Below are 72,089 nucleotides of genomic sequence, written 5' to 3'. Positions count from 1 at the left end.
GCCACAATCGTCATAATGATTTTAAAAGAATTCTTTGTGGATACAGAAGAGAATGTCTCTATGTAATCAATTCCTTCCTTTTGGTTCAACCCTTTGGTAACAAGTCTAGCCTTATACCTCTCCACTTGATCATTGAAGTCTCTTTTAGTTTTAAAAACCTATTTGCACCCAATAAATTTGCTACCCTCCTATAACTCAACCAAGTCCTATACATCATTCGATGCCATGGATTCCATTTCATCTTCTATTGCATCCAACTAAAAATTTAATTGCGAATTGCTTATAGCCTCATCATAAGTGACCAGATCTGATTCATCACTTATGTCAAACTCATGCTCTTGCAGGTAAACTTCATAGTCATCAGGAATGGCTAATCTCTTAGACTTCTATGACCCTATCAAAAGCACATTAGCATTTGCAATAGCTAGATCATCCTGCTTTTCAATAACAGGTTCATCTTGATCAACTATTGGTTCATTAATGATTGGATAAACAATATCTCTATTAGGAATAACAACACTAGGAATGAAAACACTTTCTTCTCTAAATTGAAGTTCTTTTGGATCCTTACTATTATCAAAACCAAAATCATCTTCAAAATAAATAGTCTTGTCTAACTCCACGATCCTGGTAGTGTGATATGGACAAAAGAATCTGAAACTCTTGAATCTTATACAATAGCCAACAAAATAACCACTGATGGTTTTAGGATCCAACTTCTTAATTTGGGGATTATAAACTTGAACATTAGCTTTGCAACCTTATACACGAAAATGGTGTAGATTAGGTTTTCTTTCTTACCACAATTCGAAAGGGATTTTAAGAATATATTTACTTGACACTTGATTTAGAATATAAGCCGCTATCCTTAAAGCTTTTCCTTATAAGTAATCTGAAAAACTAGAATTTGTCAACACACATCACACCATATCCAACACGGTACGATTTCTCCTTTCGGCTATACCATTTTGCTGAGGAGTACCAAGTATTGTATAATGTACATCACTGCTATAGTCACACATATAAGGTACGAATGCCCTTATGTTCTGTCCAGTCTCATCATATTTACTATAAAATTTGCCACCTTTATCAAACCTCACATAGCCTTTAACTTATTATTTTTTTGAAGTTTCATATTTACCTTGAATTCCTTAAAGGCAACTAAAGAATCTAACTTTTCACAGATAAACTCAACATGTTCCATAACAAGAGAAGTCATCAAAGAAGGTAATAAAATACCTATAACCACCCATAATAACTGGTATAAAAGGTCCACATATATCAATGTGGATTAACTTCAAAACATCTCCACACCTAACTATCTTATCTTTTCTAACTTTGGAAGTTAGCTTTCCTTTCACACATTCTACATAAGTTGGCAGGTTAAAGAAGTCGAGATTAGGAAGTATTCCATTGTTCATTAATCTTTCCATTCTATACATAGAAATATGTCCTAAACGCTTATACCATGACATGAAAGAATTATCATTAACTATTGGGCATTTGGAAGCAACAACATGAGCAACAATAAAATTAATAGAAAAATTGAGACCATTACTAAATAAATCAAGTTGATATAAATTGCCACATAAAGATCCAAAGCCAACAACTTTATCATTCTTATACAATTAAACTCTATTATTACCAAACAAAAAACTATAACCCTGATTATCTAATAGGAAAAAAGATAACAAATTCCTTTTTATTAAAGGTACATAGGAAATTTCTTGTAACCTAAAACGTATCTTGTGGTAAGCTTCAACTTGATTGTTCCCCTGATATTCACCTTCACTTTTGAGCTATCTCCCATGTAAATATGCTGTTTAAGACTGGGTGGCCTCCTTTGACTTATAATCTCCTGCAATGAATTAGTAACATGAATTGTTGCTCTAGTATCCAACCACCAAGTATTCATAGGCACATCAATAATATTGGTCTCAATCATCAAGATATTACCTTTCTTCTCTTACTTTCCTTTCAGTTTCCAATAGTCTACCTTCTTGTATCCAACCTTGTTGCAGTAGCTGCACTTTCCACTGATGTACTCTTTCTTCTCTCCTGAGGGATAAGTACCATCTTTAAACCTTTTAGACTTCACACCAAAGAACTTTTTCTTGTTGGGCTTAAACTCCTATCCTTTCTTCTGAAAAAACATTTCAAATTTGTCCACTTGATGCGATACCATAGCACGGACCTCGACCTATTTAGCTTGATATTGTTCTCTTGCTTGACAAGAATGGCAATTAACTCCTCCAAGCTACATCCTTCCTTCTTGATATTCAAACTTGACCTTATACTATCAAATTGAGATGGAAGGCTCCTCATCATAGAATAATTTAAGCTCCTCTCCAATGTTCATCTTAAGATCTTTGAGCTTATTGTAATAAGAAGAAAGTTAATATACTCCCCCACTCCTTTAACTCTGTCATACTTAGTATTATTCAAAAGGTCCTAATAATGATACTTCTTATTCATATCAAACTTAATAAATTTGTTTCCTATCCTCAAGAAGTTTCTTTGCAGTACCCACCTTTGGAATACTTGTATATATGGATTCATCCATATAGTTATCCATCATTATCATACAGCATTTGTTAGAGTGCTTTGAATCCTGACGACATTTGTTAGAGTGCTTTGAATCCTCATAGAGTTTCTTGACTGTAGCATTACTCTCGTCGGTTAGTATCTCTGGTGAATCTATCTCTAAAGTCAAATCTAATTTCATAAAAGTTAGGTTCATAACCAGGGTTTTCTTTCACTTTTGGTAATTTGTCCCATTCAACTTCATCATGGCAATCATTAGCAGAATATTCAAGGTGCTACTAGCTGTGAAAATAGCAAACACAACAAAGCATTTGAAACATAAAATAATGCAATTACTATTTTTCAACCCCTCAATATAAATATCGCTAGGGTCTTTGTAGTACTAAAGATACCCTTATATGGGTCAAGGATAATCAACCATATAACTACAATCTAATATATTGAACTGAATCACTGATCGGGTAACTTAGAACCTGCGATTCATGGCATTCGATCAACTTCCATTGTCATTTTAAGTGCCATACAAAGTAACTAAAACCATTGATAGGGTAGTCTAATTACCCATATAGACCTTGGTTAACTAGTGGGAGATAATTAACATAATGAAATTTTACGAAATAGGTAAATATAAGAACATTCTATCCACTATGTCAATATTATATTGACACCCAAAAACTGCATAAAAATTAGGTCTTACGACAGGTAAGAATCTAAAATTCCATTTACCATGTCAACATATATTACATTGACATGCATAATATAGGTAAAATAAGTCCCACGACAGGTAAGTATCTAAAATCCTACACTACTATACCAACTAGACACAAAGCCTCATTAGGAAAAGCTAACACCGTTCAATTCTAACGAAAGGTATTTTATTTCATTTATTTCAAAAATGGAATAAAATTTTGTTTATTATTATTTTAAAAAATTTATTAAAAAAAAAAGTAAAATAAATAAATAAAAAAAATTGATTAATAAAGAAAATTTTTTTTAATAAAAGGGTCGCTGATGTCAGTAGATGACGTCTGCATGATGACATCACCACAGTTTTAAACAAAAAGTTTTGCTTACATCAGCCTAGCTCACCCGTGATGTGTTGTCTAACATCATGGTGACGTCAGTGGGACACATCATGCTGACATCATCATTCTGACATCAACACCACTGACACATGGTCTGACGTCATGCTGATGTCAGCATGATGAGTTCGGCACTGCAAAACAACATGTAGTTTGGGTCTCCTTTCAAAGCCAGCTGGGTTCGTGGGTCAACTCGATTCCAATATTACGGGTCTCGCGACTTGATTTTTTATCCTACTAAAAACAGCCTTTTTAACTGCTATTTCCTATCGTTCCAGTGGCGGACCATTCGTCCGGTGACTAGCAAGTGTAATCCAGGTCCGATTTTGAACAATTTCAATCAAAATAATAAATAATCAACTCAAATATACACGGGCATTAATGGATTTTAGTGGGTTTTCTTTGCTCTAGATCAAAAAAGAGGTTTAAATTCATTCCATTCCATGTGAAAATAATATTTAATAATACCTTAGGTCATAGTTTTAACAAAATAAAATTTAATAGAAAAATCAACAAACAATTTTATTTCACAAATTTATTTCCAAGAACAAAACATATGTACAAGATTCACATCAATATCCAATATATATATAAGTTCACAAAACAGATCAGGCATAATTACCATTAATTCAGAGAAGGAGAAAAATAAATAAATAAACAATCTACAGATCAATGGTTGATGCATATATACATAGTCAATACAATAATAGATCGAAATTTATTATATATGCGGCTCTGATACCAATTGTGGGGAGTTAAATAAACTATAGATTGTAAACATACATAATTAAATTCCATTTGATATTAACAGTTAATTTGTAAAAGTACTAACCTCTAAACGCAATCATTGATAAAATTAAATTTGTAATCTTACAAAATAGAAATAGTAATTGTAGTGCCTATAATGAATACACTACTCTTAAACCCCTCTATGATCTAAAAGATCTCTCAAAAAACCCTAACACAAATATGATATGTGTTTTCTCACTTGCACCAACAATAAAATATTAGCCCCTTTAAAGACTAATGTCACGTGTAAGCCATATAACTTGCCCATTAATTTTAATGCATACCAAAAAAATAATAATTTAATAATAAATATAATAATAATAAAAATATGGATAAGTCAAATGGGCTTCTGAAGAAAACTGGAGGACCAGTTCAATGGACCAATTGAAGTATTACAGAGATTATGTGTCCAAGGACCCTACTATATGATTTAATAAATAAGTCAATCTCATTAATGACAGAAATGAACTTTGTAAGTGATTTATTGATTATGTTAAGTTCACACAATATTTATATATATTTAACGTGTCGAACTTTGTCTTTTGAGATTAATATGATTGACGAAACACCCTTCTCAGGCAAGAGGCACTTTTATACTTATGGAGGTGGTTTTTTATGAACAAATTGTTACATTCATAGTTTGATCTAATGTATCATTTATTTTATTTTTGGAGCAAAATTTTTGAAATTAAAGTGTCTGATGGACAAAAAGATATTAAATTATTAGAAGCTCAACGCAATCTCCAAAAGTAAACAAAATTGCTCAGTTAGATTAATTCGCTAGATACACCAATGGTTTTACAGAAAACCCAAAAATTAAAAGCAAATAAGGAAGCAAAAAATCCCAACATTAGAAATCACAATCAAACTCTTCAACTCTTCAACCTCGAGGTCTTCCTCTGTAATGGTCTCCAAAGAAGGTGAATTGAAAGTTCTAATGTGGGATATAAGAGGAACTGGTGCAACCTCGATCTAAGCATCCAATGATCTGATCCCCTTTGCCTTTTTAGTAGAATAATTCAAATATGCTTTGCTTGCCCAGAAAACAATGGTGAAAATGACAGATTAGAGCAAAAATGAAGACTACATGGTGTTCGATTCCTGTGCTTATAAGAAAAAGAATATGGATTCTGGATTGTATTGGTGGCTTGCTTTAGAATTTTAGGTATAATAGAAGATTTTGAGTGCATTGAGGGGAGGCTTGGCAGAGATGGAAATTTATAAAGAGAAAAGATTTTTTAGATTAGTGTTTTCAGAAAATTGTTTGAGAGTAGTGTGTCTATAGGCACTACTATTACGTTGCTTTTTATTTTGCAGAATTAAAGATTTAATTTACCAATGACTACGTTTGGAGGTTAGTATTTTATGCTTTAATGGAATTTTTATTATGCATATTTAGATCCGCATAATTAAAATAAATCTAACATGATATTCTTGTATCATTTGGATAAAATAGTTTTTTAGAGGGAGAGTGAAGTGTGTATTACTAAAAAAATTTTGTATGCACCTTTTATATAAGAGAAGATATTACTACTAAATGTTATCGAGCCATTTCACTGTAAACAACAATTTATAATTATGCACGATATCAATAGTAAAACATATGAATTTTACAAAATAATTATTATATGTTCAATTATAAATAATCTATGACATCGTGTCATCTATGTATCTATCATCCATGTATGAAGGTGGATTCAGAAACTTTAGTCACATATAATTGGAAGAATGATAACTTCTCAGAAATAAGGATTTGTAATTTCTATGAACAAAAAATGGTGGAATAGGATATTTATAATTATTCTTTAGTTTGGTAGGAATAATGAAAATAAAGGTGCAAAAGTTGGTGGAAAAGAATATAAAAAGATATTGGAAATGTGGAAAAAAGAATTTTAAAAGTGTAACATAATGTGTTTTTGTATTCCTTTATTTATAGAATACAGATGATAAGTTCTTTTAAAAAAATAGTAATTTCTTATATTAAGAATTAGGATCTCATAGGATTAAATAAGCCCAATCTTAAAAATCTAATCAAATTAAAGACTATCAAAATTTTAGATATATGTATTTGATTCTATCATTTAATTCATAAATCAAATATATACCTTTGACAAGGGGATCAATTTAGAGAGTATAATTTCTTTAGTTTTGTTAGCTTCTACAGACTCGTATGGACTAATATGGAACATATTAGCTTAGATTTGAAGAAAAATGTTACTATAAAAGCAAATCATACTTCGTACATCATTTTTTCAATTTTATTTTATTGTTATATTAGAAATGGGGGATTCAAACTCAATGTTATAGTTCGAGAAAAGGCTTCGCCACTAATTGTCCTCACAATGGCCTCCATGTCAAATTTAAATCTTAAATTATATACTTATTACGCATCATAAGTTAGCAGTATTCATATAACAATTTTTTTGAATAAAATCATACTTCGTACATCATTTTTTATTTTATTTTATTATTATATCAGAAATGGGGGATTCAAACTCAATATTATTGTTTGAGAAAAGGCTTTGCCACTAATTGTCCTCACAATGGCCTCCATGTCAAATTTAAATCTTAAATTATATACTTATTACACATTATAACTTAGCAGTATTCATATAAACAACTTTTTTGAATAAAATATAAGTAAAAGTAACATGTTACAAAATTAATTAGTAGAATAAAAAAATATATCAAATAAAAAAACAACTTAAACTTTTGTTAAGATAAAAGTATAATGTTAATTGCAAACTCAAAAGTGGAACAATAAAATTATAATGTTAATTACAAACTTAAAAGTCAAACAAACATATGTAGAATAGATTATCAAAAGTTTAATATATAATTATATATTTAAAATAATATTAAATAGGCAGTATAAAAATACAAGATTAATATTTATCATCTATTCCATTATAAAATATCAAGTATCATACTTTACATTATTTTCATTACAAATGATTACTTAGAAACCTAAATATTAAATATAGAAGGTCAAGATGCTATATTTGAAAGTTTGCTTATGTTTTTTAGGGGGCCTTGGCCTCTACCAATCTTATTTAGATCCACCCTTGTCCATGTAGCCATTATATTAAAAAAAAAAAAAAAAAAAACAAAAACAAAAAAATTATTCTCGTTTGGATGAAATATCACAATAAATCATTTGTAATAGTGTTTTGAAAGTCAAAGTACAGGACAAAACATTTCATCCATTATGAAGTGAAGTGTAAACCCCAAAGCGTTAGGGTGTATGCCTTTCGTATATATGAATTTAATATATATTATATAAATACATTAAAAGTAAGGTTTGTGAGCCTTGAATGATGCAATGTAAGAAGCAATAAAACTAGTGAACAATCTCGCATTGCTAGAAAAGAGTTGGTGACGTAGTATATATGCATCGATACTTCTCCCACTGGTATGAAACCTTTTGGACAAGCTAGTAAGGTTTGAACTAAAACCAAAAAATGCAGGTTGTTTCCAAAATAGATAATATCATATTAGTGGAGCTGAGCCTTAGAACCAAGTATGATAGGATTGGAAGTGTACATAATGTAAATATGGGCACTTCAATCGCTCGTATGAGCCCTACACATATACACCACGCTCTGATCAATAGTAAATGTAGGATTTTAACCTTGGTTGTACCCCTTGGAATAACTTCTAAACCTAAGGCTCTACAAGAATTTTTAATCAAATTTTGATTCAATCATCCTTTTTTAAGTTTTTCCCTTGTACTAATAGGTTTGGCCCAATGGTTGTACTATTGATAGTATACCTTTAGGTTCAAAATTCAATTCTTGACTTGGGTAAAAAATCATCCTCCTCCACATTATAATTGAAAAAAAAAAAAAAAGAAAAAAGATAAGCACCCCTAGTTCTAATAGTTAAGGGGATCAATTGATATTTTGATTTCAAACGAGTGTGAAAAAAATTAAAGTTTTCTATTTTTTTTTCCTTAAATTGTCTTTTAAGGAATATACATTCTAGGGTAGACGTGTAAAAGCATACTTTTATGTTTGACACGTGCTGGTTGTTCAATATATGTATATATATATATATATATATATATATATATATATATATTTATATATATGTATATTTTGCCCTAGTGCACCCGAACTATACATGCTTTGGCACTCTATACTTTAAACTTTTTTTTTTTTTTTTCTGCACACTAAACTTCACTTTTCTTTTGCATCATTGTACCCTACTTATTTTTTCAATTAATTTTTTAACAAATTTGTCACATGGCTGACATATGGGGCAAAAAAAAAGGAAAAAGGTATAAAGTGCAATTTTATATAATTTAGAGTGCAAAATGTAAAAATTTCCAAATAAGAAAATTAATTAAATGACCAAAAAATAATTAAATAATATCATTATATTTTAAAGAAGTTTGTAAAAAAACTTTAAAAAAAATGAAAATGTAATTTTTGGAAAATAAAAATAAAATCTTTACATATAATAATTATCCTAAAAAGAAAACAAATAAAGACCAGTAAAAAAATTGAACATGCATTAAAAAAAAAATTTTTTTTTTTGGGGGAAAAGTAAAAGTTTTTTTAAAAAAAAAAAGAAATAGATAATAGAAAATCTTATAAGTTATCTTTTTCTAAATAATAAATAGAAATATAAAAAAATACATGTAAAAAATAATACAATAAATTTTATAATAATTTTCAATTTTTTTAGATTTTATAAATACCTTATCGCTTTTTTATGGATTCTTCTTCTTCTTCTTTTTTAGATTTTTTTAGATTTTACTATTATTATTATTATTATGTACAAATTAGTATTTAAATTTTATAAAATAAAATAGATATTCAATAAAATATTAAAGACCAATAAAAAATTTGAACAAGAATTAAAAAGTCAATTTTTAGTTTTGGAAAAGTAAAGTTTTAAATATAAAAAATACATATTAGAAAATCTTAAAAGTATTTTTTTTTTAAATAATAGTAAATATATATATATATATAGGATCCGGTTAACATCTAGACCGTCCGTATGCGGACCAAGAGAAAAGACTACGGTTTTTACAGAAACCATCATCTTTTCTTTAACACAGACAAAAAAAAGACGATGAGTTTTGCAAAAACCCTCATCTTTTCTCTTAGTCTGCATGCGAACCATCCAGATTGTAGAATCATCATATATATATATATATATATTTATATATATATTATATGTAATAAATAAACATTAATATTTTACAAAATTAATCTTCCAAAGTTTTCTTTTAGATTTCACAATACTTGATTACTTTTTTTTATAAGTCTATAATTTTTTCAAACCTCTACTGTGTTTACATATTTTTATTTTTTTTATTTTTTTCAGACATTACATTTGCATTCCTTTAAAACTTTACGAATAATAATTCTCTTTAATGAAAAAAGTTTATTAATTTTTCATTATTTTTTATTCAAAATTCTTGCATTTTACGCTCTAAGCTATATAAAATTGTACTTTACACCTTTATTGTTTTTCCTCATGTGCTTGTCATATAATAAATCTGTTAAAAAGTTAATAGAAAAAAGGAAGAGAGTGCAATGGTTCAAAGAAAAAGTAAAATTTATGGTGCAGGATGCCAAAAATAAAAATTAGGGTGCATTAGAATATTCAATATATATATATATATATATATAGAGAGAGAGAGAGAGAGAGAAATGATATAGTAAAAAATTTATGGAGAGGGATTTTGAGAGAGTGCATCCATAGATGTCAAATCTACATGATTTTCGTGATTGACAACCGTGGGTGGTTGTGTTAGATATATTCTATGGATTATCCATAATCAATAACTCACTTACAGGTTTAATTATGCAAGTAATAGGACTGATTTATTTACTGACTTGTACAGTAGAGTCTTAAGCACATGCACATACTATGTAATACTCCAATCGACCCATTGAACTTGAGGACTAATTTTTTTTTAAGTCCATTTTGGCTTATCCATATTTTGTTATCATTGTTATTATTATTATTTTGGTATGTGTTAAAAGTAACGAGTAAGCTATATGACTAGCATATCATTTCAGTCTTTAAAAGGCTGAGACTTTGTTGAAAGGTAAGTTTGTAAGAATACATAAGGGGCATTTTCTTTTAGGTTTAAGAGTTCACTTTTGATCACCAAGGGAGGGTTAGAGAGTAGTATGTTCATTTAGGCATTGTTATCATGTTGTTTCTATTTTGTAGAATTACAGATTATATCAAGAATTCAATAATTGCTTTTGGAGATTGGTGATTCTATCAATGATTTACTTATTTTGTTTTATTGTTGTGAAATTATGTGTGCAGCTCTAATATCAATTTTAAAACATTCAATAATAATCAAACGCATTATTCTAACTACAGCTCTGATATCAATTTTAAAACATTCAATAATAATCAAACGCATTATTCTAACTAGCCATACATCGTACACACATAAATTTCACAATCTATTTTATAGTATATATCTATATATTTTTTTATTTTATTAGAGTCATGTTATATATATTTATATATAGATATATATAGATATTTTGATTTATAATCTATGATCTGTGAGAAGATATGTGCTTGTTTTAATAAAATTAAATTTATGTTTTGGTGTTTTATCATTATTTTGCCAAGTCCATATGACAAACCGATTGCATTTTTGATGAGTTGATTATTTACAATTCTCTTGTGGAATTTATTTTGATGATTATGATATCTAGATTGGCCTCAAAATGATTTTTGTATGGTTTGGAATTGTTTTTTATCATTGTTATGAAACCCGATTTGAGCTTATGACAAAAAATTGTTTTTTTGCATAAACCTATGACCTGAGATGATTTTAAAACTCTTTTATGAATAGAATGAAATGTCTTTTACCCTTTAATTTAATGTCTTTTACCCTTTAATTTGTTCTGAAACACCTTGAGTACCTAGTGAACCAATAAAACTTGTGGAAAATTATTTCTAATGTGTAAAATCAACTCATAAGTGTACGCATCATTTTCAAGTAATAAAGTGGAAAAATAAAGTTGTCGTAACCAAATGATTAAAAGTTAAATACTAAAGATAAGTAGGTTTTGATAAAATTTGAACTAGCAATTAAATGACGATTGAAAATTAATTAACTTAAAACTACACCAAAACAATCCATTAAAACTAAATCTATTTCAGATAAAAGAGTGAATTTAATAATTATAAATATTAAAGTATTTGATTTCACCACTAAATATTCCAATTTAATTACTTAAATATGTAAATTTAATTAACTAGTTATTTTGTTAATCACACTTAATCATAAAATTAATTAAAAGTAGTTTTCACTCACAATTGATAATATTCACATAATCTAATTTATTCCTTTCAGCGTATGAATTAAGTCATGCAAATTCATTAAGCATAAATTAAGCAAATAATATAGCATGGGACATAACTATTTTCAAATTAATTATGCATTCATGTAAATTATTGTAGATCCATAAACTCAAATATTATCAAAATTATTTATTCCTTCTGACCTATGAAAGCAGTAAGCATACCAATGATTTGTTAACAAGATATATTATTGATTAAATAAAACTCAAAATATATTAAAATAATTAAACTTTCATTGTTAGGGCTGCATTATAGCCCTAACTATGAAAATTAGTTAATCCAAAAATAAATTCAACAGCCATAATTATTAAAAACAAGGTTCACAATTAAAGAGATAAGAGAAGAAAATAAAAACTAGTGAAGAAATCCTCCAAAAGCACTCCAAGTTGCAGTCTTCTTTTCAAAGCAAACCCACGTCTCTACCTTCTCAAAGCTCTCCAATTAATCTCCCAAAACTCTAAAATCCTAAAACTTTAGAACCCTTAAAAGAACTTAAAAAGACTCCTAAAATTTGGTCTGTTTCTATTCAAACCTTATAAAAGCTTCCAAATAACTTGCTAAACTTATATATATTCCTTCAATGATATGAGGGCTATACATATAGGATATTGGAGACTTTTTTCTCTCCTTATTTTTAATGTGGAACTCTTACAAGATATTATTTTTAAGCCATTAAAAGGGTTGGATGAATTTCACATGTAAAAAAGAAACTTGATATTACTTCCCCACAATGTTCTTTTTCTCTAATTCCTTATAGAAAAATTGTTAATTAGTTTAATTTACCCTTAATGAAGCATGGACATGACATGTGCCTCATTAATAATAGATTAACCAATTATCACCACTTGTTCTAATATTGGCCTTTGAATTGTTTTGATTCCATCTTTTTGCTCACACTTTGAAGTCCGAATATAATGTGATATTTGAAATCGTAAGATCGTGAGGATTCATATGACATGCACTTCCACTATGGAAATCCTAATGAAATTTTTATGGAATCTTTAAGGAATCTTTCTGAATCTTCTTAATGCTTGGTCTGTTTATGCTCAAATCTTAGTTCCCATCATAATTCAATCTAAGGAATCCATTTTTATGGCTGTTTTTTTTTAAATTCTTCCTCTTTTATCTAGATTGAAAAAATGCAGAATTAAGTATTTTTTTCATAACAATTTAACAAAAACTAACAATATTAAGCTATAAATATAGCACAAAATCAACAATATTTTAGGCCTAACAAATATCCCCAAATTTAAAATTTGTTAGCCCCTAGCAAAGAAAGAAGAATAAGAAAAATCAAACATTTTTAATGAATATAAGATACTTTAATAGGGTACTTCAAACATTGTATAATATATAAATTTTCAAATAGTTTCAGAGTAATTATGTAACTCAATATCTTATGTTCCATTCAACATATATTATACTTCCAATGTGTGCGTGTGAAAATCTATTTATACACTTAATATCATGCATTTGAATAAATTTACAAGAATTAGAGATTATAATAATTTATGAACTACCATATGCTTAATTTAATTATCACTCTCCACTAATGTAGGCTAATGCCCCATCTAAAATCATTAGAACTTCATGGCTTCTATTGTTAAAGCTAATGGGTATAGCTAAAAGGAAAAAAAAAAAAAGAAAAAAAAAGAAAAGAAAAAGAAAAAGATAGGATATAATAAATCAAAAAAAGAAATCCAAAATTAAATATTAATGAATAAATTACTTATAAAATTTGTTTCCTTATTAGAACTTCTTTCTTCTTTCAACTTTATAAAACTCTCAATATAAGCTTACAAATCTCCTATTTCTCCTTTTTATTCTTTTTTTTTTTTACCACAATTGTTTTGATTCTTCTTTTCTCTTTTTTTTTTTTAACAAATCTATTTTTATATTTTTCGTTTCTTTTTCTTCTTCATATTTTTTTTTTGTATGACACATTAAAAACCTTCAATTTACACATAGATACATGCTAAAGCCAAATTCACCAAATACTTAACTTCCAAACTTCTGTTTTTTTTCGACACTTGAATAAACTCAAAAGCATATATTCATATTAATTCAATTAAAGCTCTCTTTATAGTATTTCAAGGTAGGAAAAAGAAATTTAAGGCTCGTAAGGGTAAGGAAATGTGGTTTAATGAACAAAGGCTCTAATGCATCTTTATGCATCCTAAAGGCTCAAATAAGTTACTAGTAACCCATTTACCTAGGATTTCGCCTCAAGCAATAATCAAGCAAATTCTGGAGTTTCAATTAATAATGAAGTACTCTAATTCATACAAACCTTCTCCAAAACACAATCTAAATCATGCATTATTGATTATGTGCTTAAAATTTATTGAAAGTAACAACATGTAAATATAAGTTTAGGCATTTAAGCATACACAAAAACAAATCCACTATCTAAAAGCCAATTTATTTTCAATTAGTCTTATCATTGGCTCATTAAATACTTAAGAAAACAACACAACAAAAAAAATTTTCATTTTTTGTTTTTTTGATAGAATAATCAGCCAAAAAATCAAACATACATTAAAAATGAAAACATTTTTGGACTTTCCAAAAAATTTATGAAGGAACATAAAAACTATATAACTAACATGCATAAAAACTAATAAAAACACTTAAAAGCCAAGATTCAAAAGATGAGAAGCGTGGTTTTCACCCCCAATCTTAAAATGAACAATGTCCTTATTGTGAAAAACATAAAATAATGCAAAAGAAGCAAAAGGTAAAGAATACTCCCTTTTTAAGACATGGAATGGGCCTTGCATTATGAAAAAACCTACATGGTGCATTTTCCATATACATCATGTGGCCATAGAGAAAGGCATGTGCTTTGCAAGTTGATGCACTCTACTGCAAATTAAAGGTGGTTGTACTCCAAAAATCTAGCTTGAGCCTCAAAATTCTTAAAATCCATCTTTTGCTCTTTTATACCTAAACATCTTAAACCCTTGCAAAAACTCAAATAAAACACATCAAAACATCATTAAAAAAAAAAACAACTAAAAGCTGTTGGACAATCATGGCAAATTGTTAGCCATAAACAAGCCAAATCCGAGACCAAGCCTAATACCTTGGCCGAGAAGCAACTTCCTTAGTTTGCTTTGCATTTCATTTAGGTAGTTGATTAAATCATTATGTGTTATATTCGAGGCTTGTTAAGTTGGTGCACAAAGACACCTAAATGTGTTATTTGATACGTATTAGCCAAATTAGAGGTCAGGAAAATAAAGCACCTTGATGACATGGAAAGCACCTTGGTGACTAAGATGGTGACATGGAGCCAAACCATTCAGCCTCTCTCTCATCTAATGCATGGAAGGACATGTATCATCATGCATCAGGACTACTTCAACATGAAGCACCTAATGAGGCAGCAACACTTGTCAACAAACCATGAAGCATGTGGCAAAGTTACTTTACACATGTGTTTTGCTTCTCCATGAAGGACTTGTTTTGTATTGGTGTTTAGAATAAGCAATGGTGTGCTTTCACACCTATTTTGTATGCTATAAGTATGTATTACATCTAAATGAATTTATTGTATTGAATTTTGAAGAAAATACCTTTGTTTCCACTTTGAAATCAACAGAAACACAAATCGGCCAAAACTGGAAAATTTTCCAACAGCTTAACCAAAGCAAGCCAAGAACATCTAAACTACAAATCAATTTCTGAACCTTTTAAAATATTGTTCTTTTTAGATTAACCTTGCCCTAATCCTTCAAAAACAACTAGAATAAAAAGATAATAAAAGGCAAAGAAAGAAACGTGGGTTGCCTCCCAAGAGCACTTATTTAAAGTCCTTAGCTTGACTCCTTCCTTTTTAGATTCAACCTGGATTAAATATGTAAATAATGTTATCCTCATAATATTTTCCAAGCTTAGGATATGGTAGTTGTGCATAATGATAATCTTGTAGCCTTTAAAAGCTTAATCTTGTAGCCTTTAAAAGCTTTTAACTCCTTGTCCTATATAAGTCTCAATTTGATTTAACTAGTTGGCACTGCATAATCCTAATAAATTTGTTGACCATAAGCTTCATATTCCATGACTTTCTTAGAAAGAAAAAGCTCAAAACAAAGGTTAAAATTAATTGAAATTTTATTAAGCAAACAATTAAAATTAAACCTTAATATACAAACTAAAATTGAAAATAACAAATATAAACAAAGGTTGAAAATACAAAAAAAGCAATGATCGAAGTACTATTAAACTCAATCTGATTTAATATTAATGCTCTAATCCTTGGTATCGGTGTCAAAAACTTGATGTGTAAAATCAATTCACTGGCGCACAAAATCATTTTCAAGTGATAAAGTGGAAAAATAGAGTTATTGTACCCATAGGATTAAGAGTCAAGTACTAAAGATAATTAGGTTTTGGTAATATTTGAATAGCAGTTTAAATGACAATTGAAAATTAATTAACTTAAAACTAAACAAAAGCAATCAATCAAAACTAAATCTATTTCAAGTAAGAGAGTGAATTTAATAATCATGAAAATAGGACATTTGATTTCTCCACTAAATATTCTAATTTAATTACTTAAATATGTGAATTTAATTAACTAGTAATTTTGTTAACCACACTTAATCATAAAATTAATTAGAAATAGTTTTCACTCATAATTGATAATATTCACATAACCTAATATATTCCTTTCGGCCTATAAATTAAATCATACAAATTTATTAAGTACAAATTAAGCAAATAATATGATATGAGACATAACTATTTTTCAATCAATTATTCATTCATGTAAATCATTATGGATCCATAATATTATCCTTTTTCAAGCTCAAATATTATTAAAATCATTCATTCCTTTTGGCCTATAAAAACATAAAGCATATCAATGATTTATTTACAAAATATATTAATAATTAAATAAAACTCAACATAAATTAAAATAATTGAACCTTCATAGGTCGGGCTACATCATAGCCCTAACTATGATAATTAGTTCATCGTAAAAATAAATTCAACATCCATAATTATTAAAAATAAGGTTCACAACTAAAGATATAAGAGAAGAGAATAAAAACTAGTGAAGAAATCCTCCAAAAGCTCTCTAAGTCGTGGCCTTGTTCTCGAAGCAAGCCCACATCTCTGCCTTCTCCAAGCTCTCTAATTAATCTCCCAAAACTCTAAAATCTAAAACCTTAAAACCCTTAAGAGAATTTTAAAAACTCTCAAAATTTGTTATGTTTTCATTCAAGCCTTGAAAAAGCTTCTAAATAACTCTCTAAACTTATAGATATTCTTTCAATGAGATTGAGGCTATAATGTAGGACTTTGAAGACCTTTTTTCTTTCATCGCTTTCAATGTGGGACTCTTACAAGATACTTTTTTTAAGCCATTAAAAGGGGTCGGATGAATTTCATGTATAAAAAGGAAACTTGATATCATTTGCTCCCGACAACTTTCCTTTTCTCTGTTCCTTCTAGAAAAATTGTTAATTAGTCTAATTTACCATTAATGAAGCATGTAGCAAGACATGTGCCTCATTAATGATAAATTAACCAATTCTCGTCACTTATCTTAATCTTGGCCTTTGAATTGTCTTGATTTCCTCTCTTAATCAATGGTGGACATTTAACTAGAATATTCTTTTTATAAATTTCAAATTTCAAATGATGATATCTTTTTGCTTGCACCTCAGAATCCAAACATAATGTGATATTTGAAATCGTTAGATTGTGAGGATTCATATGACATCCACTTCGAGTATAAAATTCTGTTAGGAATTTTTATGAAATCTGTAAGGCATCTTCAAGAATCTTCTTAATGCTTTGTCTGTTTGAGTTTAAATCTTGGTTCTCACCATAATTTAACCCAAAGAATCTATTTTTATGATTGTTTTCTTGAAATTATTCCTCCTTCACCTAGATTTAAAAAAAAAAAGAGCATAATTAAGTATCTTTTCATAACAATTTAACACAAACTAACAAATATTAAGCTATAAATATGGCATAAAGTCATCAATATTTTAGACCTAACAATTCCCCATAGGTTGAAACTGAGTCACGTGACCCGTGTTACTACAAATGGATCAACCCATGAACCCGGTTGGAGCTGGAAGATGCTCCATACAACATGTCATTGAGTCAGTTGCTGCTGATGTCAACAACCCATTTAAAAAAAGGATTATTATTTTTATTAATTTATTTTTCTATTTTTGTCTTCCTTACTTATTTATATATTAGAAAAAATTATTTCCTAATTTTATTTTTACTTTAAATGCTCATGGTCAAAAGTAAATATGTTTGGCTTTCCTTTAAGAGACTTTGTGCTTAGTTTGTATAATAGTATAGAATTTTAAGTACTCATCTATCATGGGACTTAATTTGTGTACAATATAGATAGCAATGGAATATATTAACATAGTAAATAGGATTTAATTTTATATGAGTTTATAGGTGTCAATATAATATTGGCATATTGGATAAGATATTTTAGTATTTACCTATTTTATGAAATTGGCAATTTGCTTATTCTCTCTCACATATGAACTAGGGTCTATACAGGTGATTAGGCTGCTCTATCAGTGGTTCAACTACTTAGTAAGATGCTTGGCATGGTAGTAGAAATTGATCAAATACCATAAATCGCAGGTTTTAAGTTACCTTGTTAGTAACTTAGTTCAATACATTTAATTATGGTGACTTAGTTGATTTTTCCTAATCTGTATATGGATATCTTTTGTATTACAAAGACTTTAATGATATTTATGTTTTGTGTTTTATGTTAAGGGCTGAAAAATAGTAATAGCATTGTTTAATATTTTAAATGCTTTCTTGTGTCTGCTATTTTCATAGTACTAATATTCTACCAATGATTATGATGATGAAATTGGATAGGCCCAATTACTAGAAATGGAAGAAAAATATGGTAATGAATCTAACATTCATGATTTCGGATATGGTGTTGGAGATGGATCAACTGAAGATGCGAACTAACGAGAGTAATGCTGTGGCGAAGGAACTTTATAAAGATTGGAATCCTTCCAACAAGTGCTGCATGATACTGATGGAGAGCTATATGGATGAATCCATATATGCTAATATTCCAAAGTTGGACATGCTAAAAAGCTTATTAAGAAGATCAAAAAGAAGTTTACTAAGTTTAACATGAATAAGAAGTATTATTACTTGGTTATTCTAAGCAATAACAAGTATGGAAGGGTCAAAGGAGTGAGAGAGCATGCTATGTTACTTTCCTCCTCTTACAACAAGCTTAATAACCTTAAAATGGATATTGGTGAAGAGTTCTTGACTTACTTTATAATGAGGAACCTCCCATCTCAATTTGAAATTATCAGATCAAGCTTAAATACAAAGAAAGAAGGATGCAACTTAGAGGAATTGATTACCATTCTTATAAAGGAAAATGATGATATTAAGCAAATAGTCGAGGTCCATCGCTATGGTATTACACTAAGGCAACTAATCCAAGAAATTTTCTCTAAAGAAGGGACAATGGATTCAAGCCCAACAAGAAAAATTTTTCTAGTGTGAAGTCTAAAGGACAGAAGGATGATATTCTTCATCAAGAAAGGAAAAAGTGTACTTTAGTGAGAAGTACAAGTACTGTAACAAAATCAAACACAAGAAAGCTAGCTGTTGGATATTGAAGGGAAAGCAAGAGAAGTGAGGTAATATTTGGATTATTAAGGGTAATATTATTAATGTGCCTATGAATATTTGGTGGTTGGACAATGGAGAAATAATTCATGTCACTAATTCAATGCAAGAGATAATAAGTTAAAGGGGACCAACCAATCTTGAATGGCATATTCACATGAGAGATAGATCAAGAGTAACGGTGGATTTCTTAGGAACAACCAAGTTGAAGCTTATCACAAGATATGCTTTAAAATTATAAGAAGATTCTTATGTACCCTCAATAAAAAAGAACTTGTCATCTATTTTTTTTTTTTTAATAGTCAAGGTTACAGTTTTTTTGGTAACAAGAAAGTTGAACTTGATAAGGGCGGTAAACTTGTTGGTTTTTAAACTTTATGTGGCAATTTATATTAACTTGATTTATTTAAGAATGGTCTCAACTTGTTGCTTTTAAACATCCATGAATTAATGGTATTTTTTCTATATTATAGCATATGCATTTAGGGCATATTTCTTGGCACATGAATGGAAAGGTTGGTGAAGGATGAAATACTTCTTCATTTGGACTTCTCTGATTGTTAACTTATGTTGAATGTGTGAATGCAAGCTGACTTCCAAAGTTAGGAATGATAAGATTACTAGGTGCATAGGTGTTTTAGAACTAATCCACAATAATATATGTAGACTTTTCATATCAACTACTTAGGGAGGTTATAGGTATTTTATTACCTTTATTGATTACTTCTCTCATTATGAATATGTTGAGCTAATCCTTGAGAAGTTAGACTTCTTATGTCAAGATCCATCCAAAATCTTTTACCGGAACCTTAAATAAGCCCTGATCCCAGGAAAACCCTATCAGACCTTCTAAAAAAAAATCCGACAACATCTCCCCTAAGGGTTGGACATACCACAAAATTCTCTGCACAGAAAACACACTTATAAAAGCACCACCTTATTCCTCCCACCTTATTACCAATAATTCAACAAATTTCAACACTTCAATATAATACAACACAGGGAGCAGGCATAATATCAAATAATTAATAGTCCAATACAGTATACAAAGTATCATAGGGTTTACAATTAAGTATAAAATTTAATACGACACAAAGATAGAAAGAAATAATACAAGATAGGAAGAAAAGGAAAGAAAAAAGCTTCTTGGAGTGCAACAACAAACAGCGACGTCAAACTTGCCCCTGGACGATCAACTTCTACTAACCTGGGTCTAGGGAAACAGATTTAAAAATATGATATGCTAATAATCCCAGTGAGTAATCCCAAGCTACTATATAAATAATATAATAATATATATAATAAGGTGATTAATAATAATAACTTAAAGCAATAAATAATAAGTAGATAAAAATAATGAATAGGTGAAAATAAAGATTTTCTCTCAAAACCCTCACCATTTCACTTAGTTAGAAAGGTTTTCCTTTTAAAACAATTTTCACAAAACCTATTATTTTTATACCCCAAAAGTATAGGAAATAAATAAGTAAATGAAATACAAATAAAATTCAAATAATTAAAAATTACAAATTAACAATGAAAATAATTTAGTAATAAATTATTAAATTCTGAATAAAATATCCTAAGATAAAATAAAATTCATATTAGAAAATTTTAGTATAAAAGCAAAATTAACCTCAATATTTAATTGATAAAATTTCAATTAATTAAATCAATAAAATAATAAAAGAAATATTTTAATTAATTTAAAACCTCAATTTGAAATAGATAACAAAATACAATAAAATTCATGTTAAAACCTTATATTGAAATAAATAATAAAAAAAAATGATAAAATGCATTTCAAAACATTAATTTAAAATAAATAATAAAAATATGATCGAATGCAATGTAAAACATCAATTTCAAATAAATGATAAAAATATGATAAAACACATTTTAAAACATCAATTTAAAATAAATAATATAAATAATAAAAATGTGGTAAAATACATATAAACCATTAATTTGAAATAAATGATCAGAACATGATTAAATACATTTTAAAATATTTTTTTTGGAAATCATATCGAGAAAACCACTTGACATACCACACTATACACTAGTGGTGTCAAGTGGTATCCAGCATCTTAAGTATCACTCTAATGGGGAGGTTAAAGAGAAAAACTTACAAACGGTCAACTTGGCATCTCAACAGTGCCGATACTTATAATAATCATCCTGGCAATGGAAGAGGGTGGTTGATGCTCACTGTGTAATACTTGCCAATCCTTAGGTTCATTGTATCTCACAGGACGACTATACAAACTTATAGGCTAACAAACAGATATAGTACAGAACATTAGTACTGTATGGTGCATCTAAAACTACTGAATCACAATTTTATAAAATACACCAAGTTTAGCACATTTTTTTTGAACCCATAAAATCTCACGTTTCTTTTCAAAACCATCGTCATAATTCTATCATTTTAAATGCATTAACTTTTACCACAATAAATCCAAATCCATAAATAATTAAATGCATAAATATATTTTTCTTGGATCCTTAAAAACAACATAAAATTCATATATAATTAAATTCATTTAAATACAACTTGAGCTCAATAATTTAATATAATATTTTTTTTGGATCCTTAAAATTTATTTATACAAAATATTATTAAAATCACATAAAAATCTATATGTATTTGAATTCACATAAATACATTTTTATTTTGCACAATAGATTCAACAATAAAATTTAACATTTATATAACAAAAATTTAAAATCATAATTCCTTTAAAACCAAAATATAAATTTGCAGCAACACATATTTTAAAATCAACATAAATAGGCATTATAAATTTAAATAACAATTTTTCTTAAATATCAAACATATTACATTTTTCAAAATCTAAATAACATAATATTTATATTTAACAATCCCAAAATAGTTTTGAAAGAGGATCACTCAACCTAAATGTGTGGATCACTTGAGATTCTCTACGGGATCAATCCCCATGATTCACATGTGTGCTTAAAATATCAACAACATACAGTACCGATTAAAATAATACTTTAATCGTGTATGACATACATGAATTATTTAGTGGAGCTAACATAAACATTGTCTAAAATATACAAATTATATACCAAAACAAAGCTTGTAACACGAAGATCACGGATTGGGCCTTACCTCTTAGAGATTAGACTGGTAATGGCTGGAATCCAACAGAGAATTGTTGGAACTACATGTCCTCAAATCTCCCAATGCATTGCCATTTGGAGGAAATGAACCTCAAATTTGGGTTTAGGAAGGTCAAAGTAGGGGGAATAGGTAGGTGGTGTCATTGGAAACTCACAAGAACTAACAATTTTGGTGAGCCCCCGTGATCACTGGAAAACATCACTGACGGCCACGCGTTTGGCGGCCATGCGTCTGGCAGTTGCTGGCTGTGAAATTTGATGGGGAGGTAGTTCGAAGGGTGGTAACATTGTAGTAAGGGCAATGTCAAAAATGGATGGTCAGAATGAGAAAAATCGATCATGGAGGTCGACGACACCATCGTCGAAAATCCCTTCGATCCCGACATGTCAACCATGAAACTTGGTCAGTTGATCAATTTTGAGACGGCCAACATGGTGGTTCAGCACGTGCATATCGACAATGGCCGGAGCATAGTCGACTGCGTGAGGCCAGCTCTCTCTCCTCTCTCACACCCCTCCACCAATCAAAACCACCTGTGGATGCCACTGTACACTCATGGGATTGGTTGGATTTTTGACACATGGCACAGTATCATTGGGCACTATGCACACGTTTTCACACACACACAAATTGGTACGTTATAGCGTAGTTTTGGAAAAACTTTACAAGTTCATAACTTTTAAATTAAATGTCCAAATTAAGCATGTCACTAGTCTATGAACTCATATTGATGAGTAATTTACAATCATACAAAAATTGAAATCAAATTTTACAAGAACAAAAAGTCAAACATGACACCACTTGGACAGTTAGGACTGCAACTTGTTCACACACAACTTCCAAACCGTAGCTCCATTTTTGAAGGTGCTACTAGTCCACAAACTCGATTCGATGCATAATTTGTAATGGTACCTTGATCAATGCAAAAATTCATCAAAAACAAAAAGTCACAATGGACCCCACTTTGTTAACATTGGCTAAACTTGGTCAATGTGATAAAAATTCTGGTATACTTCAGGATGAGATGTTTCATCTTGTTTATTTTGAAAGAGTTCAAGGTAAAGATGGAGTTTCAAAAGAATATTAACAGAGGTAGTAAAGTTTATGTTAGATATGATGAAATTAGAGACTAGACGAAACCCGGGGTCATTTATAATTAATTTGCATGAATACGATATTGATGCGTAATATACAATGCTTAGCACTCCTCAGTAGAATGGCACAGCTAAGAGAGAAATCGTACTTTGTTGGATATGGTATGATGTATGTTGGTAAATTCTAACTTGCTAGATTTCTTGTGCGAAGAAGGTTTAACGATAATGGCTTACATTTTGAATCAAATGCTGAATAAATCTGCTTTTAACATTCCTTTTCAATTGTGGTTAGGGAAAAAACCCAGTTTGCACCATTTCCAAGTATAGGGTTGCAAACTTGAGGTATGGATTTATATCTACAAATCAAGAAGTTGGATTCTAAAAACATTAATGGTTATTTTGTTGCCTATTGTATAGGATTCAAGGGTTTTAAAATTTTTTTGTCCATCTGCACAACTAGAATCTTTGAGTTAGATGGGGCTATTTATTTTGAAAATGATTTGAGCTTTGATAATAATAAGGGTCCAAAGGAGCTCCAATTCAGAGAAGAAGGTACTTTTTTTCCCAATGTTGATGTTCTTGATAGAGATATTATTGTTCTGGTTGTTAATGAACTAATAGTTTATCAAAGTGAACTCATTATGGAAGAGCAGGATGTTCCAACTTCATTAGATGCTAATGTGCTTTTGGTGAGGTCATAGACAGCTCGGAGATCCGCTATACCTGATGATTATGAGGTTTATATGCTTGAGATGAGTGATGAGTCTGATCTTATCATTGATGAGGAGACTATAAAAAATTTGTATTCAAATTTTTGGTTAGATGAAATATAAGATAAAATAAAACCCATGGCATTAAAAGACTTATGGGACTTGGTTATGTAACGGAATAACAACAAACGTATTTGGTGCAAATGTGTCATTATGCAAGAAGGGTTTAGTTAAAAGGAAGGAATTGACTATAAAAAAGACGTTCTCTCCTATATCTACAAAGGATTCTTTAGAATCATTATGATGATTATGGCTTATAATGACCTAAAGTTGCATCCAATGGATTTCAAAACTACTTTTCTAAATAGTGATTTGTATGAGGATGTGTATATAGTTCAACTAGTTGGCTTTTAGCAAATGAGGAATGATAACTTAGTTTGTAAGATTTAAAGTCCTTTTATGGTCTTAAGCAGTCTTTGAGACAATGTTATTTCAAGTTTAACAAAGTTGTCACCAATAATAGCTTTAAAGAGAATGTTGTTGATAGGTGAAGCTTCATATTTGTAGTATCGTATATTGATGACATACTTTTGGCTACCAATGACACTGACCTATTAACTGAAACAAAACAAAAATTGTGCAACCATTTTGATATAAAAAATGTTGATGAAGCTTCTTTTGTTCTAGGTATCAATATTGTTTGAGATAAGACTAATTATATGTTGCAATTGTCTTAAAGAATCTACATTAGTAGAATACTTAAAAGGTTTGATATACACACTTATTCTCTTGGAGGTGTACCAATCACAAAAAGTGAAAAGCTTTCTAAGAATCAGTGTCTAAGAACAATTAGGAAAGGATGGTGATGAGAGACGTCCATTATTCTTCTACAGTTGGTAGTTTTATATATGCTCAAGTTTATAAATGGCATGGTATTGCTTTTGCAGTAGGTGTACTTGATAAATTTATGAGCAATTCTAGTCTTATTCATTCCCAAGCAGTTAAGATCTTTAGTATCTTCAAAGTATTAAAGATCATATATTGATATATCGATGCACCAACTCTCTTGATTAGCTGGTTATAGTGATATAGATTATAAAAACTATGCAGATGATAAGCAATCTACTATTGGATAAATATTTATCATGGCAAGAGGAGCTGCATCTTGCCTGAGTGCCACGTAATCTGTGACAGTATCCTCGACTATGGAGACAAAGATGTGGTCTATTATGAGGTAACTCATCATACAACTTTGCTTCGAAATTTTATTCGTGACTTAAGAGTGGTTGACTCCATTAAAAGGCCTATCACAATATGCGTTATAATACGGTAGCAGTGTCTTTCACTAACAATTTAAAAAGTATACAAGGTGTGAGTTATGTCAATATTAACCATTTTATAATGAAGAAGAAAGTTGAAAAGGGTCATATACTGTTGTTCACACGCCGACTTACAATATAGTGGCAGATACATTGACCAAGACTTTACCAATAGGTATATTTTAGGAGCATGAATTCCACATGGAATTGTTGAGTAATTGAGATTATTGTGAGCTAGTGAAAGATTATTATGTAATTTGGAGTAATGTCCATGTTAAGTATTGTTTATCTATTTGAGTATTATATTGTTGAGCAATACATTAATGTATGTGGAACATTGTTTATTTATGAGATATTTATTACACATATTGTTGCTTCTTATGTTTATAGGCTTGTTTTGAGACTTTTATTATATATATGTGTGTGTTGATCCATAAGTGCCATAGTAAGTCCCTACTACTTAGTTTGAGGATATTGTTATATCCTGTCAGTACATAGTGTGTTTGAATGAAATAATATTGTATATTGGGGGATTGCATATGGTAAAATAAATCTTTACTACCTAGATTGAGCTTATGGTATGCAAAGAGTTTAGTCGATATCATATCTAGTTTTAGGAGATTTATTGAGGGAATCGCTACTACCTAGTTTAGTAAATTATTGTACCATGTTTACATGTTATATATACTTAAATGAAATGGTGTTTTGGTTTGGGAGATTTTATAGTAAGTGAGTCTCTTGTTACGTATAATCATTATGTCGTACATGTGATAGCATGCCAAATATATTATATAGACTAGCCATAATTAATGACTCACTTATAAAGCTTATTTATGTCAGTAATGTGATTGACTTATTTACTGACTTATTCAATATTACTCTTGGATACACACTCTTTATAATATTTTAGTTGGTTCATTGGACTGAAAAACCTACTATTTTATTTAGTTGGTTCATTGGACTGAAAAACCTACTCTTTTTAGAAGTTTGTTTTGGCTTACCCATATTTTATTATCACCATTATATTGTTATAGTTGAGAATGAAAAACATGTTGTTATAGTTTAGATGGCAAAATAATTTCAACCCAAAAAAATTATTATTTATCCTTTTTTATTTTTTTGATATTCTGTTTTGTCTTTTTAAATATATATATATATATATATATATTTCTTTGTAAAGATAAGTTAAAAAGGTCAAAATTGTAATTTTGGGTATGATACTCAAGCCGGCTTAAATTTTAGGAAAGGACTAAAATAAAACATGAATAAGCTATAGAGAAAATTTTCCAAAATAAAGATCCATTAAAAAAAAATAAAAAATTCCAAAGCATAGGATTTAAATAGAAATTTACCTTTTTATTTGATTTTTACAGTGGGCATGTCTTATATCAGATGGGATTATTCTCCCTGCCGAGTCCGTGAAACACCTTTGTTATTTCTTTCTATGATTCTATCTTTGCTAGGACGTTTGGGCTTCTAGTTCTTCTTTTTGTAGATGTAGGTGGTTTTTCCAGACCTACCTTCTTTATATAATATAAATTACCTTCTCAGTTAAAACGAAAAGCAAAAATGCTATTTTTATCCTCGGCAGATGTTTTTCATGACCAAACGATTAAAATTATCTAGTGATCCCTTAAAGTATGGTTAACTATTTATGTATATATATATATATATATATATTTCTTTTACAATCAGGTCGGTCTTAACCAAAATGCAGTTTAAAAATATAAAAAAATTATCAGCTATTGGATTTGAAACTTATTACATGAACGGTTCAGATAACGGACTGACTCACGTGCGAAATATTTGATCAAATAAGGGAAGACTTCCAGCTCGCACCACTGTTTCACCGACAGGTTTTATCTTTTCAAAATTCCCAAATCCAACTTCAGGCCAACCTTCTTCTTCTCCTATTGTCCTCTGCTTCGTATTTTTCTATATACAATATATATTTTTTTCACTCTGGTCCAATTCTGTTCTTAAAAAAAAAAAAGAAAAAAAAAAAGAAATGTTAATATAACATGTTGGGAATTTGTTTGGAAGAGGGCAAGAGGAAGATTTTTTAATATAATCTTTCTGCTGTGTTTTTTTCTTTGCGTTTTCTTCTCTGTCACTCTGTCACTCTCTCTCTCTGTTTTCTTTTTTTTTCTGTTTTTTTTTTAGTTCCTTCACATGATCTACTTGCAATTCTATTAATGGTTGTTACAGCTTTTAACATTCTCAAAGCAGACATTACAGCCCCTTACCACCCTTTAACTATCTCTCCCACTGTTATTGTTTTTTCAAAATTTTTTTTATAAATTTTATAATTTTTTTATATTTTTATAAATATATTTAAAATAATAAAATTCAAATTTAATAAGAAAAATTAAAAATTAATTAAAAATTATAAAATTTAAAATTTAAAAAAAAAATAAAAAACCAAAGCTAACATTTTTATATTGTAAAAACGTTAGTTTTTGTAAATTTTATAATTTTTTAAATTTTTTTATAATTTTTAAAATAATAAAATTTAAATTTAATAAAGAAATAATTAAAAATCTATTAAAAATTAAAAAATTAAAAATTAACCGAAAAAATAGGAATCAAAGCCAATATTTTTTACTATTTTATAATTTTATAATTATACTTGAAAAAAATTAAAAAATGTATAAAGCCGATGTAAAAGCGTCGGCTTTTCTCATTTTTTTATTTTATTTTATTATTGTACTCTGCTTTTTGACCCAGCTCTCGATCATGATAGCTCGGCGAAGATTGCGTATCTCTATGTCTTCTCGTTTAGATCCGTAATTGGTGCTCTGTTTCTTCTTGATGATGGTGGTCTGTGTTAAGTAACCCCCCAGATCTTGTTCTTCACCCTTTGATTCGTCAATGGAAAGGTAAATAGCATCAAGTAGGGAAGAAGAAGAAGATGGGGTACTTCTACTTCGTGGAAATGCTTCTTCGTCTACTGCTCTCTCCTTTGTATAAATACATACACAGGATTTTCACATAGCAAAACAGAATAGAGGGTTGTTTCTGATAAGGAAAAAAATAAAAAACGAAGAGTCAGAAAGAGAAAGACGGAATGGGAAAGCAAAGAAAAAAACAATGACAGTGAGAGAGATAGTTAAAGGGTGGTAAGGAGTTGTAATGTCTGCTTTGAGAATGTCAAAAGCTGCAACAACCATTAATAGAATTGCAAGTAGATCATGTGAAGGAACCCACCAAAAAAAAAAAAAAAAAAAAGAGAGAGAGAGAGAGAGAAGAAAACGCAAAGAAAAAAAACACAGAAGAAAGATTATATTAAAATAATCTTCCTCTTGCCCTCTCCCAAACAAATTCCATTGCCACAAACAAATTCCAAACATATTATATTAACATGTTTTTTTTTTTTTTTTTTTTTTTAAGAATAAAACTGGACCAGAGTGAAAAAAAATATATATATATATATTGTATACAGAAAAATACGAAGCAGAGGAGAAGAGGAGAAGAAGAAGGTTGATCTGAAATTGGATTTGGGAATTTTGAAAAGGTAAGATCCGTCGGTGAAACGGTGGTGCGAGCTACAAGGCTTCCCTTATTTTGTCAAATATTTCACATGTGAGCCAATTTGTCATCTAAACCGTTCATGTGATAAGTTTAAAATCCAATGACTGATCAGGTTTTTCACGTTTTTGAATCCCACCGTTTTGGTCGGGAATCGGACGAACTTTATCTATATATATATATATATATTGTCTTGTCCCTTTTTATTTGCTAAGCAAAGATCTGGCGGTAATTTAATTATTAATATATGCTTGGTTTAATGTAAGGGACCAAATGATTATTCAATAATTAGAAACACAAAATGTCATATAATCATTTTTTGATGTTCAACAAATTGGTCAGTTCATTACTTAGCTAGGTCCACCGATGATTTACAGAAAATCCACAAAACTAAAAATTAAAATGAAAGCTGAAAATCCCAACATTAGGAATCATAGTCATATTCTTCGTCTTCGAGGTCTTCCTCTGTAATGGTCTCCAATGCAGGGGAACTGGAAGTCTTACTAGGTGATATAAGAAGAGCTGGTGCAACCTCCATCCAAGCATCCAAAGATCTGATCTTCTTTGCCATTTCAGAAGAATAATTTGTAAATGCTTTGATTTCACAGATGACAATTAGAGGAAATATGAAGTCAAAGACAAGGGAGTGTTTGATTCCTGAATTTAAAAGAGAAAGATGCAATATGGGGATTCAGGATTGTGTTGGTGGTTTGCTTTGGTATTATAGAGGATGAGGGTGGGATTCCGAGTGGGTTGTGAGGGCAGGTTTGGTGGTGGCCGGGTTTTATAAAGGGGATTATAAAAGAGAAATGATTGTAATTTGTAAGAAAGAGAAGGGAATGAGTGAAGGAAGCAACGCCACAAGTCGCAAACAGATTGATACACGTCATAAAACCCACTCAAAAGGGCAAAAGGATAAGGGACATGTGAGGGGCGTGCAAAACGAGGATAAGTATTACAAGACACGCGCATTGTGGATCTGGTTTTTATTTTCACTTACATTCATTATTTATTTATTTTTTCCTGTGTTAGTTGAGATTGGCTGGAGAGTGGAAACTTCCTTACACTGCGGCTTTCAAAATAATATTTTGGAACATGCTGTTTGTAAAACTATGCAGAATATCAAATATTATTTTGCTTTAATATTTTTGAATTTTAATATTAATATGAATTATTTAATACAAAAAATTAATATCAACATCAAATTTTAAAATCAACTTTTTAATAAAATATTTGTTAAAATACTTGCAAAATCTAATAATTTTATTTAATCAGAGTTTTTGGATTCATGGGACTCACTATATTTTGTTTTTTTAACAATTAAAAATTAAAAATATATATATTAATAAATGATGTGGTGCGGATTTTATAGATTTTATTATTGTTAGGTTGATTATCAAAATTTGACAATTGTATTTTTGATGTCAAAATTTAGCATAAAAATGCAATGGGTCAACTTCACAACGTGCCATTGCAGGGGTCCAAATGCACACTTATGGCAAAATTAAACAATGCAATAATAATTTACAATGTCATTAGAAATGCTCTAAATCTATATTACACTATTACCATATAAATTATCAGAATTGGAATGTTTTACGCCATAATCTTTTAAATTGGTGTTAATACCCTCTCAATTTTAAAAATATATATTCCATATTCACAAAACCCTAAAATCTTTTCTTTTTGGCAGTCAAATGTCACATGGCAGTGGCACTCACATCGATGCTGTGAAGAGGAACAATATTGTTATTAAGAAATTTTTTTCCACAAATGTCCCCTTAATTATGAAAAAAGTTGCAAAATTCCCTTAGAGCCAAAATTATAATATATATATATATATGTGTGTGTGTCAGTGTGTGTGTCAAAATAAAATTCCAAACAAAATTAAAATTCCCATAAAGAATAAAGCATTATCTAAAGCATTCAAAACTTTACATCTAATCATGTACAATTATTTTTTAATTTAAGGCATTCAAAATTTTTTATGGGCTTTTAGAAAAAAAAAAAATTGAACTTTCTTAAATGCTTAAGAAGCTTGAAAAATATTTTGGGAACTTCCTGAATTTTACAGAGCTTTGAATAGTATTTCTCAGATTTTTCATATTTTTCTGAAGCTCCTTAGCTTTTTTTGGAGCCTCTATTTTTTTTTTTTTTCACTTTGAAAAATATTTATGGAGTTTTGAAAAACTTGTTTGCGGCTTATTGAACATTTAGGAGCCTTTATAATTTTTTGAGACTTAAAAAAAAAAATTTAAATCTTCACGAATTTTTACAGAGCTTTTGAAATATTCTTTTAGAGTAATCAAATTTTTCTAGAGCTTTAAATTTTTCTTCATTAACTTTTTGAAATTTTTTGGAAATTGAAAATTTTTTGACATTTTTAATATTTTTTCGGGTTGTAAGGATCAATTTTGCAACTTTTTGCATAGTTAAGGGGCACGGGTGTTACAAAAAAAATAATAATAAAAATAAAAATCACAAATGTTTAGCGCCTGAGCTATTGTGGTTGTAGCAATTTATCGCCAACCTTTCAAAGTGGCACGTGTCTTCCCTGATCTTTTAAAAGTGCGTGCGGTTGTGCACCAAATCGTTGCTTCCATCCAAATTGAGATGTTACGACAGGAACGCCTTCAGGACTCTATATAGATATCTAAAGGGTGGTTCGGTTAAGGATAATTCTATCAAATTTTCTATTGAAAATTAAACAGAATTTTTTTATAATTTAAATTTTATAATTGTATTTATAAATAAGAACACTTTTAATAGCTTTAAAAGGCAACAACACATGTTTCTATACGTTAATAAGCAATGAATTTTAGATCCAATTATCTTGATGAGATTATCTTTTTACATTTCGAATGAGCTGCCAACTGACTTCACTCACTTGATCTCATGTGGCATTTAATGCTACCAAAAAAAAAAAAAAAATTGTGTGGCATTTAATGCCTTATTTTAAACGGAGGTAACAAATTGGAGCACGACCTCATGCTTTTAAAAAGTTAAGGGGGACGCGCCAATTTGAAGGTCGAAGGGTAAGTTGTCATAATTCTAATAATTTAGTGGGCCAATAATGCAAAAAAAAACCAAAAACAAATGATAACTTGCTGTGGTTATGATGCAGATTTTTTTTTTTTTTTAATTTTTATAAATTCATGGATACTAATACCAGTTTGAAAGGTTACGAGGTAAAATGCTATAATTCGGTAATTGAGGGGGTAAAAGTACAATAAAGTTATTTTATTATTTTTATTTATTAATTTAGTAAAATCATATGCCATAAATAATTTAATTAGTTAGTCAAAGGGTTCATCATTGGTAAATTATAATTAATATGCCTTATGTGCTGACATGATATTAAAGGTTTATTTTTCTATATTAAATTTTGAATTTTAAAAAATAAAAAAATATTAAATACAACTAATTAATATTTGACAAATCAACATATTTTTTTTTCTTTTGATGAAAAAATAAGCATGGTTCAAAACATACTTAAGTGCATGTAACTAGCAATTATCCTCTTAGCAAGGGTTAACAATGTTGATAAATATTATTATTTAAAAATTTTATATGTCATCATTATATTAGAGAAAGTATTACATGTAACTGTTAGATTGTATCATCTTATGCATGTAATTTTTAATTATCACATGCAATATAAACTAAACAATCTATAGTAATTGGGTTATACACAATAATTAATAAGTGTTCGATTATAAATGACTTGTCATACCATGTCATTTATATAATATTTACATAAAAAAAAAATTCTTTTTCCTTATAATTTTAATGTAGAATAACAAATCATTCATAATTGAAAACTTAACAATTATTTTGTAAGGTTTACATATCCATATTTTAACAAGGAAATATTTTTTTAATATCCCACAATAAATAGTCTAAATTCAAATTACATCTCCAATATGACATTTTACTAAGACCCTTACTTAACCTGTTGTTACTTTTTCCATGTAAAAATGAACTGTTTTTTTGGTGAATTCCATGTAAAAATGAACTGTGAAGACAATAAGCCTTTCATATTTATTAAAATAACCAACAATAATAATATAGTAATAACGAATAATAATATAAAATATCTAATAAATCAAGTTCAAATATTAATCTAAAATTTTTGAAAAAATATATTTATAATTTGTTTTTGGAGACAACTTTGCCTTATTTTTAAAGTTTTGGAATTAATAAAAATAATAATGAAAATATTTTATCCATATCTTTTTATTTAATCTTAAAGTTTATCCAAACTTATTTCTTTTAAAAAAAATTAATTATCTGAAATAATAAAATTTAATTATTATTTTTGTAACTGCTAAGATTTAATTAGTTAGAAAATAAAACACTAAAACCTAAAAAAAGAAAAAGAAAAAGAAAAGTTAATTGAACTCTATTGCTTCCAAAAGTAATTAAAAGAAAAACCCAAATACATTTTTATTGTAACCATATAAATTTTAGAATTAATTAAAAAATTAAAACAATAAAAAGAATATTTATCCATATTTTCTTGGGTTAATCTTATTGGTTATCTACATCTACTTTTGAATCTTTTTTTAAAAATATATATATAATCACCTCCAATTATAAACAAAAAAAAAAGTTATTAAATAATTATCTAAATTTAAATTATAAATTTCCAAACAAAGTTCAAACCAATAATCAGTCCCAAAAAAAAAAAAAAAACATGTTAAATTAACAACTATCAAAATCGTACATAAAAGAAAAAAAAAACAAAAAGAAAATTTACGCATCATCTCTTTGAAATTATAAATAGAGAAAAGAAAAAAAGATGGACAAAAGGAAAGTAGAAAAGGTCCCAACTTCTCTTTGGAATATTTATTAAAGTAGAAATAATATGCCAAATTGTTTTGCCAAGCGGCAATTAATGGTGAATTCTTTTCCTTCCAAAATTTAGATAATAGAAAAATAAAAAAAGAAAATAGATTAGATACTAAAAGAAATTTATGGGAATACAATTATCCCATTTAAATCAAATTTTTATCTAATCAAATTAAATCTTTTACATGATGTGATAAGGTGTTTTTGAAATTTATATTTTAAAATATAAATTTCAAAAATAAAAATTTAAAAGTCAAAAATTGAATTTAAAAAAAATCAAATTGTAATTCAAAATTATGTTTTATGCGGAGTCTCCCACTTCTATAAAATAGAGGGAGAAGCCAAAAATAAAAAATAAAAAAGGAGGAAAAATAATGAAAAAAAGCTATAAGATACAGAAAAGAGAAAAAAGCCAAAAAGATTAAAAAAAAATGTATAGAAAAAAAAAATGTAGAGAAAAAAAGTATGTTAACATAGGCATTGGTGACATTTAAAAAAAAGTTATTAAGCCTCAAGGTAAGGTCTTTGCCTTTTTTTTTTAATTTTAATTTTTAATTTTTTTTATATATTTCATATATATACATTTTTGAATTATCTAACAAAGTAAAAGTATGGTAAGATAATGGGAATATAAAAGTTAGGGGAGCTCGAAACATACATCGACTTATTGATTATAGAAGAGAAAAATGCAGGTCCAACCCAAGTTCCAACTAAGAAGATGAAGAAGAATGGTAACAACATTGTTTTGTTAAGTGTACATGACAAGCAATATCATCTAACAAGTATTATTGAGGAGGCCAGAACACCTTTGATTAGGAATTCACAATATTGAATTGACGAAACCTACCTCAATTCCTTCTTCACTCACACAGATGATGAGGTCTCTCTCTCCCTAATCGTAGGCTAGTTTTTGGGTGTAATTTTGTTTGGAATAGTTTTTTGTTGATTGTTTCATTGTATGAGGACGTACTAAAATTTTTATATTCTAATAATGCTTGGAAATTTGTATTTTTGAATAAATCTAATTTGTGTAGGACTGTCCATGAGTAGAAGGGTGAAAATGTGCTTTTGGTCTACATGTATTTAGAATTCTTGTTTTTTTTGCTTTTTTGGTTAATAAAGCCATTTTGTAATTTTTGTAATTATTTTTGCTTCTATTATTCTAACCATATTTTTATAATTTTTTTTTTTAATCCAGTTTGGTAGTTGTTAGGTTTTTACTACCATTATTATAATTGAGAATGATTAAAACTGATAATTCTTATCCCATCTGTTCATTGAAAATTAACCTTGTTGGCAAACAATTTTGATAGAATGTTGTTTATATGATACTTTAGTATCTATTCTTATCCCGTATGTTCACTGAAAATTAACCTTGTTGGCAAAAAATTTTGATAGAATGTTGTTTATATGATACTTTAGTATCTTATTTGATTATAATTAATTAACTTTCATATATTTTTTTATTAAAATTATATTTCTGCTTATATCGTATTGGTTTGACACAAGTTATAAGTTATATAAAAAAGATAGAAAAAAAAATGTACAAAAGAAAAGAAGAAGCGGATCCATTGTCTCTTTGGAAAAAAGAAAATTAAGGAATTGAACATCTACGTCTTCCTTTTCCTCTCTATTGGTCAATCCCATTAGATTTCCCTCCATTGACAAAACCAAGCCCATTTTCTTCACCGACAAATTTCACCTTCATGCCTCTTCATTGCCTACCACTACAAAAAAAAAAAAAATATATATATATATATATATATATATATATATATATATATATATATATAAACAATATTTCGTTAAATTGGCTTTCACCAAAGAACAAATGTGAAATTAAAAACTACGGTAATCATTACGTAAAATAAAATTAAAAAAAATACACAATCATTTTTTAAAAATTAAACACAAGCATTTTATTTTATTTTATTTTTTTAGAAAAAAAATCTATCCACATCTAACTATCATTGGCCATGAGGGTTTCACAGGAAGAAATCAAAATAATAAAAAATAAATAAAAATCAGAGATTCTGTTTCAAATGCAGTAGATAAGATAAGGATATTTTGAGATCAGATTTTCACTGTTAATCTTCAATCAGAAATTTTAAATACAAATCTAATACGTAGATGAGAAAAGAGTTGAAGAAAGAAGATCTAGGCATATATATATATATATATATATATGTATGTATCTCCAGGTTTCATAAGAGATATGGGCATCACGGAAGGGGAGAAGAAACAATGATGTGAGGAAGAAGAGGGTAAAGAAGAGAAAAGAACGAGGGAGGAGAAGAAACCCCGAACTGAGAGAGAAAGAAGGGAGTGCTGGAAGATGAAAATTAACCATTTTTTGGGAGTGCTGGAAGATGAAAATTAACCATATTTTTTTTTATCTTTGAAATTTTTTTTTTTTTGAATGATTTAATGTTTTGCATTGATGGCATGTTTTGATATTGATGAGTACTTTGTGAGTTTTAATTAGGTTGTAATGATTTTTAATTTTTCCTTCGGTTTAGGTTTTTGGGAGGTGGTATTTTGGAGCTCTTATTTGGTATATAGAGAAGAACTGGGATAAGAAATATCTTTTGAGATGCTTTGCTATTAGTTTGCATTGTGTGCCAATATCTAAAAATAAGTTTCGAACTCATTTTATATTTTAACTTTTTAAAATATAGAGTGAGTTTAACTTTCTAAATTATATTTTTTATATCTAATATTATATTGATATTATTTAATGCTTATCAAATTCCAAGGCCACTATGTTATATTAATATATATTAATTATTATTTATTGTTAATTACTATTTTTTTTATATGTAATTTGCATTTTAAGTATTTGTTATTTGTTTATATATATTCATGTGTATAGATCTGTATATATTTATAAACATGGTTATCCGCTAATTCTTAATACGTAGTCCTATAATTTCTTATAATTTTAAGATTAAAGTAATGAGATTTCTTATAATTTTAAGATTAAAGTAATGAGAAGTGATCATGGTTGTGAGTATGTAACTCCATTTAGTGAGTATTGTGTTGAACATAGTATTAGACATGAAGTTACTCTACCATATTCACTACAGTCAAATTGTGTGGCTGAATGAAAAATTGTACCTTGAAAGATATGATGAATGCAATGTTAATAAATTCTGATTTATTTCAAAACTTGTAGGGGGAAGCTATTTTGTTAGCGAACTACTTTTTATATAAGGTGCCCCAAAAGAATTTAGTGAAGACACCCTATGAGCCTTTGTAAAGGAAGACAACCTTCCTATAAATATTTATGAGTGTGGGGTTATCTGACCAAAGTAATGGTATCTACTTCTAAGAAAGTGAAAATAGGTTCAAAAACAGTTGATTGCATCTTCATAGGTTATGCTCAAAATAGTAGTGCATCTTGGTTTCTTATGTATAGGTCTGAAATTCTTGATCTACATAAGAACACGATAATAGAATTGAGAAATACATCATTTTTCGATCACATTTTTCCTTATAAATTTGAAGAAGGACCAAGTTTGTTTAAATGAACATATGATGTTATCAATGAAGATAATCATGATAATGATCAAGAATAGGAAACTGAAATTGAGATTGAGGTTGAGCTTACATGAATCAAGAGAGTAATAACGAAAAAAATTCTTCAGTATGGATTTTCTTACTTATATGCCAGAAAGTAACCTCAGAGCTTGTAAGAAGCTGTAAATCTCCAGAAAGGAATTTATGGAAAGAAGCCATAAAAAGTGAGATTGATTCCATCTTGCAGAATCACATCTTGGAATTAGTAGATTTTCCTCCAGGTTGTAAACCGTTGGGTTGCAGATGGATATATAAAAGCAAAATGAAAGCAGATAGAACTATAAATAAATACAAGGCAAGGCTTGTAATTAAGGGTACAAGTAACAAGAAGGCCTTAATTATTTTGATACATATGAGTAAGGAGAATAAATTCCATAAGGATGGTACTGGCAATCGTTCCATTTCGGGATCTTGAAGTACATTAAATGGATGTTAAAATAATGTTTCTTAATGGAGATTTTGATGAAGAGATCTACATGGAGCAGCTTGAAGATTTCTCCGTACCAGGACAAGAAAATAAAGTCTGTAGATTGGTAAAATCCTTATATGGACTAAAACTAGCTTAAAAGTAGTGGCATCAAAAGTTTGATAGTGTCATGCTAAATAAAAGATTTAAAATAAATGAGTGTGACAAATGTGTTTATGTAAAAGATATAGAGAATGGATACATCATTCTTTGTTTGTATGTAGATGATATACTCATTGTAGGTAGTGATGATAATATGGTCCAAACTATAAAATCCATATTAAAATTAAAATTTGACATGAAAAATATAGGGCTTGCCAATGTAATTTTAGGAGTGAAAATCACTAGGATTTCAAATGCAATCATTTTTAGTCTAAGTTTAATAAAGATGATACCAATATAGCTAGACCATAGATATGAGTTTACATTTATCCAAGAATAAATGGGAAAGTGTATCTCAAGTGGAATATGCAAGGGTGATTGGAAGTTTGATATACCTGATGAGTTGGACAAGACCATACATAGCCTACACTCTGAGCAGACTAAGTAGATACACAAGTAATCCAAATAAAGATCATTGGAACAAAATTATTAGAGTATCAAGGTACTTATGATATATTCATGATTACGGACTGCACTATACAAAATATGCTATTGTATTAGAAGGATACAACGATGCGAATTAAATATTAGATATCATTCGAAATCCACAAGTGGCTGTATGTTCACATTAGCAGGTGCAGTCGTAACATAGAAGTCCTTAAAACAAACTGTTATAGCTCAATCCATAATGGAATTTGAGTTCATTGCATCGGATAAATGGGGTGAAGGGCTGAAAGACTATGCTAATTCTTAAAGGACATTCCAAGGTAGGTTGAACCTATGGTGAAGAGGTTGAAAGACTATGCTAATTCTTAGAGGATATCCCATAGTAGGCTAAACCTATGCTAGCAATAAGTATACATTGTGATAGTTAACTAAACCTATGCTAGCTATAAGTATACATTGTGATAGTCAATCTACGATCAGCAAAATACAAAATATTATGTATAATGGAAAGTTTAGACACATTCATTGTAGACATAAATTCATTAGACAGTTAATCTCAACTTGAGTTATCTTGATAAACTATATAAAGTCGAAAGATAATATTGTGGACCTGATAAAACAAAAGGTTAAATAGAGATTTAATTGAGAAATCATCGGGGAAAATGGGACTGAAGCCTATAAGAAAAGTTGATATGATGGAAACTCAACTTAGTTGACTACAGATCCCAAGATCTTGGTTCAATGGGAGAACACAATTGTAAAGACTGGTAAAGATCATTGTGGGGTTAATCCTCTGCCCGTTCCTACGATGAAACAATGAGAGATGAAGGTTAAGCATGAAATATGCTTTTAATGATTCCTATATGTATGTGTTTGGTAATCTATGTATAATCATGCTAATTACATTAGAAATAAGAATCACATATGTGAGATAGAAGAGTGGTGGCTTCAAAGGAGAATTGTTAAGGGTGCAATTCTTTAGAAACTCTTACAAAACTAGAAAGGTGTTCAATGCTAAAATGAACATAATAGTGAGAGCTGCAGTGTACCAAGAAGGAATTATGTGTGAGCTATATTATTATTTACACAAACGATGAAATAGTTCAAAGATATCATATCTACCATTAGTCAGTAAAGTAAATATAGTTTCATAAGTGATGGATCAAAGAGTAACATCCACCTATCCTATATAGATTCCAACTGTAGAGCTTTACCATTAGAGTCCTACATTATCCCTAGTCGTCAAATCATTCATGTGGGGGTTGTAACATTTAAACATTTTTTTTTTTTGGTTTGAATGATTTAACATTTTGCATTGATGGGGAATTGATGGCATGTTTTGACATTGACGAATGCTTTGTAGGTTTTAATTGGGTTATAATAACTTCTAATTTTTCCTTTCGTTTAGGTTTTTGGGAGGTGGTGTTATGAGGCTATATATAGCTTTTTGGAGCGCTCATTTGGTATATGGAGAAGAATTGCAATAAGGAATAGTTTTTGAGGTGCTTTGTTATTAGTTTGCATTGTGTGCATACTATAAGTGTGGTTAAGCTTAGGTAATAATAATTCGAAGTGGAAGATTTTGGTGATGTCATATTCGAAATCTAAGTCAATCCGTTGTTTCTTGGGAGATGAACCTCATAGAGCCATCTGCATCGATGCGGTGAAATTTGTTTTAAAAAGATTGTGGTATCACATAATCATTCAATCTCATACATACAGGTTTGGAAATTCTAATATCATTTTTATACATATTTTGTATTTATATATTTAATCTGTATTTTAGTATTTATTATTTTTTTTATATATATTCATGTATATAGATCTGTATATACTTATAAACATGGTTATCTGCTAATTCTTAATACGTAGTTCTATAATTTTCTTATAGAAAAGCTTAACAAATGTGTTTTTCAATGCATAGGAGTAAGGAAGTAAAGCTAAAAATTTTACCATTGGTCTATTAATTTTAAAATAAAACAATCTCCTATATGGGATGTAAATGATACGATAAAAATACAAAGTTTTTTATTTTAAATTATACCAAATTTCTGAAGTTGTTTATGAAATTAACCTGTTTAACAATTGACAAAAACTATAAAGTATTAGGTTCACGCTGTAAATGATCATTAGAAGTTACATGGGCAATATTGCTAAATGGTTATATGCACTACTTCTTTGTATATTAACAAGTTAGACTTTAAAATAAATGCTAGGGTACATTACATAAAAGCTCCCTTAACTATTGATCATTTACAAATAATCCTCTTAAACTATTAAAATAACAAATAAACCCCTTAACTATGATTATAGATACCACACTGTGTTTTGTAAACCAATTGATTAATACTACAAATTAGGAAAATTTTAAGTAATAACCTCTAGACAAGGGCACAGAAGGAATTTGACTTCCATCTTAAAAACTAATAATTCTAACCTCTTCTTTCAATTTTACAGTCAAAGAAAAAACCCTTCATTTGCATGATACCTTCTCGTTTACTCGTATTCATTCTCTTCCTCATGACTATAAGCCTTATGCAAACCATGCACTACAAAACCATGTAAAGCATGCTAGTTACTCCAGGATATCATTCACCTTAGCTCTACCTGCCAACTAAGGTGAGAGAAAAGAATGAATGTGTATATTTTTTTTAAAAAAAAATTATCACTTGAAATTTATTTAAACTAGATGGATGGATGGGTTGAAATATGTGTTTGTCGTCACATAAAATCTTTGGATGTGATGGTCGTAATGGGATAGAATGGGTTAAAAAAAACAAGGGTTTTGAAACTTCTAAAAATGGGTTTCTAAATATGCAATTTCACATAATAACCATAAGACAAGAGTTGAATGAGTTCCAAAATGAGTTTATAAATTATTGTAATAGGTTTTGAAGTTTCACAATGAGGTTATAATGGTTAATTTGAAGGAAAAGAAAACCAATTTAAAAGTTATTCCCCGATGGATTTGAAAGCCTCTTTAAATAAGGGAAAATATCAATTTTGAGAACCCAAATAAATTCCCAATAACTTTCCGTATTAAGTTTCAATGATCTTTGAACCCACTGAAAACATAATATAGAATATCAATTGGCATTTCAAAAAATTAAAAAAAATGATCTCAAATCGTTTCGAATGGCTTTAAATGGTGTCGATGCATCATATATGCCTTATTGTTTGTGTTCTTGAATGGTTTGGATTTGTTTTGAAACCATTAAATATTAGAAAGTCCTTTCTTGAATGGTTTTGAATGTATTTGAACGGCCTCAAAACTATTTAAACTGTTAAATAGTTTGTATTTTAATTGCATTATATTTCATTCTATTTGTTTAAATTTTTACAATGTTTTAATAGGCTTATATGGGGCATGAGGAAAAAAACAAAAAACAAGGTATTGAAAAATACATATTAAGCCTCCAAAAGGCAAAACCAAGAGTACAATGGAATGTAAAGCCCAATTTAATGAATATTTTGAAAGACATTGAGGTGTTCAAAAAATATGCTTTGGCCATTTTATTGAGTTGGAGCAATGTGAGATCTCTGAATCCATTGTTCATCATATGCCATTTAGAATAGCGGTGTGCATTGAACGTCATTTGTTAGAATTTAACTTTGGAGGTAAATGTGATTCTTAATTGTTGAATTCACATTAATTGCTGAATTGAAATGTGGATCCTTTGAAAGTAATTTCCTATCTTCATTGACACAATAAATAAAATTCGAGGATGTCAAATTCATTAGACTATCAGATGTTCATGATAAATTTTTGAAAACAAAATTTGAAGATGATGTTGATGCTGTGTGGATGGCATTATTGTATTTTTTGGACTTTGCATTGCTTGGATTAGAGAGTGTTACTGTAATGGAACCTAAACAAGTATATCTTCTAAACAATTTAGAAGATCTCAATGTATATCAATGGGGACGAGTTTTATGAAATGACAAGGGATTCCTTTGAAAGGCATGCTGGAGGACTAATTTTCCAAGCACATACAATCTGCATGGTTTGCATATGTTTTTAAAATAAGATTACCCTGCTTAAACCCATATTGAGCAACTATAATTTCATTATCAATTCATACTCATGTGATTGTCTTATCTTCTTAGAGGTATGGGGATATGAACAATTTCATAGTTAAGTAAGCAATTTGGCTTATGAATTCGGAAGGTAGAGGTTCCTAGGATTTTAGCTTGGGAAAGTAGGAAATAATGCTATTTCTGCGATGTCTTACCTAATGTTGTGTTTAAGCATGAAAAAATAATGTGCTTACTAAATAATTTGGATTGAAGATGGTAAAATGTATCTATCATACATTGCTAATGTGCTTGTTGTTGGTTTGTATGCTGTGAATAATTTGAAGGCTGCATGTAGTACTAAGCTAGAAATTCTAAAAAGAAGAGAGTATGAATCCACATGTCATTCAACACTACCTGATCTTGATGAGGGAATGGTTATGATGATGATGGTGCTCATGATAACATGGAAAATATTGCGGATATCCAAATTTCATTCGAGCAAAACTTGGATGGGAAAACTAGTCATACTACGTAAGAAATAGAACAAGAACAAAATCTATATATATATATATATATATATATTTGTATATCGATTCACAATTAAAGTTACAAGTATCAGATAAGAATATAAATTGGCCAATTTACAAATAATAGTATAAGACTAATCTAACAAGATAACAACTCAAGCTAACTGAACAACCTTAATCACCTAACTAAATTATGCTTATCTTAATATTTCCTCACAGGCGAATAGGTGATTCAATGACAATCAACTTGAAATGAAGAAACTTGAGCCTTGGATTAGATAGTGGTTTAGTTAAGAGGTCAGCTATCTGATCAATTGAAGGAACATGATGAACAGATAAATGTTTGTTCGACAGTTTCTCTCGAACGAAGTGAAAGTCAATGTCAATATGTTTAATTTGGGCATTAAAAACTGAATTGTATGACAAAGTAATAGAACTTTCATTGTCACATTAGATGACAGGATGCTAACACAAAGCGAACATGCAACTCACACAGCAAGGATTCAAGCCATAGAAGCTCAATGGTGGCAGTAGCCAAATTGTGATATTCGGATTCACATGATGACATAGGCACTATAATTTGCTTCTTGGCATTTGATGACATTAAATTAGGACCGAGAAATATACAAAAGCCACTTGTTGATTTCTAATCATCAGTATTAGATACCCAATCAGCATTAGTAAAGCCAATAAGATTGAGTATACCTAATATAGTTAAATGAAGTCCAACAATAAGGTGCCCAAAAGATACCTTAAAATTCTCTTAACATCTTATGAATGTCACAACAAGAAAAATCATTTTTAGTGACCACGCTTTTGGTTGCTCAAAGTGTATGCTTTGGTCATAAAAGAAAATGAGAGAAAAAAATAAAAAAGTGGTTATTTGATGGTTGTTAAAAGGTGGTAACTAATTATTTTCAGTCACCAAACAACTATTGGTTGCGAAAATTGGAAAGTTTTAAAAACCAAATTTTAATTTTTTAATGACCAAAATTTAGTCTTTCAAAGTTTGGAAAATCACCATTTTGATCAATATTTGTAGCCTAAAGTCGTATAAGTGACCATTATTATAGTCATGAGCCACCAATATTCTGGTTGCTGAAAAATAACTTTTTGAGACTAAATTTCTTAGTAACTAAAAGCCACTAACATCAACCAGCATGATGGTCACTTAAGTTCTTTATACATTTGGAAAAATCATGAATAGTTTAAATTGGTCACTATTACTTTATATTTAGCATCAAAACTTGGGTCACTAAATACTCTAATATCTAACAACCAATTTGTACAGACTTTTAGCAACCAACAATTGGTCACTGAAAGATAATTATTTTAGTTAATTATTTTTTTTATAAAAAAAACTTCCCAATTAATTAATTGCTAATGGTGTAGAAATGCACAATATAAAACAAATTATTAAATTTCTATAATACCAAATTTTAAAAAATATGTTATAACAAAAATAATTGCCATTACATGTAAATAATTGTCATGCATAATTAAAACAATGATTTAAATGTGTAAAATACAAATATAGACAATAAAATATATAAACAAGTATAACCAATTGTATTCTATATAGTAGAGGTGAATGCTGTCTTGAACTTGTCATTGCATTAATTGTAAACATATGTGCTCCATTGCATTAAACTTGTTCTTGGTCTACAAAAACTTGAAATTCAAACTAGAACCTTTTTGATGACTCCCGTCTATCTTATAAAAAACCCTTGAAACACATGCAAAAAAATAAAATAATCTAGTTGAAGGCATCAAGTAGCATGGAGTATCATAAACAACATGACAAAAGTTAACACTGAAAAAAGTAAATGGATCAACCACCATCATGAAAAAAAAACACAGAAACACACTAAATCATTGCTTTATATCTAAGACTTACAAATTATCAATAAACTAGAATGTATAACTATTTGTTTGCACTTTCCATTTTGAGTTCTTCAACTGCTGTCAAAGCTCAAATCTTAAGATCTATTAAGCCTCCAAGATCTGCAGATGGACAATAACTTTATGAATAAGGAACAATCCATATAATCAAGATTTCCAAACTTAGTAATTTACACATCATAGAACTCTCATGATTAGAAAGATGATTTTTCCATGTTTGAAGAATTACCAAGCAACTCAAAGCTCATTCTAAGATATTGTCTTATGGGTAAAGCAAAATGCAAGAATGAAGTAGCTAGTATACCATATATATAAAATAATTGAGAGCTAATGGCTATCAAAACCTTATCTTCAAGATAGATGGGTATCTTCAAGAAAAGAAAAATTAAAAGCATTAGATAATTTAACATATAAATATAGTAGTATCTTCACAATAACAAACTTTAGAAGTGCACCAAGTATGAAAGTTTAAGAAAAAGCACAAGTTGCCACAAACTACAAGAACTAGCTACTATAGTAAATTTAAGGAAAATGAAAGAGAATTTACTCTAAAACCCATTAAATCTAAAACCTTTACCCCACTAGCATCTTTTCCAATTTCATGATTTCAAAATTTTAAAACCACAGCTACAAAGGCATTTATTACTGAAGTAGGAAATCTAAAAGAATGGAATCACCAAGAAGAGGATCTCAAGATTTCACCTATCCAGATCCCTTTGGTCCAATTCCTGAAAAATCATTTAGAGAGGAATGGAGAAGAAAAAATCAATATGCTAAAAAAATATATATCCGGTCTCTGTTTTTTCATCCCCTTTAGTAAACTATATAATACTAGTTGTTAGGACAATTCCACGTCATAGAGTGTAACTTCAATTGCCAAAATTAGCAAAGAAAACAAAAAGGAAATAAAACACAACGTTTTGCTCTGTAGTATAGTAAACCAAGCCTAATGGAAAATACAAAGGAAAAGAAAAAAGTCATGCAAGTCACGTAAATAATGAATCCAATGGTTCTCACGTCTGCAATGTGGTGTTTGCATCATTCCTTCCCACTACGAGAGAGCTCACCATGAGCAAGGAAGTCAAAAAATGATCAGCAGCACTAGGTGGCTGATGTTCAAAGATGTCTGCAACATTAAAAGTGTTTGAGATTTTTATGTGTGCATGGATCTCAAGTTGATAGGCTTTATCTCCCAATTTCTTTAGTATATGATAGGGGCCTATCCTTTTAGCTTGTAATTTGATGTAAGTACCAGCTGGAAACCATTCCTGTCGAAGATGGACCATGATAAGGTCACCAACTTCAAAAGACTTGGGTCGACAATGAAGATCAGTTGTGGCCTTATAATGACTATCTGAATCAGGTTGTGTGTGACTCGAGCATGAATATCTTAAATCCTCCGAGCCATTAATTCAACGGTTTTGTGAGGAGGGAAGGGGTCGAAACCAAGTCCACAGTATGATTGGGAGGCTTGGTATAAACTATGGCAAAAGGACTAACCCAGTTGAGTGGGTTTTTATGTTGTTATAAGCAAACTCAACTTGATGCAAATAGACATCCCATTGTTTTGGAGAGTTACCAGCAAGTCTATGAAGCATGGAACCAATGATGTGGTTCACAACTTCCATTTGGCCATCGGTTTGGTGGTGGTAGGTGCTACTAAACTAAAGCACAGTATCAAACTTGCGACATAAAGTTTTTCAAAAATTGTTAAGGAATTTAACATCTTTGTTGAAGGTAATGGACTTTGGTATGCCATGTAGCCTTACAATCTCACGAAAGAACAAGTTGGCCGCGTAGGATGCATCAATAGCTTTCTTGCAAGGAATGACATGAGCCATTTTTGAATATCGATTAACCACAACCAGAATGGAATCAACCTTGCATTGAGAAAGAAGGAGACTGAGCATGAAGTCAAAGGAGATATCCTCCCAAATGTTGTCAGGTATAGGTAAATACAATTTCGTGTTTTGTTGATGACCTTTGGGAGTTTGATAGATAGCACAATGCTTGATAGCATTCCTCAACTAAGGAAATAGTCTTGTCTCCTCTTATATGAGCTGTTAAGCCACCTCCATGAAGTTCTTAGATAAGTTGAAGGTGAAGAATACTTCGAGGAATACATAGCTGCAGTCCTTTAAAGAAAATCTGTCATGTAAATGAAAATCTCTTACTGTCTCATGAGCGACACTTATGCCAAATGTGGCCAAGATCAGGATCGTTAGGATATCGATCTTTCAATGTATGGAACCCTACATCTGCCATGCAATTATGGTTTCCAGCTTTGTGATGGAATGCATAAGGAAATTTTTAAAAGAATTAAGACTAGTAGATGTTCATTTTGTTGATGTGTTTTTAGGAATTAAAGTGCTGAAGAGCTTGGTGATCGTAGTGGAGGACAAATTCATTTTGGATTAAATAATGTTCCTAATGTTTAAAAGGTTGCACAATGTCATATAATTCTTGCTCATACGCAGACCAAATTTGACCGGCAAGACCTAATTTATCACTAACGAATTCAATAGCTCTTTATTCCTACATAAGAATAGCCCTAATACCCATGGAAGATGCATCTGTTTCCTCTAAGCGGGGAATGTGGAACTGATACTTGGTAGTGATTTTATTGATTGCTTGACTGTTGATACACATTCTCCATTCACCATTAACAATAAAAGCCAGTATGACACAAAGACTAAGGCTCTCTCGGATTAGATTCTTGTGCAGTAGATCTTTAACCATTTGCTGTAAAATTTGAACTTCTTTTGATAATGAGAAAGGTTAGGTAACCTAGCTCCTGAAAGTAGGTCAATAGCATGTTGAATGTTCCTCATAGGAGGTAATGAATCTAGCAGCACATTTGGACAGATGGTTGAAAATTCTTCAAGAAGGCACTGAATTGGTTGAAGAATTTGGGGGATTGCTGTGGTTTGAGCTGAAGCTATAATACTAAAATAGAGTTGTGGTTGTTTAGCTTGGAACTCAAAGTGCTTCCCTGGAACTATTAAAAGGATAGGACTATTGTTAAAAGTTTGTGCTTATGGGAGGCCGTGTGTTGGTAATAAAGAATGCTCAAGTTATGGCTGAGAAAGAAGTAAGACAATCTTCTTTCCCTTCCACTGAAATGAATGAGTATTCTGTTGATCATCATGCATCATTGAGTTATCAAACTGCCATGGTTGGCCTAATAGAATGTGGCATTCATCCATCTCCACCACATCATAAACAACCTCATCTACATAATGTTTTCCAATGCTGAAATGAACTTTACACAGCTTTGTAACCTTAATGTCAATTCCCTTTTTAATCCAACCCACTTTGTAAATATTTGGATGACTTATAATGGGGAGTTTCAGGTTTAACTAAGGACGTAGACACTATATTTTCACTGCTTCCACTGTTTATGACCATTTCACACACCTTTTTGTTAATGGTGCACTTAGTTTTGAAAATAGAATGATGTTGAGGCTCTATGGGTGTTTAGTAGAAATCAAGAGCTTCTGTATGATGCAAATCATTGGTTCTCCTTGATCTTCATCTACCAGCTCTGTTTCATCTCCTATTATGACAAACTATTCTCTTGAACTCTTTTGATTTTCCACTATGTTGATTTGCTTACGAAGTGAACATTCATTAGATTTGTGGCTCTGTTGTCCACATTTCAAGCATTTCAAAGGATAATTTCGGGCATAGGGATTAGAAGTTCTGTTAGATTGATATTGAGGTTTGCCTGTAGGTTTTATAGAGTTTTCAACGGGTGTGGTTTTGTGGTGAGATACTTATGGGGGCATGGGTTTAGTCTTGGATGGGTAAACTCACTCAATGGTCTCCATTTAGATGATGTCTTAGTTGTTTGCCTCTCAATTTGTTTTTCAATCTTGAAGACAAATTGATAGTATCACTGAGACTCCAAACAGGGCTAAGCTCTATTTTCTCTTGAATTGGGATAATTAATCCAGCCATATACCTAATACCAAGTTGACCCTCATTCTCATTTAGATTCACCTGAGCACCAAGTCTATAGAATTCTTTAGTGTTCTTGTTGATTGATCGATGACCTTGTTGGCAATGGTGGTATTGTTGATATAAAATCTGCTCAAAATTAGCTGGTAGAAATCGAGCCCATAGCATTTAGTGCAGTCATGACAAGGATCGGTTCAGACCCTTTCCTTGCTTTCATCTGTTGTTTTGCACTTGTTCACACCTAGCTGAAGCTCCCCCATGGAATTTATAAACCACCATATGAACTTGTTTGTCCTCCGGTATGGACATATATTAAAAAAATGACTCAACAGTTTTTACCGAATCAAGGAAATCCTTAATGTTCAAAGACCCATCAAAATTGAGAATGCCTACCTTAATACGGTAATCTGAAGCATTGTGGTTTCGAGCATACCTACCAGTTGTGGTTTGAGTAGTGCGACCTAGTGCCATAGATTCAAGTTCATTTTCCGAGTCCGAATTGCATGGAAGAGGAGCATAGTGTGTACATTTTGAAAATGTAGGCATTGGGCTCTCAGAAAGTGGAGAGGAGGGGAGTTTTGAAGGTCCAGATCTGATGGATGTGCTAATGGAGTAAGTGTTTGTTGAACTTGGGTTGCTGTAGATTGGTCGCCAGAATGTTCAAGAGTTCTCATAATACAACACAGAACATAATTGTCGAATCTTATTTGAAAGAGTGTCAAACTTTTGGTCCAGTTTAGCAACAACAGATAAGATAATTTTCGAGCTCTAATCTTTGCCAAAAGTTCGATGGGAACTCTCATCGAAATGAGCCATGGTTACTTCGAGAGAGAAATCTTGGCTCTTATACCAATTTGATGTAGGAAGTCTAAAAGAATAGAATCATCAAGAATAGGATCTTAGGATTTCACCGGTCCAGATCCCTTTGGTCCAAATCCTAAAAAACCATTCAGAGAGGAATGGAGAAGAAAACTCAATATGCTTATATATATATATATATGGCCTCTGTTTTTTCATCCCCTCAGTAAATTGTTTAATATTAGTTGTTAGGATAATTCCACCTCGTAGGGTATAACTTCAATTGCCAAATCAACAAAGAAAACAAAAAGGAAATAAAATGCAACGTTTTGCTCTATAGTACATAAAACCAAGCCTAATGGAAAAGAAAAAGGAAAAAGAAAAGAGTCATGCAAGTCATGTAAATCATGAATCCAATGGTTCTCATGTCTGTAACATGGTGTCTGCATCAATTACTCTAGATTTACATGCTTTAATAGAACTTGCAAATTCCTTATATTTAGAAGTGCTAAGTTTTCCTTCAACCTGTAAACCATAAAGGAAAGTATAAAATTTCATAAGTATGAATGGATAATGAAAATTCTAGATACTTTTACAGAACTCGCAAATTCCTTATATTTAGATATTTTTGCAGAGGTGAGCACTATAAGAGGCAATTCTACAAAAATAGTTAGAAGAGTTTTTTTCATGGAGGTCTAAGAAATACTAATTATTCCCATGTTGTCACACTCACATGCATACTCCAAACTGGGACAAATATTAAAGACATCCCTACAATCAAATCAGGCACCAACTGCAAGAGAACCAATTAGATTTAGTTCTTGCACCAAGTAGATTTAGCAACTTCAAATAATAATACAATTGTAGAGGCAAATACAATTATATCAACATCCAAAACCAAAAAATTATTTAAGTAAATTCAAGATTCAATTATTTTTGTCCTATATTTATATGACATAAAGTCTTGTAACGTATGTATAACCTATATTTTACCATTAATGGTCTTCCTTATTATTTTTGTAACCTATTCATTGCACAAGCCTATATGTAAAGACATAAGATCAAAGGAATGAAAAGAATATAATAAGATGAAATTCTCCCCCATATTTATCTATCCTTTATGTTTGATCGTTTATATATTTTGAATTCTTATATCATTGTTAAGCATTAGTTAGTTTATAACATTTACTAGTTTATTTATTAATTACTTGTGCAATTTTCAATTTTTTTTAATTATTTTTAGAAAATAAAAGCGTGGATAAGTATTAACATTTGTTCCCTAATTCCTTTATTTATTTATTACTTGAAACAAATTCTGTGAACAATTATGAAAAGCAATGCTCTTTCATATTTTTCTAATATTTTTATAGATTTTTTTAGAAATTTTTTCGAATTATTAACATTGATTTTTTAAAAATTGATTTAGGTACACTATTTGAAATCTCTCATGTAATTATTTTTGGGAAGAAATGTTTTAAAAAAATGTTTATACACAATAAATCGTTTGTGTTTTGGACGTTGGTAACTTTTATTCATAACATGTAATTTTTGTTTTTAATATTTTAAGGGAACTAAAATTTCTTTCATACTTGTGTTTTTAATTTTACACTATTTTAAAATTTTACAATATTTATTTTGGAAAGAAAAAAAATGTATACAAACATAATTTTTCCTAGCATTTATTTATTATTTGAAACAAATTTATCTTTTTAATTGAGGTGGATAAATTTTTCTTTTAATTTTTAATATTCATTTACATTTTTTTAAAAAATATTTTCCTTTCAAGAATTAACTTTTAATAATTTATCATATTTGGCCTTTAAACTATGCAAAAATCTCAGTTTAGTTCTTCAACTATGCGAAAATCTTTTTTTTTTTTTTTTTCTCTGACTTTGGCTCTTAAAAGTTACCGGTACTACCTCATACTAATGAAGCATATGACACGCACATCTCACTTCCATCGGCCGTACCGACGGAAAATCAAATAGGGATTAAAGGTGAGACTATATATACAGAATAGGAACCAAAGTGAGCAAAAAATTAGTTTACGGACCGGAACAGAAAGCTACAGTTTAAGGACCATTAGTCAACAAAGCCCCTAAAAAGAAAAAAAAAAACCAAAACCAAAAAAACAAAAAGTTACACACCACTATAAACAAAAATTTTAATCTTAAACAAAAGTAGGAATTTTAAAAATTCAAACAAAACAACAAACAGTGTCATCAACAACAAAATATCCAAAAGGATAAGGAGTAAGAGGAATAACCAACAAAAAGTCTTATTGGAATTTGTGAAAAATAAAATGAAATTTGACACCAAAGACTGTCATGTCCAGCTAAATTCCAACAGAAAACAAAGCCAAAATTTGGTGAGAATTTGACAACGACTGTAACTAGGAAGCTTCAAATTCGAGAAAAACAAAGCAAATTTTCAGCAAAAAAGCATGGGGAAAACTGAGTGCAATTTCGACACTGATGAGAGTAAAATAGAGAGAAAACTCCAACCTAAAACAATCCACAAACAAGCAAAGAATGGTGAGAAGTCAATCTAAATTTGTTCAATTGAGAAGAAGATGACTATAAGCAAGTTATAGCCAATCTGGTGACAATTGAAGCTCAATTGTGGCAAAAATAGAGGGTCGATCAAACATACAGGGTGAAGTTAGGTATAGAACAATCGAGGAATAAGAAGTGATCTTGCATTTCATCAAAGATCATTTGAACAATCTAATTGAATTGTTCGAACCATAATAAGAAGCTTGTCTCATGACGACACATGTCACAGGACACCATTTGAAAAATAACAACATATTGTTCGAAAAATAATGGGTCTACAAGATTTCTATTCACACATGAAAGATAGGATTGTTTGAACAACATTTAAAACATCAAATGGTGAATATGTGAAAACGGCTTATTGTTCGAATAACAATCCTGTTATTCAAACAAAGCTTCATAGAAGCTAAAAAGAACACTCGAGAAAATACCAAAATAAGTACACAAACACAAAATTAACCATTTGGAGACAAACACCATTCAAGAGAAAAATTCATGAAATTTAAACAAGAAATATCAATTCAAGGAAATGAAAAACAACATCAAGGTTGTACAACTCCATAAGAAATGAAGACCTCATAAAATGAACTAATAATCAAATGGAGGTCCAAAAAGCCTGCATAATATGCTAAGACATTGTGTTAACAAAAACAAGAGTCTTTAGAGAGAGAATATCAAATATTTCAACAAATTTCATTTAGGAAAGAAATTTAAAGTGCTGAAATCTTCTTGAAATTTAAGTTTGTTAAAAGTAGATCTTTTAAGAAATTTGAAAGAAGTTAAAATTCATACAATCAAAACCAAGTGAAAATGATAAAAATATACATGAAGTATGAGGCATATGCATGAAAAGATATAACTACATTCCCAAGGGCTTAGTTTTTTCACATATAGAAAATAAATGAATTGGAAGAAATACATTCTTAAGAAAATATCCAACCGTGATAAAAAATTAGTAAACAAAGCTTTTTTCATCTCAAATGGACTTCTCTTCTTTCATATAATCTTTGTTTTTTTTTTCCAATATTTTTATTTTTTATTTTTTATATATATTTATTTTCCTTTTCTTTTTCATCTTTCTTGAAAATTATTTTCCCACACCTTGAAAAAACATTTCAACATTGGAAATGCAACGACTAAAGTCCTCTTGGAGATGCTTATTTATGAGGATCTATCTTAACCATCGTTTCAAGACCCCAATAAATGAAACATTAGACACTTTAAAATCATTACGCGAAAATTGATATCTAGCGACATTTATTTAGCGACGCTACGAAACAAACACGTCTGAAAAAACAAAACCGCGACTCTGAGGTTAATGCGTCAGTAAAAATTCAATAAATATACGACGTACTATATAGATTGTGCGTCGCCTGTTCTCTCCTCCATTTTTTTTTTAGTTCTTTTAATTAATCTAATTTTAATTTAACAACAAATAATCCATAAAGATATTAGAGCAACATAACTGAGGTTGGTTTTTTTTTTTTTTTCTTTTTTGTTATACGTGTAACAGGCCACCCACTAGTAAGATTGTGCGTTGCCTGTTCTCTTTTCACTTAATTTTTTTTAGATCTTTTAATCAATCTAATTTTATTTTAATAATAACAATCAATAAAAATATTAGTGCACCAAAACTGAGGTTTTTATATATATATATATATATAGTTAACAGGCGACGCACCAATAAGATTGTGCGTCGCCTGTTCTCTCTTCACTATTTTTTTTTTTGATTTTTTAATAAAATCAAAATAGGACCATAACAAGAATTGAACCCAGACCCTCTTACACTCTCAAGAAATCACCACACCATCAAGTCAAATACTTGTATGTACAAATGCAACAAAAACTGCTTAATATAATGTTAGGCGACGAATTACTTAAAGAATGCGTCGCCAAATAGATGAACAGGCAACGCATTCTTCAACAAATGCGTCGCCTATTCTTTTTTTTTCAATTTTACAAATGCGTCGCCTATTCTTTTTTTTTCAATTTTTTTATTCAAACATTTAAAAAAAAATAAAATCAAAATAGGACCATAACAAGAATTGAACCCAGAACCTCCTACACTCTCAAGAAATCACCACACCACTAGGCCAAATCACTTATATGTATTAATACAGCAAAAATTGGTTAATATAGTGTTAGGCGACGTATTATTCAAACAATGCATCGCCAAATATATGAACAGGCGACGCATTCTTCAACAAATAAGTCGCCTGTTCTTTTTTTTTTTTTCAATTTTTTTGCTTAAACATTTAAAAAAAAATAAAATCAAAATAAGGCCATAACAAGATTTGAACTCAGGACCTCCTACACTCTCAAAAAATCACCACACCACCAGGCCAAATGACTTATATGTATTGATACCGCAAAAATTGATTAATATAGTGTTAGGCGACGCATTATTCAAACAAAAAAATAAAATCAAAATAGGGCCATAACAAGAATTGAACCCAAGACCTCCTACACTCTCAAGAAATCACCACACCACCAGGCCAAATAATACAATAAGAACTAGCTAGTATAGTTTTAGGGGACGCAGTCTTTTAAGAAATAGTCGCTAAATAGACTAAAAGGCGACGCATTTGTAAACAACTGCGTCGCCGTTTCACCCATCCAATTTTTAACTTTTTTTTCAATTTGAAAGTTATTTTTAGTAATTTTTTAGTTTTGTAAATATGTTTCTTTTTTTTTTTAAGTTGTAGATGACCAATCAACAAAACTAATTAAAGATTAAAAAAAGAAAATGGAATAGGCGACGTGTTTTAATGGAATTGCGTCGCCTGTTCCTTCAATTGTTTTTTATTTTTTTTAAGAAAAAGCAATTTAATAGAGTTTCAATTTTTAAAAACAAGTAAACTATCAATGACAACAAACACATGAAAGTTAAGCTCATTTAACATACTTATCTAGATAAATTGGTCAATAAATGCTTGTTAAATTAGAATTCTATATTCGGTACCCTATCTCAAATTAGGTCTTGAGATATTTTGTCTCGTCTATACACATATATGTATAACTGAGAAGAGCATTGACAAAACTATTTTCTATTTTTAGATTAATGGAATTTATTTTCATTGGATTGCTACATGAATATATTTGTAGATGAACAATTAAAAAATTATTTAAAGATTATAAAGAAAATATAAAAAAATGAAATAGGCGACGCTTTTCAACCATAATACGTCGCTTGATCCCAAAATTCAAGAACAGGCGATCCTTCTTGAAGAGAATACGTCGCCTATTCTCTCAATTAACAAAAACAAAAATTTTGAAAGACATGCAAATTTTATAAAGAATAAAGGTGTACTTGAAAAATAGAAAAATAAACAGCAATCTTCGATATTTTGCTTCGCATTTTTAAGAAATATTTTCAGTTTTTATTTGTAGTTGAAAAATAAAAATATTAATCAAAGAAAAAAAATGCAATTGGGAGAAAAGGCGCTTTCTTGCCATTTTTTGAAAAATTTTGGCGCGTTTTTAAATTTTTACGCGCTCCTTTAAATCCATTTTTTCTTTTTTAAAACTACATCAAGTACACCACCTAATCGATATTAGATTTGAAAGCAATCTAAGAGAGACTTGAAGAGTGAGATATTCCAGGTTTCATTTTTCATTTGCCTACGTTGTCGTCGGCCGAGAAGCTAGATTTCTCTTTGTCGCCCTCGTGATTTTTTGGTTTTCTTCTTTCTTTCTCTCCATCGTTTAGGTGAGTTTCTTTTTTCTTGACATGAGGTGGGTTGTTTTTTTTTTTTTTTTTTCATTTTAACTGCAGCTTAGGTTCATTGGGTTTTATTAATCTTGCTTTTTTAGAAATTATGTTTGTGATATTGCTTGACATTATTTTGCTAAGTTCAACAAGTATTTTGTGTTGAAGATTAACTTGAATCAAGATGGTCTATTGTTTTAACTTCACCACAACATCGTATGGTTGTTGAAGAAGATGTTCTTGGAGATACAAAGATGGCTCACAATCCATTTGTCATATAGTTGCCAAGTGTCGATGAAAATGATAATGAGGATGAATGTGAGAGTGACTATGTTTGTAATGACTGTGAGGGGAGAAATGTGATTCGTCAAATCTTAAGAACAATGGTAATATTTTTTAAACTTTCATTTATACTAAATTACAAATTTAATAATGATTAATATTTTATTTATATTGCATAAGTGCTAATAACTTTTTTAATGTTTCCATATGCAGTATGAGGATGTAATATCGTCAACAAGAGGTCAACTTCCATCTCAATGAATATGCATTCATGGAAGTTTAATTAATATTAAATTTGTTATGAAAAATACAATAGCTTACAAATTATGTAAAAATATATCAATGAGATGATATTTAATTTATTAGATAATTAATTTGTTATGACAAAATATTTATTTAAAATTTTTGTATTCTATTTATTTTGGATGAAGCTAGTTTTCATTTTTTTGTATTTTAATTATTTTTATATTTTTACTATTTTAATCACTTTTCACAAAATTTAAAAAAATTAAAAAAAAAAAGAAGGGACGACGCATTAAGAAATAATGCGTCGCTAAAAGTGTCGATCCGTCGTTAAATAGGCGACTCTATTAATGCGTCTCTAAATAGGCAATTCTACTAATGCGTCGCTAAATAGTCAACTCTATTAATGTGTCGCTAAATAGGCGACTCTATTAATGCGTCGCTAAATAGTCACTTTATTAATGCGTCGCTAAATAGACGACTCTACGAATGCGTCGCTAAATAGTAAACTCTTTTAATGCGTCGCTAAATAGGCGACACTAATAATGCGTCGTTAAATAGTCAACTCTATTAATGCGTCGCTAAAAGTAAATATGAGTCGCTAAAAACTCAAAGATAGGCGACTCTTATAATGCGTCGCTTGTTGTCTTATAGATTTAGCGACAAGACGTTAGGCGACACCGTGCGATACGTCGTTATTTATTTTGTGCGACGCATTTATTGCGTCAGTTATCAACGCGATTCTAGTAGTGAATTGTCTGAATCAAATTACTACACACAATGAAAATTTTAATCACTAAAAAATAGGCAATGGTTTGAGAAATACATGTATTAGCATAAATTATTATAGAAATTTCAAAAGATTTCATGAATAAATGAATATAACTTTTATTTCGTTTTTGTAAAATCTAAACCTTACCAAACAAGAGTAAGGATATAGTAACTCACAATCTCACTTATTTATGAAATCATATAAAATAAGTAACTCTCAATAAACGAGATTTAACCAACATATATTATAACAAAACACCAAATCCAAAACAGTTTTAAGCTATCGTGGATTACAATGCACGACGGTTTTGAGTTGATGTAATAGCTCATTTAATCCACGATAGCTGGAGCTATTGTTTATTGAGAGAATTCTTAACAACTAGTCGTTGTGCTTTGAATATAATACACAACAGCTAGTGTATTGTCTTTGTTTAAAAAAAAGATCATTTAATTTTTTTAATTTTGTAATTTATATAATTTACCTTTTGTCATAAAAAAAAAAAAAAAAGAACAAAAGCAACTTCATTAACTAAGACACCCTTCCATCTTTTTCTTTAGGAAAAAATAACCCAAAATGGCATGAACAAAACGCTAGCCTCGTTGAAACACTTGGACGAAAAAATCCAATAGGAAAAGCCCCAAGAGAAAATGAGCACCAGAAAAAATTAAAAGAACCGAAAGGACCTATCGCGCCGTAAATTGCACCACCAAGACGGAGAAGAAAAATTAACAGCCCCCTTAGATAAACGATCTCCATCTTTTCCCTGGAAGCTCATGGACGTCATAAGGACGTACGGCATCGAAGGTGCCTCTTAAACCGTAAATCTTGTGCTTCAGAATTTCTTTCCACGTGGATAAGAGTAAGGAAAGAGACAGACCCATATACTTTACCAACACCAACACAGAGTTCTATATGCAACTCAATAATCACCGAAACCTCTTTGCTCAATTCAAAGAATCATTGAGTAAACTAATTTCCTGGAATCAAAAGGAGCAAATACCATAAATCTCCACAATCCTTTTTTTCATTAAATTTTTTATTTTTTTTCCCCAATATAGATTTAGCCAGTATATATATATATATATATATATATATATATATATATGTAAAATAGGACAAATAATCATTTAATTATTATTTTTTTTAATGAGGAAAAAAAAGAAAAAAAAAAAAAGCAGGACTTTAAGATTGCAAGAACAACTCAAGTCAGCTAATATATATGATTGCATGTCAATGGTTCCAAAAACATTTCCAAGGTGAGGCATGAAATGAAGAATTGTTGAGAGTGATAAGCGTAAAAGCTGAAGAATCAGATATATAAATTACAGAATAAGCTCGTGAAATGATAAAAGGCTTCATAAACATCCCAGCTTCAGAGCACCACAAATTCCAGTACCCAAATTAAATTCTCCCATATATGTGTATAAATTATTTCCAAACAAGTGTTAACGGGCAAATAAGGTTTAGAAATCAGAATCAATCTGTTCCTTACCTTGCCCGAAAATTTGGGGACTGGAAAAAGTGTCATCTCTGTTTGTTTAGCCAAATCCAAATAAAGAAGGGGTAAATAACATAATTGGTCCTAAATTATACGTCATTTACAAGTTGATCCTAAATAATATATAAATATATATATATATATATATATATATATGTTTTTAACATTTTAATTCTCGAACTCGTTAACATGTTGTATCATTAGTCTTTCAATATTACTCCATCTAACATTTAAAATCCACTGTTAAATGCACGTGTAAATTTTATAATAGGGATTAATTTATAATGTAGGATAAAATTTAAAAATCAATCCTGGCATATTTAGTATATGAAATCAAATACTATTTTGTCTGAGAAAAGATAGTCACATTCTTGCACACCAAATGGACTGTCTTATTCACCCAAAAAAAATTAAAAAAATAATGACTCTGTCTTAATCGCCTGGATTATTGGTACTAATAATATTTTGAACGCCACAAACATATTGTAGTATTTGAAGGCAACATGCAAACCACTAGTCTAAAAGATTTCTTTCTCATGGTGCATTAAAATAGAATATTCCTACAATACATTTACAATATACCTTCTTTGCAAAATTACATGCAAATAGTAGCTTCTATATGTCTCCAATCTTCTGCAGCTCCAGATAAAATGGAAAACCAACCCCATAACTCATGTTTCTATCAAAAACCATTTCATCAGTCAATATAAAACATACTATTCCAAGGCAGGTTAAAATTCTGGAAACCTCTAAAGATCCAGAGTTCAAAAAAACCTCCCTAGAAACAATTTCTCAATCCTCATCATATCCTTCAGCTTCTTCTTCGGCTATTGTCTCCAAACCCGGAGAATTGGAAGGCTTATGCGGAAAAATGATGGGGGCTGGAGCCACCTCGAAAAACAAAAGGTCTTTGAATCCCTTTTGTGCCATTGATGAAAAAATTACAAAGAGAATGTAAAGAAAGTTATTCGTGGTTAGATTTTTTGAATGGTGGATTTTTCTCTCTTCTTTTCCTTTCTGTGGAGAAAGAAGAGAGATGGCAAAAAGAATGTTTCTTCGTTTATACAAGAGATTTTTTTTTTTTTTTTTTGTATGAGAGAAAGAGAAAAGTAGCTGAGATGGAAAAGGGAAGCTAGAGGGGGTTTTATATAGGAGGAAAGGAAGGAAACGAGTATCGCTATGAGTCAAAGCAATCTAACGGTTGGTAACAATAAAGGAAATGGAATCAAAGTGAAAAACGTTGAAAATGGGGATTTGAAACTCTGCCTCCGAATTATTAGGCAATCCCATCAAACAAAACCAAAAACAAGTCCACGTTTATCGGGAGGAAAATGTCAGGAAAGAAAACTGTAAGAGAAAATTGGTGGGCACCGTCCAGTCCAATCTCCTAACTTCTGTTTCTTGTTTATTTCTGGCAAGTAACGAAAAATAGGAAATTTTTATTTTCTGGGATATAGAGAGCAAGGCTAAAAAAGACATTTACTGAATTGCTTTTTCACTTAATGTACCGGAAATATGCAGATGGACTATTAATATTATGTTAAATTTCCTCCTTTTATAATTTTTTTTTTCGGTTATTTATATAATTAGATTTCCTCCCCACCCCTCCTGTTTTGGTGTTCTTTATTTTAAAAGAGAGAATAATAGCAAACATCCTTTTAGGCATTGTCTGACATAGCATTTTCTTTTCTTTTAATTTTTATTTCTTCAAAAATGTTTCTCAATTTGAACATGTTTGAAAACATTTTTTATAATAAGCATTTACTTTTGGAAGCATTATATTCATAGTACTTTTTTATAAATTAAGTACTTAAGTGTTTATTTATGTATAATGAGAAATAGGGGTGGACATAGATTGGGTTGGTTCTGTTTTGGAGCGAAATACAACACAATCCATACATATCGGTTTTTATAATTTACAATTCAAACCAAATCATTAAAGATTAAATCCAAACCAAATCAAACCATTTATGATCAGTTTGGTTTGAATTGGTTGATCGGTTTGAAACTTACTAATTTATAAATATATAATACAAATAAAAAATTTTCCAAATATAAAATATAAATAATAAATTATAATTATCCAAACATAAAATACAAATACAATAATACAACATAGTCTACAATGGAAAATAAAGAAAAAAATGTAGCAAATGATACACATCATGCACTTATTAAATAGCAAACATTAATGTCAACATCTCACTCCTATAAAATCAAATTAAAATTGTTAGAACAAATAATGTAAAATAATACATTCGTCAAAATTCATTCACTCAAGAATCAATGTATAATTCCTTTTTTTTTTTTTAACCTTAAAACTTTGGTAAATCATAAGTCAATCAACGTTAACAGGTTCACTAATTTTAGTTGATTTTGTAAGCTCTACAAAGATCAAAATAATAAAATTAGCAATAAATTATATTTAAACATTTATATATATATATATAAGTAATAATTGGATACAATATATGTAGATATATATATATATATATGATGGGGATGTAAAAAAAAAATATATATATATATATATATATATATTATGGTGATAGTGATGGACTGGTGGTGTGCGGCAATAAAGGTAAATGTTTAGTGTAGGGTTACAACTTACAATTTGATTTGGGATTTGGAATATGGGAATGTAAAAGAAAAAAAAAATACATATATATATATATATATATATATATATTAAAAATCAATATATAAAAATGGAAAAAAAATTAAAAATTACTATATAAAAATGAAAAAAATAAAAAATATATAATTTTTTAGTTATATAATATATTATTTGGATTGGATTGGATTTATATTTTCAATCCATAACCAATCCAATCCATATAATTTATAATATTTTGAATCCAATCCAATCCAATCCAAACAGTTAAAAATAGATTAGATTGGACGGGTTGAACTGGATTTTGTCCACCCTTAATGAAAAATGTTTATTTTCGATAGTTTTATATTTTAATTAATGCATCTTATGTCTCTTTTGTTTAAAAAGAAAATTCTTTTTTAAATTCTGAAAGCTTCTATTTGATGCTTTTATATGTTTTTCTTCAAAGCATCTTTAGTGTTTATATTTTACCAAAAAATACTTTCTAATTTTTTATCAAACATAGTTATAAATTTTTTTTTTCTCTTAAAAGCATTTATTAGAACTTCAAAAACACATTTAAATACACCCTGAATAAAGAAGCATTTTTAGAAAACTATCTACTTTTTGGTTTCACAAAAATAATGCTCCAAAAGCACTTTTTTGAATATTATCCCAACTACTTTTACATTCCGAAACCATGCCATGCAGGCTGACAATTTTGTAAAATCATATTTGCTATCGTGTAGCAGGACTTTGGTCAAAGCAATCAGAAAAGGGGTTTTACTTTCCCAACCGGCCAGTGTGGGCGTGCTTTAAAAAAATAAAAAATAAATCGTGTTTATCATTGTAATTCCAAGGCCTAGCATTCAACGATTTTATATTTCAGTCCAGCAATCCAAACGAAGCAGGGAGTTCGAACCCTCTCTATTATCAGTTATCTAATTAGACTGCGACTTATTGACCCAAAAAAAAAAATTAGAAAATGACGTAGGAAAACAAAAAAATTAGAAGTCTAGAGCACAGCATGGGAAGTTTTAGTGAAATTTCCATTCTCGATTTTCTTTTCCTCTACTGCCTGTCCTTTGCCATTTGCATATGTTTGGATCATTTTACAAAACAGAAAATCATAAACATACTACTTTTCCTGGGTATTATCTTTAAATATTATGGAGTAGAAAGTACGTCTTGATTATTGAAATAAACATTTTATCACTTCTATGATCATCCTGCCAATTGCACAAATTACAACTCTGGTACAAGGCAATCATCTATGGAAAAAACTAAGCATAAAAACTTTCGCCTAATTTAAGGAACAGAGAATATGGTTACGCTTGGAAATATTACCAAACAAGTGCTCTGAAAAGCAGTTTCACATCTCTCTAACAAGTAAATACGACAAAAAACATGAAACACAGAATAAACTCATGCTCAACAATTCAGCATGGAATGAAACAACACCTGACGCCTAGTGGGCATCATATGCCTTCAGACATTACGATTCAAAAACACGCCCAGATCAAAGCATTGCAAATTAAAACATTAAGAGATTCAAATAAATAAGAAATCATATATAATTAGCATACGCTTAACACTTCCAAATTCAATGACACAACAAACAAACACCTGATGGGCATAATCCATCTTCAAATATTTTCCTAGTAAAACAAACAAAACAAGACATTCCAAATCATATAAACATATGTACTTTTACAACCCTATATTGAAAAATGCCAAACACCCTCAATCCCACCCATTTCATGTGGTAAAACCATTTTCAACACTCTCACACCCATTTCAAGTAATGACAATCACATTCAACTCACCTACACCAAACAACTCCCTGGTATCATAAAAAAATCAACTATAAGTAGTGATTAGGAATTGAAAGATGCAAACCCCAGAACCCAAAAGGACATAGAAACAATGATATAGTACTACCAAAATCACCCAAATAAGGGATGACAATTTGACAATTGATTGATTAAACAATTGACAGGAAACAGGTAACAATAAACACAATTCAATCCAAAATGATGAGGTGAAAAAAAGGAAATGATAAGAAAACAAAGATAGAAAACAGCACAAAAAAAGAGAAGAAAAGAACAGTAATATTTCGATAGCAAAATGGATTATAAAAATTAAGCTTCACATATACGATCAGGCAGTATCTCCCACGAGAGAAAAAAAGAAACACTAAAAATAAGAGCTTACATTCTCGGCATCCAAACTCAAAAATTTCCTTCATGAGAATTCATTCAATGCCCCTATTGAAACTATAACTTGGAGACACATCCAAAAAGATTTTCTTTTTCATTAAAAAAAAAAAAAACAGAGCCAAAACTGATAGTAGAAAAAACTGAAAATGAAACGAAAGACAATCAATCTAGAGGTATCTCAACATCACCATCAGCGATTTCCTGCTGCAGGTCCTTAGGGTCTTTCCCGTCGACCGTGCAACCAACCGAGACGCACGTGCCGAGGATCTCCTTCACGGTCCCAGTGAGGTCTTTGGCCATGGATCTGGGCCTCATGATCTTCGCTATCTCGATCACGTCGTCCAGAGAAATGTTGCCATTGTGCTTGATGTTCTTGGTTTTCTTGCGGTCCCGCTCCGGCTCCTTCAGGGCTTTGATGACCAAAGCAGCGGCGGAGGGAACCACTGCGACCTTGGCCTGCCGATTCTGAACAGTGAGCTTTACAGTCACTCGCAGACCCTTCCAGTCCTTGGCCGTTTCCTTGGCGATATCTTCTCCGATCTTCTTCGGGGACAGACCGAGCGGACCGATCTTCGGAGCAAGGGAACTGGCGGCTCCGACCTCACCCCCGGTGACTCGCACGTAGACGTCGACGACTTGGGAGGGGTCGAACTTTGGCGGCATGGTTGTGGCGGAAGTGGAGGTTTTTGGAGGGTCTTAGAGTTTTTAGGGTTTCGCGATATAGAAGAGGCGCAGAGAAATTAAACGAGTTTATAGGCAGCTAGGGTTTTTGTGAGGAGACGACTTTGTGAAGCCGATGCCTAATGGGCTACATTTTTAAAGCCCTGAAAGATATCTTTCCTAGGCTTAACAAGGCCCAAAATGTCCACTAAACAGTCATCCAAAACTGCTGATCCAAATTTTTATTCAAGCATGCAATTTTTTTTTTTTTGGCTAAATCATTCAATTTGGTTAATTTGGATTTGAAAATTCCTAGCAAAAAAATTTCGATTTGAATATGTTGGTATATAATTTACTTGTATTTCTCTCCGTTTTAAGTATCATTTTCTTATCTTTACCTGTGTTAATGGCCATCATTTCCTTCAACAATTATTTGAATTTGAATTCTTTTATTTTGAATATTGAGAGAAGGTCATTTTGTTAAAACTATAATTATTTAATGGTTGCAAAATAGTTTTCTGATGAACCGCATATATATAACAGATAAAGATTGTTAAAGAAAAAAAATTGTTGAGACATTTACATCAAGTCAAGTATATAAGATTTAGACATCTTCTAAACCAATGTTAAACACAAATTTTTGTTCCACGTTTTTTTTTTTTTTTTAAATAATATATATCTGAGTTATGGTTTAGTTTCCCTCTTGTTTGGCCACATTGATAATAATAATAATAAAAGGCAAGTCAAATTCTAGCTATCAAAGTCCCTTTGGCTTGGATTAGGGTTGATTTATATTATGAAAGATCAGCGAAAGCAATGCTGAAGCTATAATAAACTATTTTGGCAATCTAATAAATGTTTGGAAAATTTTGTTATTTTAAAATTTATAAAAGCTATAAAATTAGAACTTGAGCATTTGGTTAATCTTGTTTAATTGTTAGATTTTTACTTTTAACATTAACATCCTTATTCTACGTTTCAGATACCTTTTGTTGCTTTTTGAATTTTAGCTTATGTAAGATGTTTAGGTTTCATTTGATAATGATTTTAGGAGTCCCACAATTAATTATAAAAGAGTATTAGGTCATTTAGATGTTTGATAAAACTCCAATAAGGCTGATTTTTTTGAGAAGTTTTGTAATTATACTGCAGCTTTTAAATTCAAATCCTAAGGTGATTTTTAAACGGATGGTTCTACTCATACTACAAATTTTAATACTCACATTATATTCTAGATATAGTAATTTTTATTTTTATTTTTACTATTTAAACCAATCATTTACACTTAATTTTCCCTTAAATATAATTAAATACATACATCAAATTTTATTATCCCTAATTCCCTTTTAAATTAAACCCATATCTTACACTACAGCCTTGATTCCCAAATTCACCTCATCGTTAACAATCTTTAGTGATATTTCTTCTTATGTGCAGCAGCCAAGAATGTATGAACTTACAGTCATATTCATTTATCATCTTGTTCCTTTGTTCATCACCAGTCAGTTTCTTTACTTCTTTTGCTTTTTTTTTTTCATTCTTTTATTTTTCCATTTTTCTATAGAAAAAAATAAATTAAAATGAGAGAAATGATGCAAATCCGCCCGTGTCCTCACAACCGACAACCCGCTGTGGTGCTAATCCGATACGGATGAAGACCGGGTCGATCACTAGGGCTCAAGCTAAGAGGTTTAGGGACAACCTTGTTGCCTTTATCTAGGGAGTGATTCATACTCAAGAGGGCTTATCCATACCAGAAGATCCAAGACCTATTTTGAGCATAGAAGTGGTGGAAGTTGATACGGACTTAGATAGTGGTTTTGGTGCATTTATGATGTCCGAGCAGCATAAAATAGTTCCAATGCTTCATGGATTCAATACATATGTCTAAGAGGTCATGGAATCAAGTCAAAGCAGCTTCAAAGGCATCCAAAAAGGGGCTGTGCGCACAACATGACAATTTGGCCGGTTTTACTGTATTGCTCGTTGGGTTTACTGTATTTTGCTGAGTTGGCTTTTTCTCTTTTCTCCAAGCAAGGGAAACGTGTGGGACTTCATGATCAGCTTATTTGGCATCCTACAAAGCATATGGACGCTGATTTGGAGTTTAAATTGGTCAAAGATTTGTCAAAGTCAACTTAATCAAAAATATAGTATTATAGTTTCCTAATTTGATTTATACTTTTTGTTTTAGGAGATTACCTTTACTTTTGGTTTTTATTTATTTATTTGTTGGAAAAATAAGTTTAGGAAAGTTATTATTTTATTATTCTCATTGTAAATTAATTAATTTCTAATTCAAAATAAAAAAATTAATTAATCAAAATTAGTCTAGGAAAGGAGAGAGAAAATTCGGCCATGCTAAAAATTCGGCCATGCTAGTTTCCTAATCCTATTGGCTGGTTTTTCCTTCTATTTTTAGGGTTTTATTTTATTTTCTCTTAGCCTATAAAATGACTTGTTTTTTAGGAAGAACACACCATTAATAATATTTAGAATTTATTTTGTGAGATTAAATTTCTCTTTGTTCTTTTGAACACCTAAAACACCATTAGTGCATGAGTGTTTTAGTTTGAATTATCAATAGGATATCCATCACCTATTGTGGCATTTTTATTATACCAAAGTTTCTAATCACAGGTTGGTTAGGGGTCAAGATGACCATTAGAATTTGAACATAATTAGATCCGAGCTAATATAATATAGGTTAAGACACAGGTCATCCTAGGTTCATATCAAAAAAGTTTTTTGATTGGAATATGTGTTCTTTACTTCAACAATCCTGTCGAATTAGTTCAGTTAGAAAATGTATTTCTTTCTTTTTCTTTTTTTCTATTTCTTTTAATTTTTTCCCCTTTTTTTGGTCTGATATATATAAACTAGATGGATGTGCTTGAGTTCCGTCTGGATTACACATCCCAGATATAACTATGTAGTTTAGTATATATAACATGGACAAATACAATTCATTTGGGTTATGTATGCTATGGTTTCAGTCAATTCGGATTACATAACCCCAAATATGAGTGCATAGTCCTGTATATCTAACCCGGACGAATACTATTTATTCGGTTTATGTATATTGGATAGTTTTACATATCTTTGTATTTTCGTTCACATTATATAACACAGATATGACTGAAATAATTCATTATACATAATTCGGATGTGTTCAATTTGTTTAGACTATGTATACTTCGTAATTTTACAAATAATTCAAACAGTTATTTTCTTCAATATATAGAATCCAAGCATAATCAAATTGATTGAGGTAATATACCAAACAACTTCAGAGTGTATAAAAAAATAATTGGAATGACAAACAGATAAAAAAAATTATATAAAAAAATACGAAGAAAACAAATAAATAATAAAAAAGCTACATATTTATAATTTTACGATTAAAAGGAATTATTTGCCAATTAGTTTTATCAATTATTACCTCTTGATCATTAAACTCCATTCTCTCCATTTTTAGGATTTTTTTCTTCTAAAATTCTATTGTAGTGTAAGTCGCAATTTATTTTTATTTAGTTTATGTACTTAAGATTTTTGTTGCTTTTTAATAAATGATATTTTCGAAATATTAAAAAGTAATGAGAAATGTAGTGTGAGTATCAAAATTTGTAGTATGAATACAAATACCCTTTTAAATTCTGATTCTTTCATAATCAGAACAAAAAAAATTATATTTCTAAAATACCCTTAATTATATTTATCTTTTATCCTATAAAAAAAATCATACACAAATTAAAACTCTACAAATAAAAACTCAAATAAAGATTCTAATATGAATTAACTATTTTAATACATATATATATAAATATAAACAAATAATCTTTTGGTTGTTAAATATTTTATTGAAAATTGAGATTCGGATAGAAAAAATAAAAAAAATCATATAATTTAACATAACACTTTGTGTCATTTTATCAAAATAAAAAATTTTCAAAAATATTTTAAATTTTGCATTTTGAAGAAGTATCAATTTTTTGTTTTTTTGTTTTTTTAAGTATCATAACATAACTACATATAAATTATCATTTTTTTAAAAAAAATTAACTTATATACATCATGTTTGTTTTAGTAATTATAAAATTTACACCAATAAAATTTGAAAAGTTGCTAAACATTTATTTGTAACTTTTACATCTTAGAACATTTTTATTAATAAAAGTTACCAAATACCTTAATGATTCTTTCTTCGAAACAGTAAAAGCTGAATCCTTTTTTTTTTTTTTTTTTTTTTTTTTTTTTTTTCTTTTTAGTAGAGCTACAACTAATTCTTGTATACTCTAAGCATTACCAAGCTAAGCCTTGTTATTGAAGAAGCTAAAATTTACAAATTTACCTATTTTTCTTTTAACAAAAATTTATTCTATAACCTAATTTAAGGGTCTAAAAGCAAAAAGCAACCCAATTATACACTTCGACAAACTGTTGTTTCATACAAAATCAAAATGCTAATAAATGAGATAAGAGGAATTCTAAAGAGGTGTATAATGAATCATTTAGTAAATGTCCAATCCCTTTAAAGGTTTGTTACCAAAAAAAAAAATCCATTTAAAGATTCAAAAAATTAATATTTTTATCATTTCCATGCCTAAATTTTTATTTTATTTTTTTTAATTTTTTTTTCTTTCTTTTCTTTTCTTTTTTTTTTCTTTTTTCTTTTTTTGTGTGTCCTATTGTTTCTTTTCTTTTCACCTATTTTTCTATCATGTCATAAAGGGGTGTTCATGGGTTCATGAAATGCCCCAAAATTTAGATTTTTCTATTTCCTAAATTTTAGGAAATTCTTACGGTGCTTAGTGATGAACTCTTATATTTATTAATGGTTGATCCATGAAAGTGGTGGAATTTTTTTTTCCCTAATAAAAATTTACAAAGTGTAGGCTTATAAATTCTTGAATTTACTTTGGTACAATGTTTGATTCCTTGGGAGTGTAAATATTTGTACTGAATTTTCTTTTTTAGGAAATTAGAAACTTGTATTTTACAACCTTGAGAAGTATATATTGTAATTATTTTCTTCTATAGATTTTCGTATTCACTTGCCTTTTGGGAATTAAAAAAAAGAAAAAAGAAAAACCTTGTTCTTAATAATTTGTGAGAATTTATTTTAAATTATGTTTAATAAATAGTATATTTGGCTTTGATTTAAATCTTGGCCTTGGAAAAATACTTTTGGGCTTGGATGAAAATAAGATAGGGTTTAACGGCATTTTGTCACTTTAGTCTTGCAATGTATGGCAATTATTATTTTAACCCTTAAACTTTTGCCTATACAAATCACACATTTCATTGTTTATTGCGCTTGTCTCATTTTTCTTCTTCCAACAAGGGAAAGACCACCCTCCCTTAAACTCTCTCTATTTCTTCTCTTCTTCTCCCATTCTTCTTCTTCTTCTTCTTCTTCTTCTTCGTCCTCTTCCTCTTTTTCCTTTTAATTTGAGAACACCAACTATTTTCTTCCAAAACTTTCCTCTACCTTGCTTAACTTATGGTATTATTTGAAAGTATGGTTGCTGTTTTTAACTTTTATGCAGCTTCTTTTTCTTTCTCTTGCTATCTGAAAGTTTCAAGTTTTTAGAAGCTTTGATTTTGGTTCGTTTGTAAATTGATGATTAGAATTATTACTCTATAATGCATTTGTGTTAGTTTTTTTTATGCTTGGATAGGTTTGCATATTAACTTTTATGAGACTTTTACGAGGGAAGTTCTTGATGGTTGGAGCTTGTTGAACTCGAGAAGAATGGATGCTCCCTAGATACATTTTCCTTGATCTTCCGCTTTGTTTTCTTAAATTTCATGCAATTCTCATTGAAAATGCAAAGTGGAACTTAAAAGGGAAGAAGGGGCCGGGGGGGGAGGGGGGGGGGGGGTGTGGGGTGGTGTGGTGTGGGTGTTGAAAAGGTCCTTGGCTAATTAAAAATTTTCTCTAGCATCGATATCAATTGTTAATAGGAACCTATAAGAGCCTAAGCCTACTTCATATCATCCTTATGCTTCTAAAATACAATTTTTACATCACATACAATAATATAATATTTAGCAAACACCAGCGACTCAGTCTTCCCACAAACAGAAATATAAAAACTGCACACACAATATATATACACACACACAATATATATAAAGGATTTGATCCTTCCAACAATAAAAGTAATAAATGCATAAATATAAATGATAGAAAATTAGAATATTGCACAAAATTTTTTTACGTAGAAACCCTAATAGGAAAAATCATGGGTTATAGTCACCATTTTTAATTTAAATCCACTAGGTAAAGAAAAATCAGTACAATTACATAGTCCTATCCTAAAGTGTGAAGAATGATACCGACATTCCCAACCACTATGATAATGGAGTGACTCAATCTCCTAAACCTAAACATATTGGCCTTAAGTTTAGACCACTGTAGCTACTACTCTTCATTAGGACTCAACATTGCGACTTTGTCTTCAATGTCTCTCTCACAAAAGACTTTGCTACACCACATTGTTAGAACAACCTGATGAGAATCTGCTTGTACCCGTACAACTGATTACCCGCTGGGGTACTGATCCTGTTCAAATGAAGATGGGACCAATCACGAGGGCACAAGCTAAGAGATTCAAGGATAACCAGGTTAGCTTCATCCAAGGAGTGATTCAATCTTAAGAGGGCATGACAATACTTGAAGATCTAAAGCCTATCTTATGCATCCAAGTTATGAAGGAGGATATACAACCGACAAGCTATTTTGGAGCATTTATGGGTTTCGGGTAGCAAGGGATTAGTTTGTTAGCCTATGAATGAGATTGAGATCACCATGAGGCCATGGAATCATGTCAAGACTGAAGCTAAACTATTCAAATGAGGCATGTGCGCATAAAGCTTCACTTTGGCCTAAAATGCATGTTTTGGTGCTGGCTTTGATTTCTTTTGTTAATCAAGCAAGTTTGACTTATTCCAATCTAGGGGCAATGTATGGGAATCAATATTAATCCTATTTGGCATTCTACATTCATATTGGGGCTGATTTGGAGCATAAACTAGCTAGTGATTGGTAAAAAACAGCTTAGTTTGAAAACTAGTCAACTAGTTTTCTAATTTGTAATTTAATTTTGTTATAGGAAATTAGTCTTTTATTTTGATTTTTATTTATTTATTTGCTGGAAAAAACACTTTAGGAAGGTAGATAATTTATTATTTCAATTGTAAATTAATTAATTTCTAATTCAAAATAAAGGAATTAATTAATCCAAATTAGAATAGGAAAGGAGGTGGAATTCGGCCATATTAAGGAAACCACTATGGTGGCCGGTTTTTGACCTAATTATTTAGGATTTTGGGTTTGTACTTTTAGCCTATTTAAAATCTTATTTTTCAATGAGAAAGCAGCTTAGATATTATTCAGAAATTTATTTGTGAGAAAGAATTCTCTTTGTTCTCTTTGAATACCTAAAACACTTAATAGAAATCAAGTATTTTAGTTTGACTTATCAATAGGACATCCATCACCTATTGTGGCATCTTCACCGTATACCAAGGTTTCTAATTACAAGTTGATTAAGGATTAAGGTGACCATTAAAATCTGAACTTAATTTTCAATCCAGGCTAATATAATACGGGTTTAGGAGCAAGTCGACCTAGGTTCGTATCATTTGGTATCAAAGTCAAATTTTGTTTAGGTTTGA

The 72,089-nt window shown here is 29.8% G+C and overlaps 1 protein-coding gene and 1 long non-coding RNA gene across 2 annotated transcripts; both read right to left on the bottom strand.

Annotated features, from left to right (window-relative positions):
* Positions 1–57,956: 57,956 nt before the first annotated feature.
* On the bottom strand, positions 57,957–60,248 carry LOC125419608 (uncharacterized). Its single transcript, XR_007238463.2, has 2 exons — positions 59,517–60,248; positions 57,957–58,413 (listed from the first exon to the last, which is right to left on the bottom strand). It is a non-coding gene; the product is annotated as an uncharacterized LOC125419608 (long non-coding RNA).
* Positions 60,249–63,620: 3,372 nt separating this feature from the next.
* Positions 63,621–64,518, bottom strand: LOC107433067 (large ribosomal subunit protein uL11). The gene has a single exon (XM_016044312.4). It carries the CDS (start codon positions 64,407–64,409, stop codon positions 63,909–63,911), a length of 501 nt encoding a protein of 166 aa, XP_015899798.1. The 5' UTR covers positions 64,410–64,518; the 3' UTR covers positions 63,621–63,908.
* Positions 64,519–72,089: the final 7,571 nt, after the last annotated feature.

Source organism: Ziziphus jujuba, chromosome 11 (genome assembly GCF_031755915.1).
Source record: "Ziziphus jujuba cultivar Dongzao chromosome 11, ASM3175591v1".
Lineage (NCBI taxonomy): Eukaryota > Viridiplantae > Streptophyta > Magnoliopsida > Rosales > Rhamnaceae > Ziziphus > Ziziphus jujuba.
This window is presented reverse-complemented; position numbering and strand designations above follow the sequence as displayed.

What these genes read in the sequence shown, in the direction of transcription:
- LOC107433067 (XM_016044312.4), bottom strand. Translation starts at nt 64,409, where the DNA reads ATGCCGCCAAAGTTCGACCCCTCCCAAGTCGTCGACGTCTACGTGCGA.